Source organism: Neltuma alba, unplaced genomic scaffold, assembly GCF_004799145.2.
Source record: "Neltuma alba isolate B1F8T4 unplaced genomic scaffold, ASM479914v2 tig00013652_pilon, whole genome shotgun sequence".
NCBI classification, from domain to species: Eukaryota; Viridiplantae; Streptophyta; class Magnoliopsida; order Fabales; family Fabaceae; genus Neltuma; species Neltuma alba.
In genome coordinates, this window is record NW_021637831.1 from 2152 (window position 1) to 72949 (window position 70798).

The 70798-nt window shown below is 33.5% G+C and overlaps 8 protein-coding genes across 15 annotated transcripts; 4 read left to right on the forward strand and 4 right to left on the reverse strand.

Annotated features, from left to right (window-relative positions):
* Positions 1 to 4291: 4291 nt before the first annotated feature.
* LOC114738694 (40S ribosomal protein S12-like) lies at positions 4292 to 6617 on the reverse strand. 2 transcript variants are annotated; one of them, XM_028926758.1, is made up of 5 exons: positions 6548 to 6617; positions 5937 to 5972; positions 4916 to 5204; positions 4667 to 4732; positions 4292 to 4592 (listed from the first exon to the last, which is right to left on the reverse strand). In XM_028926758.1, exons 2-5 carry the CDS (start codon positions 5942 to 5944, stop codon positions 4533 to 4535), a joined length of 423 nt encoding a protein of 140 aa, XP_028782591.1. In that variant the 5' UTR covers positions 5945 to 5972; positions 6548 to 6617; the 3' UTR covers positions 4292 to 4532. The 2 variants fall into 2 exon arrangements, with proteins under 2 accessions (XP_028782591.1, XP_028782590.1); XM_028926757.1 differs by having other exon boundaries at positions 6526 to 6616.
* A 4435-nt stretch (positions 6618 to 11052) lies between these two features.
* Positions 11053 to 12415, forward strand: LOC114738695 (probable CCR4-associated factor 1 homolog 6). The gene is made up of 2 exons (XM_028926759.1): positions 11053 to 11219; positions 11325 to 12415. Exon 2 carries the CDS (start codon positions 11437 to 11439, stop codon positions 12259 to 12261), a length of 825 nt encoding a protein of 274 aa, XP_028782592.1. The 5' UTR covers positions 11053 to 11219; positions 11325 to 11436; the 3' UTR covers positions 12262 to 12415.
* A 9020-nt stretch (positions 12416 to 21435) lies between these two features.
* LOC114738687 (aquaporin NIP6-1) lies at positions 21436 to 24467 on the forward strand. The gene is made up of 5 exons (XM_028926745.1): positions 21436 to 21867; positions 22034 to 22258; positions 22368 to 22562; positions 23287 to 23348; positions 24089 to 24467. Exons 1-5 carry the CDS (start codon positions 21550 to 21552, stop codon positions 24291 to 24293), a joined length of 1005 nt encoding a protein of 334 aa, XP_028782578.1. The 5' UTR covers positions 21436 to 21549; the 3' UTR covers positions 24294 to 24467.
* LOC114738690 (uncharacterized) lies at positions 24217 to 27231 on the reverse strand. Of its 4 annotated transcripts, XM_028926750.1 has the most exons (4): positions 26656 to 27231; positions 26505 to 26568; positions 24810 to 25416; positions 24217 to 24298 (listed from the first exon to the last, which is right to left on the reverse strand). In XM_028926750.1, exon 1 carries the CDS (start codon positions 27060 to 27062, stop codon positions 26724 to 26726), a length of 339 nt encoding a protein of 112 aa, XP_028782583.1. In that variant the 5' UTR covers positions 27063 to 27231; the 3' UTR covers positions 24217 to 24298; positions 24810 to 25416; positions 26505 to 26568; positions 26656 to 26723. The 4 variants fall into 4 exon arrangements, with proteins under 4 accessions (XP_028782583.1, XP_028782582.1, XP_028782581.1 ...); XM_028926749.1 differs by having other exon boundaries at positions 24810 to 25246; positions 26505 to 27231; XM_028926748.1 differs by having other exon boundaries at positions 26505 to 27231.
* Positions 27232 to 34781: 7550 nt separating this feature from the next.
* LOC114738688 (zinc finger protein 3-like) lies at positions 34782 to 36027 on the forward strand. The gene has a single exon (XM_028926746.1). The coding sequence runs from the start codon at positions 35049 to 35051 to the stop codon at positions 35850 to 35852; it is 804 nt and encodes a 267-aa protein (XP_028782579.1). The 5' UTR covers positions 34782 to 35048; the 3' UTR covers positions 35853 to 36027.
* A 3110-nt stretch (positions 36028 to 39137) lies between these two features.
* LOC114738689 (uncharacterized protein At2g39795, mitochondrial) lies at positions 39138 to 41242 on the reverse strand. Its single transcript, XM_028926747.1, has 3 exons — positions 40922 to 41242; positions 39692 to 40026; positions 39138 to 39586 (listed from the first exon to the last, which is right to left on the reverse strand). The coding sequence occupies exons 1-3, from the start codon at positions 41162 to 41164 to the stop codon at positions 39424 to 39426; spliced, it is 741 nt and encodes a 246-aa protein (XP_028782580.1). The 5' UTR covers positions 41165 to 41242; the 3' UTR covers positions 39138 to 39423.
* Positions 41243 to 56654: 15412 nt separating this feature from the next.
* On the forward strand, positions 56655 to 57974 carry LOC114738693 (deSI-like protein At4g17486). 2 transcript variants are annotated; one of them, XM_028926754.1, is made up of 3 exons: positions 56655 to 57026; positions 57102 to 57416; positions 57518 to 57974. In XM_028926754.1, the coding sequence occupies exons 1-3, from the start codon at positions 56894 to 56896 to the stop codon at positions 57787 to 57789; spliced, it is 720 nt and encodes a 239-aa protein (XP_028782587.1). In that variant the 5' UTR covers positions 56655 to 56893; the 3' UTR covers positions 57790 to 57974. The 2 variants fall into 2 exon arrangements, with proteins under 2 accessions (XP_028782587.1, XP_028782589.1); XM_028926756.1 differs by having other exon boundaries at positions 57129 to 57416.
* A 3824-nt stretch (positions 57975 to 61798) lies between these two features.
* Positions 61799 to 67853, reverse strand: LOC114738692 (DCN1-like protein 4). 3 transcript variants are annotated; one of them, XR_003739554.1, is made up of 10 exons: positions 67577 to 67853; positions 66802 to 66886; positions 66268 to 66342; positions 66142 to 66178; positions 65839 to 65922; positions 65670 to 65730; positions 65460 to 65566; positions 64119 to 64212; positions 63363 to 63428; positions 62306 to 62384 (listed from the first exon to the last, which is right to left on the reverse strand). XR_003739554.1 is itself a non-coding variant. In XM_028926753.1 (9 exons), the coding sequence occupies exons 1-9, from the start codon at positions 67647 to 67649 to the stop codon at positions 62289 to 62291; spliced, it is 684 nt and encodes a 227-aa protein (XP_028782586.1). In that variant the 5' UTR covers positions 67650 to 67847; the 3' UTR covers positions 61799 to 62288. The 3 variants fall into 3 exon arrangements, 2 of the variants coding, with proteins under 2 accessions (XP_028782586.1, XP_028782585.1); XM_028926753.1 differs by lacking the exon at positions 64119 to 64212 and having other exon boundaries at positions 61799 to 62384; positions 67577 to 67847; XM_028926752.1 differs by lacking the exons at positions 62306 to 62384; positions 63363 to 63428 and adding an exon at positions 63759 to 63979.
* Between the last annotated feature and the right edge of the window lie 2945 nt (positions 67854 to 70798).

Genomic DNA, 70798 nt, shown 5'->3' on the forward strand with positions numbered 1-70798 from the left:
AAACTAATATAACTAATTTGTATAATATATATAAATTAGTTATGCAGCTCTAATATTTATGAGCAGGAGTATTAGTTTTCTGTAGTAGAGGAAGTTTCAATATTTTATGATCTCAAAATTACACTTGCAACTTCTAAAAGAAATAGTAATGAATTTGATTATGAATTGAGGTTGAAGCTTCCCTTTTTGAAATGGAATCAAAGTATTGAGATCCAGGAAGTCGTTAACTTGATGCCAGCGTGGTTGGCTTGATGCTGAAGGAAATGTCTAATAATAATAATAATAATAATAATAATAATAATAATACAGAGTCAGAGAGCAACAGGGAAATGTGTGTGAACGTGAAACTTGTAAAGATTCTTTGTATCGGATTTTTTGGGTATCTCTTACTTTGTTGACCATTTTGGCGTCGCCCTTAGTTGACCAGGCGTGTTAGGAGTTGTACAACCTTATATATTCTAAATATTTCCAAGTTCTAAAGTTGTTTACCATAATTTTCTTGGACTGTTCTTAGACTTAATCCTTAAGAACTTACTCCTCGGTCCTTATTAAAACCCCATTTGACTTTTTATTTGGTCCTAATTATAACCCAATCCATTTTGTCTCTATATTTATGCATTTTTTTCCAAGATAATCCTTCTAATAATGATAGTTTTAGCCATATACTTAATTAGCAAGGATATTTTAGAATGACAACACTTTTTATTATAAATAACCAACTTAACTTACTTTCTTAATCTCGTCAAATAAGTCAATTGAGTCTTATAATTAGGACCGGAGGAGTATTTAAAAGGGACCAACATGATCTCTTATTAATTTAGTAGGTTTTTTGCATCTCTTTAAAGCAAAAAAAAAAAAGAATTTATGCTTTATGAAATAAACTACTTTCACTTGTCCAATACAAAGTCATTTACTGGCTTGAAAGATGAAGGAAAACGGAACTAAATGGAATGCGGAATGAAAACTCACTTGTCTATGAATGCTTTGGTCAAGGGGTGGTTGACTTGTTTAATACAATAATATTTTTTTTGTTCTTTAATATAAAAGTTACCGTGGTGTTATATTTAGTTCTAAATAATATAAGAAATTAATTCATTTTTTCTTATATTTATTATTTTTAAAACTAATTTACCTAACTCATAAACGGATAATCTCATGTAACCATTTTAAGAAAATTATGTCATATTTATTATAGTTAACTAATTTATATGACTTTTTAAATTTACTCAAATAATTAAATAATTTTTATACTAAAAAATAAAAACCACCAATTTTGGATATATGCAGTTGTGGAATTTAAAAAAAAAGAGTGCGGATTAATCAACACCAGCCCCATCCAAAAAAAAAAGGAAAAGGAAAACCGGAGGAAAGGAGGAAGAGGGATGGAGAGTGCAAAAGAACCGGGAAAAAAAAAATTCCTCCCCTCCTCTTTTCCCCCCATAAACCTTGAACCAAACAGTGCTTAAGGGGGTTTTTTTTTGTTTGGCTACATACAAACATCTTTCTACTAAAAACAATTTTATTCGAAATATTATCGGCTACTAAATATGAATACCTCTCCAAACACGAATATAAATCTTAACTCAGTATCCGCTTCTACCATACCCAACGATCAATAATCAGGGTCATTATGTTAGGCTGCGTAACACCTTAGCTTCTATATTGGGCTGTGATAGGCGAGGCCCACTCTAATTCACACCTAATAATACTTAATATTCCTTTCAGTTTTAAATATAAAAATTTGTAGACGAATTTGTTTGATCATGAACATGACAAAGCTAAAAACGAAAAAAAATTAATAAAACAAAATGTACAAATATTTATTCAGAAAATTGCAAATATAAGAGTCTTATTTGCAAATTACTGTAATTGAGCTATGATGATAAAGGCTTAATTTGCAACAAGTATAGTTTCAACTACATGAACCAATTATTTACAATTTATTTTTCAGCACAAATTTTTAGAACCTGCCCTTCTAGTTCTATTCATAGGATAGAGGGAGAAATTTTTTTTGTTCTCTTTATAAGGATAAAATTAAAAAATAGTTAAATTTTAAATGAGAATTAATAAAGTTTATGATTTTTCCTGACTTGTAAAAAATATATTCAAGCTAACTTATAAATAGGACTAGAGAAATAATTGTTATTCAAATTTGATAATTTTGAGGAGAGATATCACCCAAGAGGAAGCCAAACTGGAACTTGGAGCCTCAGCGTCTAAACACGGACCAGTCTATGTGGTCCTCCATCTTGTTCACAACACAAGACATTAGTTAAAAAAAATTTTGATTCAAAATATAAGATATTGTCAAGATAATTAATACTAATAAAAATATGAGAGAGAGATAATAAAAGTATAACACTAAAGTCAACTTTATCAATTTTAGTGGTAAAATAGAAAAACTCTATTATTTTAGAATAAATTTAATAACGTAATTTTTATTTCTTGGTATTTTTGGGAACCTTTGGTCATGTACCCCTTCTGATGATTTAAGAAGTAGTACTGGTGATGGCGGATGATGCGGGGTCATGCTAATGTATGAACATCGGATTGGTCCAGACAATAATTTAAAAATTAATGGTTTAAATTAATTAATTCAGGTTGGACAAGTTATTTAAAATAATATAATTTAATTTAAACATATAAAAATATTTATATATAACTCTAAAAAGAATGATCTTTTTTTTTCAGGAAAAAAGGTACTCCTCCGGTCCTTAATATAAGACCCATTCTTGAGTTGGTTTTGGTCCTAAATATAAGACCCATTTCTCATATTTATCAATTTTCTCTAAATTACCCTTATGAATACTCTCTCAACTATAATCAAGTAGAAGAAGGAGATGAGGTATTAGGAAAGATTACTATGGTGTTTTAGGAAAATGTGTCACTTTTCTTATAATTAACTAACTTACCTAACTTCCTTAATCTAATCAAATTAGTTAAATGGGTCTTATATTAAGGACCGGAGGAGTATTTCTGGATCAGGGAGGGACCTACTCATGGCGCTATGGGGGCAAGATGAAGTTCTTATATTAATACATATAATATTAATATTTTCTTTAAATAGAAAAAAGAAGCTTAATTGCTCTTTATACGATTTTTTAAAATTTCAAACGCATTTAGTAAAGTGCATTTCTTCTGTAGTTCTTCAAAACCAATTCTATAAAATCAACAGAACATTATCATCACGTACTATTTTCTATCCTTGATATAAGAGCTTGTTTAATTTTTATTTTAATCTTAAATATAAGACCCCAATCTATTTTGTCTTTTATATTTATCTATTTTTTTAAGATTTTTTTTGTAATAATAATAGTTCTAACCAATACATTTGATTAGCAAGAATATTTTTTTTAAAAAATAATACATATTTATTACAAATAACTAATTTAACTAGTTTTCTTAATCTATTCATATTAGTCAACTCGTTTTTATGTTAAAAACCAAAGGTAATATAATTTAGGCTTCTTAAATAAAATTTAAAGTCTTTATTTTCTTTAAAAACAAGAACGATGTCTTTTAGTCTTTATTTGCTGAACGCCCTAGTAGTCAGCGTAATTTTAATTATGCCCCTCAAGTTTCGTCTCCTCATAGTTGGATGCTCACAGAGTACTCCCTGTCACGCGCCCGTCCCTAGAGATTTAAAACCTGATGCAAGGATCAACAGAGCAGGGTAGGTCCGTTTGAAGATGCTGACGCGGATGACTAGTGATTATATGGGTTTTGACTAAATGTTGCTGTATTATACACTGATTTGACTAAGAGGTTGTTTGTACGAAAACAAAACTATGATTTTAAAAATATTTTTATGATACACAAATAAATATGTAAAAAAATTTAACTCATTTTGTAAAAAGATATCTAGATATCTTACAGAAGCACTTTTCTATGATACCAAACACTCCCTAAAACATGCAAACTAAACTATGGCTAGAAGGTTAAACTAATCATGTGCCTCTCTTTTATGATACACAAAACAGAGCTAAACAGAGTTGTAACTTTTTTTCTGCGCATATGAACAACGTAAGGACAATCCCCCGATTCTGACATATCGATGAAACAAGTTCATGAATTTAGATTCAAATTTAAGGAACGCATTTGAGATCCAGGTTCCACAAGGATTCACTCTTTAAGGTTGTGCCTTGGTTCCGTCCACATTGTTAATAAGTATGTTTATGAACTTTTTGAGAAAAAGATAGTGTTATCTTTTTTTAACCCTACTCTATAATAACGTGGCCAATGAACTGAAGGATAAACAATTCTAGAAACAATCAAGGCGACGATGATTTTCTGGCATCAATCCTCGGTTCAGTATTCCTTATGGTCCACCTGATGTCGTAGATAATCAAACCAACTAATAACAACATTAATAAATTGGAATATATAACTAGTGACGAAAATAACAGTCAATTCAGTTCAAAATTGTATTAAGATATTAAAACGCCTATGCAGGTACTAAGGCTACCCGGGCAAAAATGACTCAACCATTGATTCCAACGAGACCCCCAACTAAAAAGGAAGGTGTCCAGAACTCAGTGAGATTTAACATGCTGCAAAACAACGTTATAGGCTTCATGTTCCTCTCCGAAATCCTGCAATAAGCCAGAGATTAAAACAGGCAAGTAGCAAAGAACATGTGCTTCTATGGCCAATACACAGTTCATACCTTGACAACCACACAAGAGCAGCCAACCACCTTTCTAGCCTTTCCTTCTGAATCAATCTTACACAACTGAAGCATGACAAGGAAACAATGACGGAGACCAAATCTATTAGGCTGTATATTGTAGAAGTATAAATATACTGATAAAAACTATTCAAAACCTCAGGTTCAAAAGAAATCTTTAAGAGTTAAAATTTGGAGAGAATGATATTTGCAAGGGATGATAGTAAGATACAGTTAAATGCCACTTACACCAGCCCACTCCCCAAGGGTTTTTGCACTAGGAACTGTCAGCAAGCTAACACTGTGCTCAGCACAGAGGGATTTGACAAGTTTTACGTAGTCAGGTTGGTCACAGTCCTCAGCAAGAACACAGAGCTGCGCAGAATGCTTTTCAATAATCTTTGCGCCTTCATGAAGGCCCCGAGCAAGACCGCCATAAGCCAGTGATTTTCTCAGCACAAGCTGCAAGGCGGTCATGATGTCCATTGGCTCACCTGCAATTGGTGTAGCTGTCTCAGCAGCAACAACAGCCTCTTCTCTGCAAAGGAAACAATTCATAATAAATGAGCAAAACACATCAGACGCTCCTCTTCATCTAAATGAATCCAGAACAATGTTGACAAATGAAAACTTTAAGTAGTCTATCATGATTGGTTTCCAACATTCATAAACAAATACGACACATACTCTTATCCTTGGTTTTTCCTCTTCCAATTCAATGAAAAAAGGATTGACTTCATCAAAGTTAAAGCTGCAGATGAGTTCGAATCTAAATATAATCCATAATAATTCTCAAGAAAGCACATGGCAATATTTTATGAACCATAATAATCTGCAAATACATCCCCCACAACATATTTGTCACACCCAATGAAATGTCGTCAATTAGTGGTCGACATACAGAGTGGGATCGCCCATGAAGCATAAAAACTTGAAAAAAAGGCAGGTCCATATCGAATGCATATTACAATGGAGTTAGACATAATATCTAGTTACTTGACAGCTTAAAATACACGTCAATTTGTGACCAGTTATCACATTGCCTTATCAGGGTCACTGGCCTGTTACATGTCCAACTCAGTACTCATTAATTCAAAAATAATAACAATTAGATTATGAGAAGATCTCATTTAAGAACCTGCCATGCTTCCTATCAAAGATATCTTTTAGGAGAAAAACAAAAAGCATGACAATATCTGATCACACGCACCGTACACACGAAAGAAAAGATGTAATATAATGATTACTCTTGAGAGTAGAATATTCATACCCCGACATTTTCTTATTGGAAATTGAGCTCTACTTCCTGCACAAGCAAAAATAAACAAAACGCATTAAATCCATACTACAGAGCTAGTAAATGTTAAGCATCACGTGCATTTTCAAGATTAGACTTGAGCTCTCTTTTCCCTGGCTGGGTTTGGGTGTTTAACTACAAGGACAAGGACGATAATAAAATCAGCATCACCTAACCCAACTGCAGCAGGACAAATCTAAAATGAAAATCCTTTTTTCCGGCGGCTTTTTTATCGGGAAAAAAAAAAGATATACACATATAAGCCCCAGATATAACCGAAAAAAAGGGAGATGCTTCTTCTGAGCTAAATGAAGAATAATGCGATAAGGTGCGTGTGCGTGTGTGCTGACATATCAATCTCCTCTTTTACTCTCCTGATCCCCATCCCTCTCTTCTTCTTTTGTTCTATCTTCCATCCATTGTCCGTGGAGGACAAATACCTCCCCCCCCCCCCCAAAAAAAAATAAAAAAAAAACTCACAGATCCGCCACTGCCCAACAGGATCACAACAGGTATCTACTAAAAATACAGAAGAAGCTATCATCCTTAAAAGGAATGATACCAGTAAGAGGGCAGAATTTGACCTGAAAGATGAATCTGCCTAAATCCTATGGTTTGTGCTCGCGAGGCAGAATGAAGCGCCAAGAACAGACTTGAGAGACTTATCGGTGGAAACCATAAACCCTAATTTTTAAACGAAATGTTCCTGATAAAGACCCAAATGTCGATTTTGGGCTACGCCCTCATAGTATTTGGTCTTCTTTTCAGGCATGGAGACTCAGGGCCCGGCCCATTCGTCTAGATGAACAAACACTTTTTTTTAATAAAAAAAAAGTATACAAAGAATCCACACACTAAATTATAAGACTGATGCCAGCCATGTGCTAATATGATTTCATTTCAAGCTGCCAACAATCATGGTGATTTTGCAAAGAATCCACACATTACTGGTGGTTTTTTTTAGCGAATTACATCCACCGTTAGTGGTTGGTTGTTTGTTAGTTCTCCCCCAATCCTTAATATAAAACTCATTTAACTAATTTGATTATATTAAGAAAGTTAGGTAAGTTGGTTAATTATAAGAAATGTAACACATTTTTCATAAAACACTATAATCATCTTTCTTAATACCCCTTCTCCCTCTTCTACTTGATTATGGTTAAAGGAGTATCCATAGGGATAATTTAGAGAAAATTGATAAATATGAGAAATGGGTCTTATATTTAAGACCAAAACCAACTCAACAATTGGGTCCTATATTAAGGACCGGAGGAGTATAATTCTTATCATTATGTTTTTATTTATAAGTCACTTATATATATATATATATATATATATATATAAAGTTTGTCCTTGAATACAAGTCACTTGTGGGGTAATTAATAAAATTTTTTTAATTTTATCCCTAATGACTTAAATAGGTGAGAGAAAATACAAGACTTATTTTTCTAATACTCTTTCTTTAATAAGGGCAAAAGGTAGAAAAAAATTATCAATTTAATGCATTTCTTGATTTGTGGGTTTGTGATACAAGTGACTTATAAATATGACACAAAATTGTTGGTAATGACAAGTGCCAACGGTTTATCAAAACAACTAAATAAAGTTATAAATTTACATAATATGATAATTTTTAGAGAAATTGTATTTTTAAAAATTTTGTAAATGAAAAAACTCTTTGTACGAGAGCGAGGGCAAATTGGGCATCCAATTTGGAATAAAATGCCCTAAAGGTGTGACACTGATAGGATCTGGGAATGAAGAGTAAAGAAAGAAAAGGAAGAAAGAGGATTTGAGAAGAGAGAGAGAATAGAAGAGGAGAAAGGAGGAGTTAGGAGAAAGACAGGGAAGATAATTTGTCTGAATAATATTCCATACATAACATATTCTGTCAACATATTGAGTTTAAATACTGCTGAATAATAACCAACAACATAACTGAAAATAACTACTAGCAACCCATAAAATAAGACATAAAACACCCACATAGCATATATAACTACCCTGAATTCTCATGCCTCTTCCTAGAGTAAACCATGAGAGGACGTGGATCGCTATCATTTACCCCCTCCTAGAAAAGAAGCCTTGTCCGCAAGGTTGAATGAGGGAAACTGAGAAGCAATCAAATCGTAAGGCTCCCAACTACACTCCTCTGAAGGGCGGTTTTTCCACTGAACCAGCAAGTGAACATTCGGAACATCTTTGTCATAAACAACCCGAGAGTCTAAAATCTTGTCAGGTTCAAGTAAGAGTTCCCAATCTACTGTAACAGGTAGCGGAGGAGGTACATCCTGTGGTTGACAACCATAAGTAGGTTTCAAGAGTGAAACATGAAAGATAGGATGAACCTTCAATTGAGGCGGCAATTGTAGCTCATAGGCAACATCACCAATGCGACGTAGGACTGGATAAGGACCAAAATATCCAGGTAAAAGCTTGTCAAACTTGCATGAAGCCAAAGAACACTAACGATATGGTTGAATTTTCAAGTAAACCATATCACCAGGCTGAAATTTGAGCTCCCTACGTTTCTCATCAGCATAGGACTTCATTCTAGATTGGGTCGCACGCAAGTTTTCTTTAAGGTTCAGTAGGATAGCATCTCTTTCAGCAAGAAATTTAGACAAGTCATGCACCCTTGTGTCATCAGAGTCAACTCGTATCAGATTTGGAGGATCCCTGCCATACACTATTTTGAATGGAGAAAATCTAGTTGAAGAGTGGAATACATAACTACCCTGAATTCTCACGCCTCTTCCTAGAGTAAACCATGAGAGGACGTAGACTGCCATCAGACACCAAACTAGACGCACAAAAATGTCAACAATAAGCACCATTTCACTAACTTCTAAATTTTACTTACTTTTGACAAATGACCCAGATGAACGAAAAAACATCCAAATGAAAAACGTTCAATCATAAGCTAGACTTGAATCAAGTTTAAGCATGTTTCAAGCTCAGGAAAGCAGCTCTAATGATGCATTTAGAGATTATTTGAAAAAGATCAAAATTATAAAAAAAAGTATTTTTTTGAGATGATATTATTCTCACATACTCAAATATTATAAAATTACTTCTGAAAAACTAATCCAAACTCCTCCTTAACCTGGGTTATTAAATCAAATTTCATCAATTTTTAAAAGCTAATCGTGACAGTATAGACCGCGAACTGTTTCCTCACTCTGACCAATCCTATCTAAGCCATCTTCATAAATATATATATATCTATAAAACATTTCTTTCCATCCAACCAGAGTAGCGTAGAATAAACTAGGAGAGAATAATTCGCAACGTGCGAAGTGGATTTATCAAATATTTTTTGGGTCATAAATATAAAATTTTTATATATACTGTAAAAAAAAAATCTTATATTGAGAACTGGAAGAGTAATAAAGAGAGGTACACGCATGCTCCCGCAAATTCAATGGAAGAACACATCAACGCACGTAGGAAGGAGGAAAAGCTTGGGATCAATGTCACACCGTGGCGTGGGAAAAGACGTCTTAGTAAGCACAGTGACGTCTAAACTGTGACCAAATGCTGGCCACAATCCTCAACCTACGGTCCAATTTAAATCGGGTCCCATTCCCTCCCACTAAAATCATTGGGGGAAATTGTAAATGAAGACATCTGAATATGTAAAATTATGATTTAGGATTCTAAATCTAGAAAATAGCAAATAAGAACTTAGTCTCACTTTGCAAATATAAAATGTGGGTGAAATGTTTGAAATACCCCTAAGTCAAATTATGATTTGGTCTACTGAAGTTGTTATTCGTTAAAGTGAACTTGTCATTTTCTATAATCAATTCGTCATTTGGCATACCCTTAGTCAAATTGTGATTTGGTCTATTAAAATTGTTATTCGCTAAAGTGAATTTGTCATTTAGCTGATGGGTATTTCAGACATTTTACCAAGATTTCATATTTACAAAAATAAGACTGGGTCCTTATCTGCTATTTTTCAAATTTAGGGTCCAAAATAATAATTTTATATATTTGGGGGTTTTGTTTGTAATTTTTCCAAATCAGTATTATTATCACTCACTTCTAAATTAAATATAGGCTATTCATGTGTATCAAACCAAACTTTTTAACCCGCGTTATCAAACAGGCTAACCAATATTTTTTTTTTCATCTTTTCAATTTTATTAATTATTATAATAATTTTATTATATTTTATATCCTAACTAAAAAAAATTAAAAAATATCTATATCATTTATTTTGTATTTTCTATCAAGTATTTGAAGGAAAAATAAAAATTTTATTGTATTTTTTATATATTGTATAAAAAATATTTAAAATAAAAAAATTTTTAAAAAAAGAAAATAATAGTTGCCGGACCAATACAATAACCTATTATATGAGGCACTTTTAACTCATACTAACTAACTCTAACCTGTTATGAGTTAACTCGTAACCCAATGATTGGCTCAAATCACCACCCCAACCTCTAATACTAATTACACTATAAGTTAGATCTTATAATTAGAATCGAAAGTAGTAAATAAAAAAAGAAGCTAAATTAGTTATTTATAATAAATATATATTAGTTTTTTTAAAATACTCTTTTTAATCATTATCATATTTTTGGTCAAAAAATAGCTCATTACCCTATTGAACGAAACCCATTTTTTTATGCATAATTAATTCGAATAGTTTATAAAAATTATAAATTGATGATCAATGAGTTTCGTGTCTGTATAACTCTTGAATTCTTGTATAACTGATTTATCAATTTTAAGTTTTATAGTAATTTTTTATTTTTAATCGCAGTATTGTCGCCGAGGCGGCTCCTTTATTTTTTAATTTTTTTTGGCTTAGATTTCTTGATTTTAAACGAGCATTTCTATTTTACTTTGTTTCGTGGGGCTGAGGAAGAGGATGCGATTTTTTTTTTTTTCCCGCTGGGAGAAAGCAAAAATTCTAGAAAGTGAAAAATCGCGTCCGGGCTCTTCAGGGCCATCTCTCTCTCTCTCTCTGTGGAAAAAAAAAATTTAGTTTTCGCAGAATCACCAAAAAACGTCGGTTTTCTCAGGAAAAAAAACAGATTGAAAAGAAAAAATAGATGTAGGAGACAACCAACACGAAGCAAAAACCCATCCACCTATTTTGACCTAAATATCTCGCTTTCTTCAGCCTTCCTCGTTAGCGATATAATCAAAACCCTAGAAACGGGAGAGATACCCACCCGATCTCTTCCGTCTCTTTCTCGGTTCTTCGTTTATCGTTCCCCGGCCCTTTTCATATTCTAGGTTAGATCTGATATGTTATTTGGTTTTCCTGGTCATTTGTTTTGAATTTGAGGGGTTTGTTATGTTCTGCATTTTATCGGTCTAATCTTGTTGCGATTTGGACAGATCTGAGGATTTGCTCTGGACTGCGAAGGATCCGGTGATTTCCTGTATGGTTTGTTTGGTGACCCGGTAGGAAAATTTTGGCAGTTTTCTCGTTCGATTTTGCTTTCAAGGAATGCCGCTTCTGCCGAAGAGTGATTCGATCCATATTCGCGAGGTGTGGAATGATAATCTTGAAGAAGAATTTGCTCTGATACGGGAAATTGTCGATGACTATCCTTATATTGCCATGGATACAGAGTTTCCAGGAATTGTTCTTCGCCCGGTCGGCAATTTTAAGAATAGCTATGATTACCATTACCAGACTTTAAAGGACAATGTTGATATGCTCAAATTGATTCAATTGGGTCTTACGTTTTCGGATGAGCGTGGAAACTTGCCAACATGTAATACTGACCAGTATTGCATCTGGCAATTTAATTTCCGCGAATTTGATGTGAATGAGGATGTTTTTGCCAATGATTCAATTGAGCTTTTGCGCCAGAGTGGCATTGATTTTAAGAAGAACAACGAACATGGCATTGATGCCCACCGTTTTGGCGAGCTCTTGATGTCTTCCGGAATTGTGTTGAATGATAACGTTCACTGGGTCACTTTTCATAGTGGTTATGATTTTGGCTACTTGCTTAAGCTCTTGACCTGCCAGAATTTGCCGGAATCTCAAGTGGGTTTCTTTAACTTGATCAACATGTACTTCCCAACCATATATGATATCAAGCATTTGATGAAATTTTGCAACAGCCTTCATGGAGGATTGAATAAGCTTGCGGAGTTGTTGGAGGTGGAGAGGGTTGGGATTTGCCATCAGGCCGGTTCGGATAGCTTGCTCACTTCTTGTACATTCAGGAAATTGAAAGAAAATTTCTTTAGTGGATCTTTGGAGAAATATGCTGGTGTTTTGTACGGCTTAGGTGTTGAGAATGGACTGAATTCTCATTGAAAAATGAAACTAGTGAAAAACAGAAAAGCTTCTTGTTAAAAAGTTGTTGGAACTCGATGGGGGATTATCATTATCCTCTGTAAACCTGTGGCATTGACTGTCTAAAATTATGGAAACTTTTATTATTACTTTTCCTGAGTGCTATTTTTGCTTATTGTCTGGTTTTTACATGGCTAATGCTTTTAGTTTTAATTTGACACATGTTGGCAATGGCATACGGCTTCTTCAATCATTCTAAGCAATGGCTTGCATAAGGTTTGCTGCTCAAGTTTTTGGTCTTAAGCCTGTCTGTGAGGGGAAAATAATTAAATAATGTTATAGGGGAATATAATTAAATAATGTTATAAATAATTAAATAATGTTATAATTTACAAAGCATAAATATTCACCTCAAATTGTCATTGAACATCTTTCTTTGTAGCATAAGCTACCTAGTAAAATGGGCACTCTTTACCACAATGTTTAAATTTTAGATCTTTTTTGTTCTCTCTGTTGCCTCTGTCATGACACTTCTGCAGGTTGGTGGGTTCAAACATATAGAACAAGTAACTTGCTGCTGTGAATGTATTGTATTCTCAGTACTGCCATCTAATCCCTGGATACTTATACAAATCACTTTTATTGGCGAGAACCGAGAAGGTGAAGAAATCTTGATTTTATTAATTCTCTGAACTTGTTTTTTATTGACCTATTTGCGTACCCTTGGGAAGGAAACATCATAATCCATGGGGAATGCAGGAGTGATTATGAATTTACTTCTACAGTATTGAACTTCTAAGGGATATATAATTGCCACTTTGAAGGAGTCTTCCCCCCCCCCCCCCCTGATCTGGCGTATTTTTTTTCTTTGGAGACATCTCATGTAACATTGACTTGATTAGGAGCCTTGCATGTTCTGAGTAACAAAGAAAGTAGGTGCCTTGCATGTGCGTGAAGCATTATACCTGATCTGATTTTTAACAGCGAAAAGGTGAATATCTCTGTGTTGGCATTTATTGAAGTGAGGCACCCTTAAATGGTTCGGATGTGATAACTGCATTTTTTATTTGTGTATGGCTGAGATGTGGTTACTTGTCAGTGTTCATGGAGGCCTCTGACTGACGCAACTACATTTTGCACCTGCCACATTGCTGCAAGTTTGAAGTAGAGTACTTTTTGAGGCAGGTATGGATTCTTTGTCTGGATACATCAATGTAGAAGGACTTCATCAGCTCCTAAAAAGAATCAGTATGCACAGGTTTGCACAAGTTCTTTTTTTAATCTAAATGTAAAGGGCAAGCTGAAAGAACTTGAAAGCTAGCATGTGGGGAAAGTTTGGTGCGACTCGGCTATAGTCTACATGGCCATTGTTATATCCTTTTCATTATGAGACAGCATCCAAGAGGATAATAGTTGATTTAATATTTAATATATTCTTGTTTCCTTCCATCTTCTTCTGGTGATATTTAATATCTTAATTTTGTTTTTAGTGTGTTGGGTTCAATGGAGGGAAAGGGAGGAGGGGAGAGGGGAGGAGAGGTTTCTTGATTAGTTCAAGTATCTTGTCAAATTACACACTTGCAAGTGATCAAAGATTTGTTTTTTCGGCCTGGCAATATCCAAGGCAAATCTAGTATTTCTTCCCAACAAAAAAACAAAGTTGAGGACGACGCAATTTACTTAGAACATGATCCCAAATTTATTATGCTTCCAAGGTCATTGGAAAAATTTTTTGGGTCCAAGAAAATAATAGTAGTTTAGAGTTTAATAGTATGTTACATCGATCTAATGTTGAGATTGATCACGTTTAAATTGTGTTGAGAATTATTTGGTTACTTTTTATTTTGAGTCAATTTTTAAATTTGCTCGTTTATGCATGATGTCAAGATTTAAGAATTACTCTTGATGCATGAATGCATGATAAAGTTAAGAGGGATAAATGAGAATGATTTATTTTCTTCAATGTAAAACAAAGTATGAAACAGGGCTTAAAATTGAAAAAACTAATTTACAGCCCTTATAGTTTATCTCACTTTTAAATCATGTTTTTGTAATTTAAATTTTTTTTTTAAAACAAGTTATCGTACATTTGACTATTAAAGGGATTAGTCTTTACTCTTTAATAAATAACCCTTTTTATGGTTTGATGATGTGGCTCTTACATGGTTACGAACGAGGTAAGAATGTATTATTAAAATTATTTTGTTTTAAAAATTGCCAGGTGGATTAAATAATTATTTACCACATAGCTAAATTTATTAGGATTCAATTAGCAAAAATTAAACTACAAGGATTTGGTTACAAATTATGATAAACCATAAGACGTGAATTCATTTTTTTTTTATAAGATCTTATGTTAGCTATTAAAGGGATTAGTCGTTAATAGCTAACCCTTTATATGTTTTGATGATGTGGCTCTTACATGGTTGTCAAGTGTCAACGAAGTAAGAAAAATTAAACTATAAGGATTTGATTAAAACATGTTTTTTTCTTAAATTTTTTTAGGTATAAGTATTTTTTATTGAAAACAATCTCGTTTTGAATCTCTATTTAACATGTCACGAGGAATCAACGCTTTTAAAAGACCCAACTTCTATGGGTTAATTTGTCTAGATTTTAAACTAGAACCAGTCTAGTTCTCGCCGTTTCACAGTGTTCGGTTTTTGGATTATAGCGGACCAAGAGCCAGTTGTTAATTTGATCGGTTGAACTTGGTCCAGTCCAATTTTTAAAATCTTGATATTCAAAATATTAAAAAAAAATATAAAAATAAAGAATACACGTATATACATAATACTCCTCCGGTTTCAAATATAAAACCCATTTTATAATGTAAATTACACTATAAAATAGGTCTTGTATTTAAAACCGGAAAAGTATTATAAAATTCAACTCGCGCCGTGATTTTTTTTTTAAAGATATCATGACCTCTAATAATTTGATACTCTCATTACTTATTTGGTTTGCAACTTCGTAACTACTAATTTGTAATTGAAATTTGACATTTTACTAGGTCATGCTAATAATAAATTCACTATTTGGGTGAAATAACAAAAAAAAACTTTTGACTCTTAGATTTTTTGGTTAATATAATCCTTGGTCCTTCAAGTTTTTCTTCAATTTGGTTTTAATCTCTTAAGTTTTAAATTATAGTTTTTGGCCTTTCAAGAGGCAAAATGGTTTAAGTTTTTATTAGATTATAGGAACTAATATTTTAAATGAAATGAAACTCAAAAGACCAAATCTATTATTTGAAATTTGAGGGACCAAAACCAAAATGAGAGAATTATATTAACCTTAGATTTTTAAATTTTTTAGTTCTTGAATGATATTAAGTCGATAAAATACATGAAAGACAAGCAATTCAACTTACAATCATTACCCATGGCTTATTGCTTTGTAGATTTTATTTTGTGGATTAAAACTTCAACTTTGTGTAATGCCTTTTCATCTAAGGAATCTCAACTGCGCTTAATCATGCATGCTCTCATTTAGTAAAAACAACCCACCCTTGAACTTGAAGTGCACTTCATCCTTCAACAACTTTCACTTCATTATGGAAGAGTTTCATTTAAAAATGAAGAAACAAGAATCACAACAAAGAATAACACTGCCCTCTCCTTCCAAGCAAACACAAATAAAGTAAAAATCTTCAATTCTTTTTAGATTCGAGGGGCAAATAATTATCATCAATATCATTGTATACTTTATAGGTTTAATATCATCTTTAATCCCTAAATTTGACCTCATTTAAATTTTGATCTTTGAAATTAACCAGTAGTTTTAATCTATGAAATTTGATTTCATTTTGGCCTGTTTAAATATCTTTTGATATAGAACAGTGTTTTTGGTCTCTAAATTGAGGACCAAGACCATGAGTTTTAAATTTCGAAGGTTAAAGATGATATTAACCCTAATTTATATTAAATTTTAGTTCATAAACATCATCACTTGTTTTTTTCCCCCGACTTAGTGCAATGTATCAAAGCTCATCTGATTAATGTATCGATATATAATATAAAATGTAGAGCCATCCATACTGTTGCGTGTAATACACGTGAAAATATGCCAATAAAGACAAATAATTATTACTGATTTCTATTTCATAATCAATATTTACATGTATCCAAAGTTAAATTGAACTTTTTTTTAAAAATTGACCTGTCTCTCACACAAATGAGACTTAACATCAGAAAAACGATAATACCTTTTTTTTTTAAAATCTCATAATGATAAATAATGATCAAACAATTTATACAGATCAAATTAACAAACAAGTCTTCATAAAGAAAGCAATCCACACAGAAGAAGAAATTCTGTTGCTCAATAATTGATAGCCCTCCTTGTTCACGTTGCAACAGTACTTTCAGTGCCCTGATCAGAGAAACCATAAGCCCATAACAACACATCACTTGTCACCTATTTACTAGAATCTACAAATGACTGGTATGGGCAGTTTATCCTTCTGCCTTTTCTTATGTATCACTAGATTTTAAAGTATTTGTCACTATGTGTTTAAATACTGTTTTTTTTTTTTTTGGTTGGAACTTTTAAAAGAGAATTTAGCGAGTCTAGTACTGCAAAACTAGACCGGGAAAATTCTTTATATAAAATGAGGTGAGCTTAATGATTTATGAATAGTATGACTTTATGGATTTTATATTATATACATAGATATAGATATTGCTACTTCAACCATGACTTGAGTTTTGTTGGTCCTTACTATTGTAGGCTTTGTCTTAAATCATCCTTCCAAGAAATCCATGGAGGGAATTAAGATGGTGGGGTGATCTGAACCAGTACTTTTAACTCTTGCCCCAGCAATTGAAACTTGTCAAAATTAGAAGGTCCTGCCATTGAAATTTCCTTCAATGAATGTATTCTTCTCTCTCCTTTGCTTCCATAGCACCTGCACTATCTGTAGATTCTTTTGTGAAATCAAAGACGTATGTGTGGTAACCCTCATTCTGCAAGGTTTTTTCGGTTCCAAAATTATAGTGGGTGACCAGTTAAGAGATGGGATTAAGTACCGATAGAAAGAAAAAGGACTTTGGGAGGAACACAACCGCAACTGTTTAAATCACAGACAGACAGAATTTGTGCCTCCTACTACTAGGATTCCCTCCTTCATTTCACCTATGTGATTAGATGTTTCACTTCCGAAGAATTTAATTTCAGCATAATTGTTTTTAAAGGTAATGACTTTAGTTGAGTCGTGAGTAGTCAGTTAATTCAGAAAAGAAACAAACAGTCTAATTCTGCAGTTGCATGTGAATTTATTCAAAAACTATGATGGCTAAGTACAGCAACATTATCAGCTAAACAGGAGAAATGTGAAATTCTAATGCCATTATATCACTATACTGTACAGTGCAATACATTAAACACAAAAGAGATGAAGTTCTTGGAGGCATAGAACTTTAGGAGCCTTTCGGTGAACTATTTTCTGTGGCTCTGAAACCAAGTAAATGCTACAGGTGTAAGTGAGCAACCTCAGTGACAACGTCTCACTAAGTCAAGACTGATAGTAATAGTGAGTATATTAAAATATGAACACATGATACGCATTCTTTCATTAGAGTCTATCCTAACAATGTGAATGCATATTGTGCACAGAAGAGATGAGTACAAAAAAATCCAAAACAGTAAAACTTCAACTATCCTTCTCATCTTGTAGATAACACATTCTTAAAAGTAAGAAGTAACCATAACATGATTCAGATTTGCTTTGCTTTATGCAGAACCATACAAAAGAGAAAATATCATAAAGTTATTTAGTAAAATTCTCACTAGCAGACAAGAGAGGTGGACTGATGTACAGAGCAATTATTTTCAGTGGAAGGTACAAGTACAATATAGAGGAAGTGAAGAACAGTATTAAAAGATACAAAAACATGAAAAAGAATTTGTCATACAGCTCTCAATACTTTGTGAGTAGTTTGCTATGTTTATGCTTTTATTCCCATTTTGTAATAGTGCTTATGCTCATTTCGAGCCATTCAACTTGGTTGTAGACTGATTTTGTAAAGTTTTTCTGCCGTTGTTTAGTGTCATTGGAATATGTACATGTTTTGAATAGTTTTTCAAGCAATATTCACAGTAGTCCAAAATCTTGATTCTTTGTGATTGAAGAAAACTTATCTTTGAAGATTCATTTTAGCTCTTCATTATCATTATTTATATACGAAAATAGGTTGCCGATTCTCCACAAGAATTGAAAGCGTTTGATTAAGTAGTCAAGAAAATTTTGGCACCAGCACTACTCATCAACTAGGATGATTACTCATGCTAAAGGCCCCTATGTTGGTTCTAAAACCCCAATCTGCCAAAAAGAAAGTATTCCGTAATTCAAGCACATAATAAACAGTAACAAAAACTCTTTTTTGGCAAGGACACGACTGATATCCATAAGGGTGTGGATTTGAATGGTACTATTGGTGTGAGAACCTCAGTTATAGATTATTTGTAAATAACTTTTTGAGTTGCGGGTCTACTTCATAATATGTTTGGGATCACATTAGTAGGAACCAAAACGTTCTTTTAACAAAAGCAACCTTTGGGGTTTTCTAACAAAATATGACATTGATCCCTCTTCAATGTGATTCCAAACACTTTTCCTTACAAAAGAGAAAAAAAAAGGAACCTCTCTTCATCACACTTTTTCCTCCTCCATAACTTGTTTCAAGCTTATCTTGTCCACAAGTTGCATTTACCTAATTCTAAATTATGTACCCTGTTTTGCAAAGTTGAACAGAGAGTTCTAACTAATTGCTCTAATTTATGCTCTATTTTTATGTTTGACGTGGACTAGCAGTGGTCCTGTTTCATGGCCATCTTTTCGACGACCGTTGGGTGATGGAATGAATGGTAGAGAAAAATGTACAAATAATAGATGGCAGAATCATCAAAAACCCTTTGCTTATCAAATATGCCAATGTTCATCACTGAGATTCTTTGCACAAGTGTAAACTCGCTATGTGGTTACATATGTTAGCCATAAACTGATCTATCTTGTATGTGGGTGCATATGTTAGCCATAAACTGATCTATCTTGTATGTCGGTGCATATGTTAGCCATAAACTGATCTATCTTACTGATTGCCAAATTAATGCATTAAGTTGAATTTGATATGTGTAATTAATACTGAAAATGCCATATATCTACTAGTTAATGTTGGGATTTATTGATTTATTCATTGCCTTCATAGATAGAAATGAAATTACAGGGAATGTTTGGATGAAACTAAACCATGGTTTGAAGAATAGCTTCTGGAGAATAGATTTTGTGAAGAATAAATTTTGTGAAAAAGTGATTCTGATAAAGTGAGAGTGTTTGGATAGTTATTATCAGAAGCATTTTTTATATGTGCAAATTACTAGAAAAGGCATAAGTTAATATGATAATTACATAAAAGATAGATTTTATAATATATTTTAATTTGAAGGAATAAAATTGTTAATGATATATTTTTTACCAACATAATTAATATTATATAAGATAATGTAAATAATAATTAATTAATATGCGTATATATATTTATAAAATATAAGATTAAATATGTTTATAAAAAAATAATTGATAGGTGTTAAAGTCATATTATTATTGAGATCTATTCTGACAGGCACTCTGACACTCTTTAATTTGAGTCAGAAGCAGAATGGATTTATTTCTTTTGAAACCATGGTTTTGAGCCCAAAACCATGATTTTTCCATAATTGTTCTTGTTTAGCAGTCTCTTTTCCCAAACCATGGTTTGGGAAGACACCCAAACAGGCCCTAAATGGTGGTAATTTATTCCACCAAAATGTGGTTTTGGTGATTTTCAAATCTGCCAAAATCACTTTTGGAGCCCAAACTATAGTTTGGCGCAAAAATATGCCAAACACCCTATATTTTTATGAAACCATGGTTTAGCTCCAAAATTATGGTTTGACCCACCCAAACCATGGTTTCATGAAGAGCAAAAAAATGTTGCTTTTTGAAAAGGTGATCTTTTTTTTTAACATTGTAATGCTACTTCTATAAGAGTTAGTTAACTAATTTGAGTAAATTAAAAAATTATTTAAATTAATTTTTCACAATAAATAGGTATTGTCTTCCTTAAAATACTCTTTCTAATAATGTATATTAGCTAGAAGTACCATTTGATGAAATATTCAACATGTGTAACTACTACAAAGACTACTTTGAAAAAATAAATAAATATGAGAAACAAAATGGATTAGGGTTTTATACTTAAGACCAAATTAAATATCAAAATAGCTCTTATATTAAAAATCAGAGGTAGTATGTTTTTAAAAAATCTAGTTGTGAAAAAATGCTATGGGATTTCATGTTTAAAATCTTTAAGGCAAAATAATATTTTTCTGTTGGCAAAATTTTTTTTTTCCTAAAAGCATATTTAATCTTATATTGTATAAATACATATAATTTTATAAATACATATACACAAATTAATTATTTATTAATGACATTTTTTATATATTATTTATTATGTTGGCAAAAAATATATTATTAAAATTTTTTTTACTTCAAATAAAAATATATTATAAAATCTATTTTTTATATAATTATCATGTTAACTTATGTCCTTTTTACCGATTTGCATATATAAAAAGTACTTCTGATAACAACTAACCAAACACTCTCATTTTATCAGAATCACTTTTTCACAAAATCTATTTTTAAAAATAATTTTTTTTTCAAAAGTTATTCTCCAAACCATGATTTGGTTTTATCCAAATACGTATAATGGAAAACCAATCATGCTTTTAAATTCCAAATTGAACAGTTGCACTGCACAGTGGTTAGCGGCACAGACCTGAATTTGTGTAAACACAAAGAATGTATTGACCCGTTGTTCATGTGGAACTTCCTCCTATTGCAAATTGCTGTACACGCAAACCCATGATGCTCTCAGTATGCAAACTAGTACAGACAAAAGAACGTGTTTGGGAATTCACATGGTTTATTACTGAGACGCAAGAACTTACATTAGCTGACAGATTGATCTGCTTAATTAGAGTAGGAAGACAAACACAGAAAATGGATGGTCAAGAAGGAAAATAAAATTTAGTAGGGTGAAAAAAAGGGAAAAAAGGAGAATGAAGTTGCGGTTATATGACAGAGAAGGGAAAACTTCATTAAAGGCTCTTGAAAGTGCCATATGCTAGACTCCTTGCAGTGTCACATGGTCCACTTCCGAAGCCATAGTTATGTTCTCTTCTTTTTTCCAGCACTTTCAGCCGCTAATTATCTTTCTCTCTCTTCCATCTGGATTCTGCAAGTAAAGCAAACAGCTGCTATAAATGGGACATAGTGTAAACATTCTCGTCAAGAAGAGACAAACATTTGAAACCATAGTCTCTGTTGTTTTTTTAGTCCAAGGAACTTTTACCACAAGAGAGATGGCCAATGAGGAAACTCCAGCAGTCCCTTCAACACCTGCAACTCCAGGGACTCCTGGTGCTTCACTGTTTGGTGGGAATGGAATAGGTAAAAAATCCATTGTCATGAGCAAGTGTTTCAGTGCTGAGGAATGGACCTTGGAAGAAGGAGGCTTACCCAAAGTCTCTTGCTCATTGCCTCCCCCTCCTGTTCCCCCTCCTGTTCCTCTAGGAAGAAAGGTACATTAAATAGAGATATCTGATACAAATTGCACCTTTTTTCTATTCCAAGCTCTTTTTTTTTTTTCATAGGAAAATGAAGAAGAAAAGTCTTTTCTTTTGCGTGGAAAAATACTGACCCATTCATCCTCAACGTACTAATATTAACAGTTTGGTGTTTAAACAGGTAGGAGCTGAGTTTGTAGGAACTTTGATTCTCATGTTTGCTGGTATTTCCACTGCTATTGTTAACCAAAGGACACCAGGTTCTGAGACTCTGATTGGGTGTGCTGCCTCTACCGGTATTGCTGCTATGGTCGTCATCCTTGCCACCGGTCACATCTCCGGTGCTCATCTCAATCCTGCAGTCACCATTTCCTTTGCTGCTTTAAAGCACTTCCCATGGAAACATGTAAAACCTTTGTCTTTTCCACTCTTCTCTATTTTAACCTTATAACCATCCTCTTTTGTTTTGAGTTTCATAGCGCTTACCGAGGCTAAATTTTAATTCTATATTGTAGGTTCCTCTGTATATTGGCGCACAAGCTGTGGCGTCCATATGCGCAGCATTTGCAGTAAAGGGGATATTCCACCCCGTCATGAGTGGAGGAGTCACAGTACCTTCAGGAGGATTTGCTCAAGCTTTTGCTTTAGAGTTCATTATCAGCTTTAATCTCATGTTTGTTGTCACAGCAGTGGCCACCGACACAAGAGCTGTGAGTATTGTTTTATTCAACAACTCTAGTTTACTAAATATGACTTGAAATCTGAAAAAGAGGATATTAAGATTGAGAAAGGCTGTCTACATGAAATAGAGAAAGGAGAGAAATGGAAGATTAAATAATTTCTGAGGATTTTCCTTGTTTAAATTAAAATAATTTCCTGTTACATCCCCACAAAGATTCAAGGATCATGGATGTCCAAAAATTGTTTTTAACAAATTCTCGTTATAGTAGCTAGAGTAATTGATCTTCTCAGTATGAAATCAGATCCTCAGCTCACCTCTTTTCTGGTTTGGCCGAATCCTTATTCCCTGACCATATTAAGATCAATATAATCTCTTAGAACTTTCCTTCCCTATTACCTTTCTTTCAATGAAATCGAACAGTTACATGCTCAAATAAGATATCTTCTATATGCTTAGCAACATAAAAGTAAGACTACTACGAGTAGTGCCCGAGCCAGATAACTTCCCACGGAAGTATGTTGTCCCCGGTAATTCTACAGGAAATATTAATCGACAGGGACATGAATTGCAGTAAAAATGTAATCATTATCTGCATATCAAGAAAAGACAAAATTGGAATCTTCCAAGTTGCACGACCAGATAACTTGATCTAAACGGTTAAGAGCAACCATCTTTATGGGTTGTATAACAAAGCTAGATGGATCGTATCATAATAAGGATAATAATATGGTTGATGCTGCATTTTTATGCAGGTGGGGGAGCTTGCTGGGATTGCAGTGGGAGCGACTGTCATGCTTAACATACTTATAGCCGGGTATGTGCCCCCTTCTACTCAAATCTAACGACAGTTGTTGCTTTGTCATCCAGAAACGTTATCTGTGCGAATGAATTGAAACTGGCCAGGGTAGGCTTGCATCACTACTAGTGTTCAAGTAACAGGAAATCCGACCATATATTACTATGTATACTATTACTAACTTCAATCTTATAATATGAAAAAATATTTGTCCTTCGCCCAGTAGGAGCCACCTTTGCTTTGCTTTCAATTGGTTTACATGATGGTAGGGTATTTAACTGTTTTTGTGACCTCATAAAGTATGACATAATTATCATCAACAACAACAAATTTTATTTCATTAAATGGATCAGTTACATAAATTGCATGATGTTATTGTGTTCCACCAACAATTATTTAGATATATTATTCATTGATAGATCAAAGCTGAAGCCCATAAAGCATGACACTCCAAAAAAAGTGGTCATGTTCAAGAAATGTCAAATATTAGTATAGACAAGGCATGATACTTTAAAATACATAGATATCTCAAAACTTCTCATTTTGCAATGTCCCAATATCCTTGCTTCATAGTGCATGAGATCGTTTTCAACAAATGACCGCACAATATAAACTAACTAGACATCTTTTTTCATATGTTACACAGAGTCTTAGGCAAACAACATTAGTCATGGTATATGAATAGCGGAGTTTCAAATTGATTCTATGTAATATATATTGATTGGTGATTCAAGCATTTGCTTCATCATTTATCACAGGCCAGCAACAGGAGGATCAATGAACCCAGCGAGAACACTAGGTCCAGCTATTGCTGCAAGTAACTACAAAGACATATGGGTCTACCTCATTGCTCCTATACTGGGAGCCCTTAGTGGGGCAGGAATCTACACTGCAGTCAAGCTTCCAGAAACAGACGGTGAAACACAAGGAAAAGCTTCAACACCCCGAAGCTTCAGAAAGTGATTAATCTGCATGGTCACAAGCTTGCGTTTTACATGCTTATTAGACACCCAGCCACAAGATGTTTGTGGTTCATAATATAAAATTTGTGTAAAGCAAGCAAAAAATATATACTGCTTGGTACATCCACTTATTACATATGCAATATATATTCAAGTCAATATGCATTAGTTGATATATTCTGCATGCAAGGCACAGTGCATATTTGGCATATCCCACTGTATTAAATCATCAGCAGATTACCGTAAAGGAAACATAAACACAAATTTTATTCGCCGGAAGAAACATAAGTAGAAACCTTCATTGAAAGAGCCTGGGACTCTCTCCAACCACATGTACCAAATGGAAACAAATACAGCATTTTTCACAGCAATGGTATGATAGTCATAAGTCATCTCCATCCAAGAAAACACCTTGAGCGGAACAAAATTTAAGTAAAAACATATAAATACACAGGGATTTTGGCAAGTTATCAAATATACAGAAAAATCTTTCAGAATACACAATTTTCTACAGTACCTAGCCTTTGCCGTATCACAGATATTTATGTTTGGATCGATGCAACACAGCTAACAAGGAGATGAGCTTATGCAATGTGAGATACATAGCAGCTCAGAAGTTTCCAGCAAATCTGGGTACAAAATAAACAGATCACAGCTACTGCCCGGAAGTGGCATGCAGCAGATGACTCCATATTCATTGCGCTTGTGGAATTTGATATTCATGTGATGATATGTGAAAGCTCATACTGATGATATTTGAAAGCTCATACTTTTTCCTGCGCTACTTCTCCAATCCATCTGCTTCAACATGATCTTTATGAGGCCATGTATCTCCAGTGCAATTATGCCCTTCGGAAATCAGATAGAACTTAGCGAGTACAGAGGCACATATGAAGCATTTTTGTCCCCACAAAGTTCTGCATCTTCATCCATCATCACAAATGGAGTCACTTTCTGTGGAACTCCAAGCCAATTTAGGAGTTATCAGGAAAGCCTCATCCCTCGGGTTATAAAGTACAGTTACTTGCTGATAGTCAAAATATTGTTCTCATTTCAACTTTGTTTCTATTATAAATGTTAACAGAGCTTCCAAATGCTAGAATTGTTACTATCTTAGAGAAGTTCTGCAACTGCCATTAAAAAAGTGCCTTTTTCATATCCAAAAGAGTTTTAATACTCAATGATCTCACTCTACTCTCATTCTCATCCCAAGGAAAAAAAAAAAAAATTTGCAAGGGCTCAATATTTAATTCAAACTCTAAGAAAAACCTTAGAATAGCCTTTCAAAATAGGGCACGGCAGCATGGATATAATACTATTCAATTCAAGGATTCAAGGACAAGTGTGATATTACTCTCATAATAAACGCTAAATTATTGACTTTGGCTGAGTATATAAAAAGCTCAAGACCACAATTAGATGCATATCACCATCTGTAGAGTGAAATTAATAACCCAGCATAGTTCACCCAAAAGAAAATCTGTATCTTCAATGGCAGAATCTCCCTCCAAGACCCATATAAAAACTCAGAGTGAATACAGGATTAACAACAGAGACCCACAACAATCAGGAAATCACGAAATAGGCAGAATTCTACAACTGTGAAGAACTGAAGATATCCAGTTAAGGTTCTGTGATCTCAATTTCAAATACAGAGCCGGGTTGATCTTTATTTTCATGCCATATCTTTAGTTCAAAACCATACAAATAAATATCACTTTGTATCCTATACTCGCACATACTAAGAAAAATCATCCTAATTGAATTTTGAAACTTTATCGTTAACTTTGAAAATAGTTCATCTTTTGCTGATAAAAATTTGCTTCAGTTCAACTTAGCAGGTATATCAGAAAACATAATCTGATCGCTATGTCATATCTTCAACCAAGGGAACTCATAAAAAGACAAAAACTAGAAAGTAATCATCAAAGCCAACTATTTTTCATAGTTCAATGCCCCAACAACAAACAACTTATTTATCACTTCACAAATCAGAAGTTTTACAGGAAAGGAGCAGAACAATATAATTGCCATGGCATACAAGGCATGAAGAAATTTGAGAACTTGTTCATGCCGGAAAAAATTACACATGACATGAATGAAAAGAATAGGACACAGTATTTAAGATTTTACATTCATTATCCGATGAGAATCATCCGCACGTTTGGAAACGAGAAATAGGAAAGGAAGAACATCAAGACAAAATGCTGACCTTGAAAGTGCTTAAACTTGGTGTAATGGAGTGTCTCCAAGATAACACGAGCTTGTCGGAATGCCTACAAATGCAGAATTGGACAAAAAAATTCTTCCTTTACACTTCTTCTATGTTCTTAATTCATCAGCAAGCTTAAAGTAAATCCCACCTCCCAAAATGCAACAAAAGGAATAAGAAGTCTTTTCTCGCATAAAAAATAAATTCGGATCCACCCTATCAGACCGGCGGTATCCCTCGGATCTGACTCATTTCTGTGTCGGGTCGTGTTGAGCTTCTGAACACAGAAAGAACGAAGGAAGCAAGCAACACACCAACTACGTCGGCAACCGCATCTCTAGCGGAAGCTCCGGCAGAGCGAAAGTAGCCAAGCTCATCCGCGGCCTCTTTGGCTGCGCCTGCGAGGAGTGAAGCGATGGATCCGATCCAAATGGCGTGGCGGCGAAGGAAGGGGTATCTGGTCAAGATCGCGAGGGTGGAGAAAACAATAGTAAGGGTGAAGCAGAAGAGTACGTGGTAGACCTTATCTGGGGCCAACCACGGGTCTTTCTCCTCCATTCCCGTAGAAACATCTGCTTCTTCTTCTTCTTCTTCAAGCTAGCTACGAAATCGAAACTCGCTGTTATTCAATTCCTTTCTCTTTGGTTTGCCAGACGCTGTAATTCAATTCCAATCGTCATTATGAATCAATAATCAATAATTTAATTCAGTGCAAGAAGCAGTTCATGAACAACAATGTTCTCATTATTCATGCTCTTACAGATTTCTCACGCACGTTAAAAAAAAAAAAAAAAGCAACGCGCCATACCAATGTTTTTTAACATTAATAAATAGAAAAATTACCTGTCACAGAGTGATATTTAAATTGTGAAATATCCCGTTCATCTTCACTAATAAACTAGTATAACTTTCATTCGTCATGAATGTTATTAGGATTTGTTTCTTAATTATATTCTATATATGCGACATCAATTACAAAATCATGATACTCTCTTCACTTGTTTGATACTTTCTGCAGACCAATATGTTACATGTTAGTTGGGAGTTGGGACAACACATCTAAAAAGTATATATGAAAACTAAGTAAAATTTTAAAAATAATTTTACGATATACGAAATAAATATATAAAAAATTTTATTTTAATTTACAAAAAATACTTTTTAAAAATATTTTTTTAGGTTATCAAACACCCCTCTAAAAGCCAAGAGCTTAAATATCTACATGCACTTAGCCAGTCCAAATAGCATATCTCTTATTCAACTTTGGCCATGTGGGCATATAATTTAAAATTCATACTATTTTGATTCTTAGTATAATAACTAGATAATTCATAAATATTAAAAAAAATAATTAAATTAAGGGAAAATCCCAAAAAAAGCCCCTGGAATATACCAAATCCCAGATTGGGTCCTTAAATTTCGAAAATGACAGAATGGGTTATTGACCCAATCTGTCATTTGTGAAATTCAGGCGAATTGACATTTTTGCCCCTGAGCAAAAGTGAGTAGTTATTCTCTAAACAAATCTAGGTAACGCTTACACTGTTCTAGTGATTACAAGATTCGTTGCAGTTAATAATAAGGTACCTGACAATAATAAGATACCTAACTATGAAAAAATGAGTAGTTATTCTCTACATAAATCTAGGTAATCCTTACATTGTTCTAGTGATTACAGAATTAGTTGTAGTTAATAACAAGACACCTGACTATGAAAAAGTGAGTAGTTATTCGCTACACGAATCTAGGTAACACCTAAACTCTTATAGTGATTCCTTGAATCATTGTAGTGAATGAATAAATTAGGGTAAAATTGTCAATTCGTATGAATTTCACAAATGACAGATTGGGTCAATGACCTATTCTGTCATTTTCGAAGTTAAGAACCCAATCTGGCATTTTCCATATTCCAATGACCTTTTTTTGGAATTTTTTCTTAAATTAATTATATGTAATATATGAGTTAAATTAGGGGGGGGGGGGGAAGGAATCAGAAAGAAATTAAAGGTCTTAGGCTCCTAGCAAAGAAAGTTTTATGTCATTTCTATCCATCAATGTTTCTGGATCTTCTTGGAAACGATGTCATTTGAATTCTGTTGTCAAAGCTACGTACATGGGTTTATTATCGCCGGAAATTAGGATTCTAAAGTAACTTTTGTGTCGCCAATAAAGCTGCCACTGTGCTTTTCCCATGTAACATCCAGAAGTAAATTCCTCATCATTTTAATCTTCTGGCTGCCCAAGTCAGAATCCTGCGTGCTGTTGTAGGGTTAATAGTTGAATCCATAATGTTCAACAGTTCAAGTGACATTTTTTGACCCCAATAACAGAAGCAAATAGTTACGTGATAAACAAGAAATGTCTTCTGCCACACGAGCAGCTCTCACTTCTCCGTCCAATAATAATACCACAACTTCATCAAGTAGCATAATCCCAAAGAGGCTGCCAAATTGTAGTCTGTGTAGAGCAATAACTTCGAGATTTTTCAGGAAATCCAACCAATCAACGAATACATAAGTGCACTTGTAAATGTATATGTCTTGTGCAACTCAACTAATTAATGTCCTTTTCCTTAAGCACATCACATCAAAGCTTTGAAGTCTGAACCATTAATCCCCTTCTATATATATGACCACCGACAAATCACATTATCCATAACTTTGCCCACTTCAATTGTCCAAAATAATGAAACTACAAAACACTGTTATTGCAGGTCTCAGTCATCAGATGCGCCTCTCTATCTTCCACACACTAACACACAGATACAGCCTGTCAGGGTGCACTTCTTAGCAATATTATGCCACTTTGAAGCCAAATTTTTGCTTATGAGTGGTGGTGGAGATAAGTGGTCAGGTTTGAGTAGCAAATTGATATGCTTGGAATTGGATACTTTTGATGTTGTTGATGGTGGGGCTGGCAGCTGGTTGGTGATAGAGAAGTGCATGGACTTGCCTCTGAAGACTTTTGTGTGACAGAAACTCGGAAAATAGACGAGCAGGAAGAGGTAGATCATGGTGGTGTCGGGTCAAATTTGAAAAAGCATTAAGAAAGCAAAATAGTGCACGAGGAATGAATAATGAATGAATATGCGTTCCAAGGATGATTCTGAGAAACAGATAAATAATAATATAAGTCTGAAAGCAATATATAAGTGCATTAATGGTGTGTGTATATATAACTTTGGACTTTTAATCTGTGACCAAGAATGACTGACTTGTAAAAAGAGATCTGTGTCCACCACAAATGATGGGTTTGAATGATGCAAATTGGAAAAGAATGGGAGTTATCAGGCACAGCACAGCTCAAACGAAACAGGCTTTGCAATTATTCACACAAGCAGCAAGAGGACCCCTAATCTCTCTCTCTCTCTCTCTCTCCCTCCCCCCTCCCCCTCTCTCTCTCTCTGTGACTGTGTACTGCATCTACTTGTCGGCCACAGGTCAGCGTCCCCACGAGTAGTCCCTCCGACATGTGGGAATGTCTCATTGGCTTCTCCTGTGCACATGGGGGATGTTTAACATCAATATCAGTGAACTTCTGCAGACTGTCCTTCTCACATTCCTCTCTGCATAATAATACTTCCTTCTAAAGTGTCCATATATTTTTCGACTTGTTCATATTGAATCTTAAAAGTACATGTACATATGGCTTCTTGTTCGTCGCAAATATCAAAGAGCACGTTATCTAGTTATGTGCATGTTGTTTAAGAATATTATAATATGATTAACACTAGTATTATCTTTAGGTCACTGAAATTTAATGATTTTATTTTGATTTTGACAGTTAAAATTTTAAACCAAAGGTAAAATATTGTCATAAGGATAAAAAAAATTTTAGACCAATCAAAATGAGGTTAAATTTCATAAAATAAAACCGTTAATATCAAATTTTAGAAATCAAAACCAAAGTAAGATTAAATTTTAAGGGCTAAAAATAAAATTAACCTTTAAGAATATAGTAACCAAACCTTTCAAAAATATACATTTACACATGGTTGAAATGTTGGGGGGGAGTTTTATATATTTAGCTTAAAAAATATATCATTCAAGCTTTATCTCTTGTTACTTAATACTTGTTGCCAAATCAGAGGAGCGCGTTTGGTTGTTTTTATCATGATAATTCTAATTGACCAATCAGAAATGTATTGCAAAGTAAATATGTAAAAGACTTATTAAGAATTAACTTTATTATTTTAATGAGCTAATGATCAAATATTTAAAGTATTCATCTTTGTAAAAGTTTTAGTGTTGCTTTTAGAGCAAGGCCAGTCAGTGGATAAAAGATTCCAACTGATATTAATAATTGATAAAATCTCTTAAAAGAAAAGCTTAAACGGCATCAAATAATTGACAGAAATAATAAAGAATCACGAAACCAAATCTTGCATGATATTGCAGATAAAGTTGAACATGAAGTGAACGGTGAACTTGAGAGTCTATCATATTGATTTGTTAATTGCATCACTAGCCTTTAATAATAAATTAAATCCCAATCTTTTCTGACCAATTTTCTTTTTTGTTTTATGCACAAATTAAATCAATCTTTTTCATCAGACGCACACTTCCACACATGCAGGATATAAATTTGACAGAGATATAAATAAGTTGCATCCTCAAAATATTCAAATAATATCTCTTTTTCTCTGTTCTCTCTCTTTTCCCAGAGAAAATGCTTGCCACGTTCATTCAACATTGGTTTTTATTCACTTTTTGTGTGCAGAATGCTTTTATCTTTATCTATAAACTATAAAGAATATGTCTAAAATCAGAAAGTGTTTTGAACAAATTCAAAAAGGCTTCATTTCCTATCTGCCTTTGCGGATTGTGGAGCTCAGCCTAACATTATACTGATAGATTGATTGATCCTTTTTTTATTTTATATGCTTTAAGATTGATTGTTTCATTTAATCGGTATGCATACAATTAATACATAAAGTACGTCCAATCGGCCCCAAAAAATATTAAAAAAATTATTTTTTAAAAATTTCTTAATGCTTTATCTATGGTTGCCACACAATGATCAGACAGCTGCAAGGGATAATAGATAATATGGCAAACAGACAAGATCCCACTAAGCAAAGTTGCTTAACAACTAATTATATATGCTTCAAATTTTATATTTAATAAGGGCACGCATCAAAACTTTTTTTTTTTTTTTAACAAAAAAAAAATATGATCCAATCTTTTCACCAAAAAGAAGCCTAGTCTAATCTAATCTAATCTGCATGCATCTTAGACGTCAAAAAAACTATAGAATTTTGAAAGTTTGTTCAAAAGAATAACTGAAAGGGCTTGCTTTTTGCCACTAAGTGCTGGCCCTTGGTGTAATTCTCAGCACCAAAAAAACAATATATGAAGATAAAGGACGCTTGCAAATGAATCTTATTCCAGTCAAAATATAGCACATATTCATACCACAACCCACGAACACTATAGAACTCCAGGTGTCACTCTTATTTAGAAGAATAATAATAAAAGGAGTTCCATTAATTCTAAACTTCAGAACTGAAAATGAGTTCAATATATAAAGGAATCTGAATCTACTGTGGTTTACTATGCGCAGGAAATTGAGATGAAAACCGCTTATTCATACATCATTAGTACAAAGCTGAACTAGCATAGCATCAATAATAGCCTTGTACACCGCTATGAAACCTTTCAATATCCTTTTGTACAGTAAAAATAGCGGTTGACCCTTCACAGATTACTGCATAAAGGTTGGAGGAATAAAGACTTTAAAAAGAAAGGAAAGGAAACACAGCATAAAATGGAAGTTTTATTGAATCTAGCTAGATATATATTGGGACCTTTGATATCCATTAATGGAATTGAAAGATGATGTCTTACGCCACCTTGTCTAATTCATTGAACATAGAAAATAATATGAAGGTACAGTACAGTGGTACGCAGTGTCCATTAATGTCACGGAAGTTGCTGTGCATGAGAAAAAAACACAGTAGAGTGGGTTTTCCCATTCTTCTTCAATATTCTGTTCATGGCACTGTGAATGATTAGAACTTCGTGAAACTCTTGATGATGCCTTTTCCTATTTGAGGCAGACACAAGATGCCACGTTCTTGTCGCTTTCTTTTCTTGTCAAGGCTTTAATCCGAAGCCAACGTGAACGCAAGCAACACAGACAGAGAGAGAGAGAGAGAGAGAGAGGAAAACACTCACAATAAAAGGTTATCACTTAACCATCAAATGTGTCACAGAATTCTTCTCCTGCTTGGTATCACAGAGCCATTGTTCAGTCGCTTATGTCCAACACATTGTGTGGTTGTTGCGACATAAATGAAAAATGAGGTTGCAAGTGAAAAAGGCTCCAACCTCAGTGGAAAGTGAAAGGTTGGAAATTGGACGACGCACCATTTGCTCATAGTATAATATGGTATGATTAGAAATTTTTCTTAGGAATATTAATTGACTGTTGCCCGATTTGTGGCTAAACTTGAGATGATGATCTAGTAGGGGACAAAAGCCAAAACAGTTTAGGATCTACAATAATTGTGGAAGCTTACCTAACATTAATTTGCCATGAAAAATTCAACTCTCTCACCTAAATCTAGCCAAATCTGATAGAATGAAGCAACTAATAGCAAAGAACGCATGTTTTGGCCCCCCTCAATGATATTATATACCAACACTCTTTGGTTTTTCATCTTTTTACTACTTACTTTTAGGTCCAAGACAAGACAAAGTGTATGCTCTAGTAATTAATAAGGAATGAGTTAACAAAATATATTCACGGACTAAGTTGGGTAAAGGTACGATTCAAAGATCAAATAGTTGAAAAATAGACATCTTTCAAGGCAAAGAATATAATTTCCTTAGTAATTCAACTTGGGAGAGGGAGGGAAGATGTTTACTATATCTGGGTGTTTTTGGAAATTCAACGTTTACATGAAGTCATTCCACATATTGTATGGGGCCAGGAAGAAACATAATGGGGATATAATAAAGGAATATGAATGACTGGTGGAGCCCTCAGTGAAAGAAAGTTAAAGAGGTTGGCTGAAAGAAAATTGTTCATTTCATGCTTTTCAGTTTTTTTTTTCCCCCTTTTCAATAGTGTAACAAAGGACATCAAATTGCCTTCTGAAATTCCTAGAATAGGTTTGGATTATTAAATGCTACAACAAAAACATGATCATCAATCAGGAACATCTTTGAGAATCGGGAAAGAAGAAACCAGAACCCAACAATGAAAAAGGTAGCTACAGTTGCTGATAGTATTGGCGAGTAGTGACCTTACCTAGTTCATGATGTCATGTCAAACAGGAAGTCTCCCGTAGAAAAATTATAGTAACATGGAACAGTTGACGCCAAAAAAAAAAAAAAGCATACTTTATTCCAAATATCAAAGAAACTATATATCATCATGAACGGTACTGACTTTATAACCTTCAGTTTAATTCTGAAATGTTTCGGAGATGTCAAGTATTTGAATAGTAGTCAGCTATGTTGCTAGCAAGCTTATTGAGCAATCCTTTTAACTCCATATCTGATGAAAGAAGCTGACAGAGACCTTTTATGGGTACAACTTGACTAGATATCATTAAGTGTGTGATTTAAATACTTTCTTTGCTAAATTATTATGAGACTGTTTATAGTGCATATTAAATAATAGTCTGTATGAAATCATGTGTAATAAGTATGAAAGATCAAGTATCCGAGCTGCCATTATTGCTTGGTATCATAATATTTATGTTTGTCATGTTATAGACTAAGTAAATGGATCACGCCTCTTAATAATTATCCAGACAGGAACAAGAGGAAACTAGTTGATGTCTCAAGCCTATAATGGTGGGGTAGGCACCTAAATTTCAAGGTGCTGTAGCTGTCTAGTTGAGTACCTCATGGTATAGAAATCTAATAATAACAATAGTATACAAATTAATTTGAGGAGAGAATGAGAACTAGTCTATCTATTATGATGGGATACACAAACCATTATTCAGGAAAAGGACAGAAGAGTTTCTGTGAAGATACTGCAAATCCACCAACTGGCTTAAGAAATTAAGAGTACCACACCTTTTATAAGACAAGTCCATTCAACAAAACTTATATTATTCTAAAATTCTAAAGTAAGCTATATCTCATCTTGGATTTTTAGCCCTGTCATAGAACTATAGACGTGAATATACCGAAAAAAGGCTGACTCCAGGACAAGGAATGTAAAGAGACAAGTGGGAAGACAAATAAAAGTTAGAAAAAACATTTAATGGGGTATGCTCTTGTAAAAGTTGTACATGGGTGTTCCTCATAAGTTCCGATCAAATTGGTCTCTAACGCAACTCTCTCTTTCTCTATCTATCTCTATTTCTCACGCACACACAAACATTACACACTCACAAAAGGATGTCTTATGTTTTAGGTCTTGCTATATTAAGACCTTGTAACTGTAAAATAGCGATAGCTACTTCCATACTAGCAGCACAGAGCACTTATTGTTGTTACATCATATACAAATCTCATCTTTCTTGCTGTTAAACCAAACTTTATCGCCCATAAGAAGGTGGCCTTGGCATATATTTCTTCCCATATGGACCTCCAAATATCAGAGCCATGTTCATCTGAAAATTTGAACATCATCTCATTTTCAGATGCTCCAGCATGCCCAAAACCCTCAATGGATTGCCAAACTGAGAAGAGAAGCACTCAAAAAGAAGATCAAACACACCCACAGGACTCAGCTCGTCCTCTTCTGCTGAATCTAAATCTCTCTAACGACGATTCAGCGGATGGATCAAATCCAGAACTCAACCTCATCAATTGTCTTGATGCCAAGTCGTCCGTAAATTCCTTAGAATCTTCTCACGACTTGGAACCCCGGATCTTCTCATGCAACTACTGCCAGAGAAAATTTTATAGTTCACAGGCCCTTGGAGGACATCAGAATGCGCACAAGCGTGAGAGGACTTTAGCAAAAAGAGGACATAAAGTTGGAGCTGCAGTTTCAGTAGAATTTGGACAGAGGTACAGTAGCATGGCTTCTCTGCCTTTGCATGGTTCATATAACAGATCACTTGGGATTCAAGCACATTCTATGATTCACAAGCCTTCTCATCAAGCTTCCACTCTTGGTTTACCGCGTTTCCATGGTCAAAATTCCTGGTGGAGGCAGCCTTTAGATTCACAACCAGCAATTGGAAAGCTTCCTTCTGGAAAAGTTCATATTGGAGATGAAACTGACTCTTCCTTTTCGGGTGGAGTTTCGAGGTTAGCAAAGTTTTCTCCAAATATGGTGGTGAAAGAGGGAATTGGAGCTTACTGGTTGGGAAGTGTTACTCATGTAAAATCTAAACAAGAAGAGCTGCAGAAGCTTGACTTGTCCCTCAAACTCTAAGCAGCAGCAGTAGTAATCCCCTCCACACCAATTTCAATTGTGTCCTTTTCTCTATTGACCAAGAGCTTAATTTCTACCTCTATTCCTTTTCTCTTCTTTTGCCATATGTATCTTTAGTTTCAGCTGCTGTAAATGCATTTTGGCTACTTATATCAGAGTTGTTTACTTGGCATTACTCGTGGATTCATTTGGAAGTTTGATAGCTTTTGATTATCAAAACCAATTTAACTTCAAAAATTATATGCCGCCAGCTTTCTCAAATCCCAAGTCTCACAGGATAAAAAATAAGTTAAGCGAATTCTTCATAGCTTTTAGCAGTTAAAAGTTTGGATTTTACCATAATTACCTAAAGTTTAAATTTATATTAAAAACGAAACCACAAGGGCAGGTGGAGGCTAGAGCTTTATGTTATCCCACTTCACTTTTTTTTTTTTTTCCCGCCATGGATCAAGCTAGCTTCCACTCACAAAAAAGAGAGCTGTAATAATAGCTTTAGCAGTTCCTCCTCTCTCAAAGAGAGAAGAAAGATATCCCAAGGGGTTATGCGTTTTTTTTTATTTCAGAAGTATATGGCAGTGCTCTTGATGTCAACCTAAGACTGTTTGGATCAAGGTATATTTGTCTCACATTTTGGGTGACAGAGGTCCACGCTGTTTAGAGTTTTGGATGCTAGTGATTTATCATTTCTTTTTAATTTATTCTTATGCAAGGTTGGTCCACCAAATGTACAAAAATTTAATGGCTGTGATTGTCACAATGGCTCCATACTTTGACCCACCTGCAGTTGGAGAAATAGACCATCTCTATTGGGATCAAAAGAAGTAGGTGAGGCAAGCCATGTGAAAGAAAGCCACACAATGACCCTCAGCTCTGCTATCACATCAGCTTAAAAGAAATATAAATAATCAAAGGGGTTAAATCTGAGTCTTTAATCTTGATTGCCTTGATTTCTTACCTACAAAATATCTTAGAAAGAACCCCACAAATTGGTAGGTCCATATCTGCCTGATGTTTACAAGCTCATAATCTCATGCTAATCATGAAACGGAAATACTGTGACAGTTAATTAAGAAGGGGAAGTAACTGAAACTCTAGTAATTATGACAGCTTATAATCATAGTAATCTCACACTAACAGAGAAGGATATCAAATATCATAAGCTGAAGCGACAGTGGGATCTATCTCCCTCTGATGTTGCTAAACATAAAACGTTTGAGTATAGACTTTCTTGTTTCCAGATGTAGCACTTCGGTTGGGTTGTCTATTTTACTTGTGGTGGCACGCCTCAGTCCTCACCATTCTTACATTAAAATATTGTGGGGAAAAGCCTTTGTCTTGCCTCTCAACAAAGAAAGAAAGGGGGGGAAAACGCTTTAAATGCACCAATCAAAGCATGTGGAGCCATCATTTTTGCTGCGATAGGGCGAAATTTTGAAGCAAGAAGTGCATCTTCCTCTCAAAGATCTTTTGATAATCAAAAGGAAGAGATTGTCTGTCGTCTGTCTTAAACAAAAGGATACATGGGATATGACAAAATTGAATTGACATCAACATCTCAGTTAGGCCAGTGACGCTGTACGTTTGCTGCTTCCTATTTTCTTCACTTTGGTGTCACAGTTTCTTGGCACTTTCAAGTCCTTTTTTTTTTTTTTTAGCATAACTATTTTACCCCTACTAATTCGAATCCTAACCACGGAGCGAATCAGAAGTTTGCATTCCTATAGGCACAGCTAAAAGGGAAACACGAGCTGAACATATATTAATCATAATTGGATAAGAGAGCTACATTGACTTATATTGTCCAAATTCAAATTCTTTAGGCGTCATGAGCTTTTACTAAACAGTTAATCCATTTCAACAAGATTTCTTCACATCTAATCTTCTGAGCAAGCCTTGCCTGACACTTCATTTTTATGAGTTTGACATGTGGATAGAGTTGAAAGAGGGATTTCACACATGCAATTCATACCTAACTAATACTATTAGAAGAAGATAGGTTTATTACTACAGTACCTTTTTCCCCCTTTTTTACCGAGAAGAAAATTTTACTGTAATTATACACCCCGTATGAGGAAGTATATCATTTGTCACGTCAGCAGTGAATCAGAATATAGACTTTAATAGCACTTCTGTTAACATTAAACGACGCTAATATATAAACATGTGTGTTCCCACGTGTCATTCCCACTTAAGTTTAATTCTAATTATAATGTCAAGTCGTTAGTATCCAATCCTCTAAATAAAAATACATATTAGAAGGGCGTTTTGAAATGACCACTTTCAGATCTTTTTTTAACCAAAAAGAAAATTTTACAATAGTTGTACTTTTCACCCCATGTGCCGTGCTACACAGAAGTATACTCGATATTACTCTTTGTTCAAAGTAATACAATAACTTTGGCGAGCCTGGAATGCGTACAGGTAAAAAGACAAGAAGGAAAGCTCTGTATATTTATCGGTGAAATTATTGGAAGTTGTGGATCATTTGTCACGTTAGCAGAAAATCAGATTCAAGATTTTAATAATGACCTAGCTAGCATTAAACTAAACGAATGTTATTATCCCCTAATGCAAATCATTAGACACAAAGCAATCGTTCTTCTGAAAAACAAGTTCACAAGTGTAACATTGCATCTAGTCTTGAAAACCTAAAAACCTAAAAATAATTGTAAGAGGACGAAAGCCAGCATAACCCAATGATTTGAAAATATATTTGAGTATCAGAAAGGGGGTACAGAACAGATGTGAGTGATACATGTAAAGTTTAAAAATTGCATGAAATACACAATTTTTAATAAGAATTCATACTGCGAAACAGAGCTTTGTTTGGTGCAGCACATGAAGGGGAAAATGACAGTTGAAGAAATACAAGTGATGTCGGCCAAGTCAATTTTCTGAATAAACTCAAACCACTCATGTCTCATACACCTTTAGAAAGATATGTAGCTACATGCTGCCCACCACATAAACTGCCTTCATAATTTAGCGATTGACTATTATTGCTACTGATCAATAATCAGCTGTCACCACTTATTCTAGAAAATGCATACCCTCTCAATTTCTCCCTGAAACTGAAAGTGCCACTTCTGGGAAAAATAAACAAATAAATAAACACAAACATGCGTAAGGCCTATTTGAGTATTAAATCTTACTTGAACGAGGGACCCTACAAACTTCTTGTCCATCTCTCTACCAAACTGAGATTGCAGATTGCAGAAAAGTTGAAATGATGTGAATCCATACTACTATCAAACTTATAAAAGTCATCATTTCTCTTTACTGGTAAATTGCAACATTTTCTGAAACTAGGAAAATAACTCTTGAAGAAAGATATGGCGGTTCACTGTTTTTGTGATCCCTGTTTTCTGAGAAGGGAGGGAGGACAGTGAGGAAGCAGCAAAAACGCCGGTTACAATAGAGCCTTTCTCTGTTGTAAGAAATTACACCCGCACAACAATTGAAAGAAAGTATGGTGAAATCAAAAATGAAAATGCATCCCAGACCAGGCTCTGCTAGCATGATACCAGACTACATAGGATCTAGTGGTCCATTTCATCCAATCCCTTAACCTTCATTTCTTTTCAATGAAAGACTTAACCAACTCCATCCATCTTATGAGCTCCATTTTATTCTTGTTCTTCATGTACTCATGCAGGAAAACAGCAAGTTCATCATTTATACCCCTAGCTTCCAAGAACTCATAAAGGCTATCTTGCAACGCATCATCCAATTCCCTGCCAAGAACCAACAGAACAAGGTATATTAATAGAATTCTACCTCAACTATCATCTAAAATCTTAAGCGTAAAAGCAGAAGTGGAACAGAGTACATAAACCTACTTGAATTGGGGACCAGCATAAGGCTGAGTTAGCTTTTTATTATCACTTGCACGTACAAACAGCCTTTTGATCTCTATAGTATCTGGCCAAGCAGAACACATGATTTCCAAGACACTGCCACCTTCTCCCTTAGATATGTTGACAATGAACGTAATGTGAAGCTGCATATCTTCCTCTTTGGCCGCGCCAGCACCACCTGAATTTGGAATAGGAACGGCCCCGTCAAATGTGCTCACTTCAACTTTAATATCTTCATCCCCAAATTTGCTATTCAATCTAATCCATTGTTCGCCAGGTCGATCGTCAACCATAAATGAGCCAAACTTTGTAACAGGCTACAAAACATTAACAGCCCAGATGACCCCACATTCAAAAGGACATAGATTAGATATTTCTAGCAACCAAAGTCATGGACGGAAGCGATGGGTTTTGTTTAGACTTCCCAAATCTGATAGAAGAAGGTAAAAAAAAAATACCCGAAACAATACATAATTGCTAAGATAATGTAAGATATAGAAGACATAAAAAGTGAAACTTCAATAAGTTGGAAACTCGTCACCCATTTCATTAATTTAGAAACCAAAATTTGTCACTTCCATCGTGACATTCAGCGCATTAGCAATAACGAAATGAAAATACTTTCACCCACCAAGTTCCAATATCAAAGAAGCTTTCCAGGGTTCGTATATTTGATTTCTGTTCTAAATCAAAACCATTCGACATACAAAGAAAAAAGAAGATGAAGACTTCTGGGCGTACGACTAATTAAAGGAAGAAGATGTGTTTTGTGCAACTTGCCAAAAATATAAAAGAAGAAATTTGACAAATTTCCCGAAAGCATCTTTAATGGCCAAGAGAAATGAAGGCACGGAACAAAATACATAATAAAAGCTGAAAGTTAGTTAAGTTAGAACTCGCCACCCCTTGCATAAAGAAATCGAAAATTGTCTATTAACTCCCATCACAGCAATCCAGTGCTTAAAGCAAGAATAAATAGAGAATGATTTCATCCCTCAAACTCCAAATTCAAAGCAGCCCTTCGAGAATCAAATTCAGAGTCCTCTTAATTGGAAAGCAAATTACGATGACCCCTTTGTCTTTGATCAAAATCCATTACACACCCAAACGAACATAAAGGCATGGATTAAGAATGAATAACAGTCAATCATAGACAATGATGTTCCGTAATGTGATGGTAATTATGAAAAGTAAAACGGGAAAGGAATAAACCTGTTTTGGAGGAGAGTGTTCGAGCTCGTACTGAATCTCATTTCGGAGGTATCTAAGGATGTTTCCTTCGAAAGCTGATTTCCGCATTTCAGACACGTAAGAGTAAGTCCTTCGAAAATAAAACATGGGGTTGTGAATGGCGATGTTGTTTCTAGCTGTGGAGGCAGAGAACGATAAGCCATGTCGCTCATGGTGAAGTAACTGAATGAGGGTTCTTCTGAAGGAACGAGAAAGACGATCCATCGACGAAGGGAGGTTTCTCACAGTGCAGAGTGCAAATTCCACACTCAATTGGGTATGTTCAGGCAAGGGTTTATGGTCTGCACCCAAAACCCCAGAAAAGGCAGAAACCCCGGAAAGAAACTTGACAAGAATTTTATTTTAGTTGCGTAATGCTAAAGAGAGAAAAAATCCCATTTAAATCGTTGGCAAGAAAATCCCATTTAAACCCACTTTTTTTTTTTGGGTACAAAAGAGGGCAAAGCCCAAGTACAAGAAATTAAATAAACTCGGGACTTAATCCCATACTCTCTCTCTCTCTCTCTGTGCGCACAGTGTCCTTAATGAAAGCAGGACAAACCTCGTAAAGAACAGAATTTTCAATTCCTCGCTTAGCTAGAGTATCCGCCACACCATTACAGGATCGAGGTGTATAGATCAGCTTTAGTTCCCATGGTAGAAGAAGCAAGTCCTTGATTTGGACAAACATCATACTTCAATTCCGAAGCATTCCTTTGTGCAGCAACTGATCCACCAACTCTTTGGCATCAGACTCCACTATTAGTTTCTTAAACCCAAGATCCCACACCATCTTCAACCCTTCGAACAAAGCCCACTCTTCCGCCCCAAACGCACTACACAAACCAATCTTGTGAGAGAATCCAGCTATTCTTTCTCATAATTGTCAGTTTATGATGAGAAAACCAAACAAAGCCCAACAACTATCACAGACTCGCTCACTGGATTTTCACACCTCTAGGCCCTAGCTGGCATCTGTTCTCTTATTTTATTAAAAATATTTTCTCATACCAATGGGTTGGGTCTAATAAAAAAAGTTAGTTTCTCATAACGTGACGAATTAATATTTGAATTTCTTTTGGAAGAAATACCCACATTTAGTACTTGATAGTACCTCTAATAGGAGGATGCCTATGTTTTAGCATCCAAAAAACATTTTCCTCATCTCTATTTTTTTTTTGGCCGACTCATCTCTATTGTTAGGTTCTACAACTTTTCTCTTCAATCTGACTTTGCTGCTTCTCTCTCGTTATTTTTAAAAAAAAATTCTGAGTTGTATTGCTAAACTTGAAACAAGAGCTTGTGACCGAACAATAATTTATAAGAATTGATGTTTCATTTTTTTGTGTTTTTGGAATATAATTGTCTAATAAAATAATTATTTAAAAAATTTCATAAAAAGAACCTAAACAATATTAAATTTCAAATCAGTTTTATTTCCCACACAGATTTTGACTTTACTTCGTAAAGAAATAACAACATATTTTGTAGGAATTTCTAATTTGAAATTTAATATTTTTCAGGCTTTTTAATCAGATTTTTCCTATTTAAAATTTAAATACGAGATATTTGAAATATACTCCCACGTATTACCTTCATTGATTTCATTCAATCATTTTTTTTCATCAAATTAAAGTGCTTGATTACTTATATTTTCGTATCATAGATTAAATTTTTTATTACAATTAAGTGATGGGAAAATAACATTAAAAAAAAGTTGAAAATTACAATATTCTAATTCAGGTATCTAAGAGGTTAAAATAAAAAAAAAAGTGGTGTCTAATATGATGTTTTACAAATATAATCAAATGATTAAAATGTCCTTGTGTCAGTTTTTTTTTTCAAAAAAAATTATCAAAACTTGTCATTGTTAATACATTTCTTATTATTGGTTGTTCAATACCTATCATTTCACAACTTATTAATAAATAACTTATTATTGTTAGTTCACAACTTGCTAATAAATTTTGATACAAACAAGGGCATTTTTGTTATTTGATCACATTTGCAAAATATCATATCAAACATCACTTTTTTCCTTAAGATTTTAACTTCTTAAGTGCTTGAATTAGAATATTGTAATTTTTGACTTCTTTTTATGTCATTTTCTTAAAATAAAACTTGAGATTGTACCAACAAAAATCAAACTTGATATTTCTATACCAAAAAATGAGAATCTCTTTCGCTACATGTAAATATCCTTCTATTAGAGATAATTATGTTCAAAATACTAGTGAACACTAAATGTGCACCTATTTTCTGGTAATGATTCAAATTTTAGTTTATCATGTTTTAAACAATTAGCCCATTTTACTAGACCCAATTCTTGTTAGTGAAACATGAGGGTTACATCAACATATCATAGCATAAACCAGGCTACACCAAGTATTGTATTAAGGGGAAAAAAAAACTACAACACCACCAAGTACTTAATTCAACCAATAAGGGATTGTACCTGCCTAGATAGAGATATTGAATTTTAAGGTGTTTTAAATGTTGGACTAGACATGAAAACTATAAAGACTAACGAGTTACGATTCAAACGGTCAGGTTGATCAAACTAGTGACAAAATAATTAAATAAAAATAATATTCTATATAATATATATAATAAAAAATGTTAAATAAACTTTAAAAAAAAAAACAACCAAACAAAGCCTTTCCTCTCATTTAGCTCTTTAATCTCACACTCCACATTCTATCATCCTTTAAATATTATATACTCATTTCTTTTTATCATCAAAAAAAAATATTCCGTACCCTTAATACTAAAAATGATATTATATATTTATTTTAAAAGTAAAAGAAATACTATATAATTTACAATTTGATGATAATAATAATAATAATAAAATAATGAATAAATATTTATACACAGCGTACGAAAAGTTCAAAATATATGCACAACTTAATATTATGTCAATAAAATATATGCTAATAAAAAAATTTTCCAAAAAAAAAAAGGGTGAAAAGACTTGGAACTTTTTGAATTGACTTATAAGTAGCTTTTTCAACATAATTTACGAAATATGAAATAAGTATGTAAGGAGAGTTTTGTCTTAATTTACATGAATTTATTTAAAAGTCTATTTTGAGCAGAGTTCCAAACAATCCCTTAGCGTCCACATTTTAACAAGTGTCAGGTGAATTCACCTCCTTCCTCCACACGTAGTTAATGGCCTGAGTCACATCTTCTTACATCTTCTTTCTTCCCACTGGCAACTCTAAAGTCTGAAGTTTGCAACTCGTTTCTATAACTATTGTAACGTTTTGAGTTTTATTTTGAGTTTTAATAGCCCTTTAATCTTGATTTTTTTTAGGATAATTGGTGTTTAAACTTGAATCTTGTTATTTGGTTTGAGATTAAAGTGAGTTGGAGGAATCAGGTGAACAATCCCTCCTAGGATTTTTTTGTCGCGGCAAAGTGGAAGTAACGTCCTAAGTTTCAAACATATGCGAATTTTTTTTCTATTATGGGAGATTGTCGTAACGATTTTCCTTTTCTATCATAGTAGTAGTTTTATGACGAGTTTTATATATATATTAGAAGAGGAGTTTTACAACTAACATCCCAGCTTTCAAAATATCATGGAAGAAGGGAAAGAAAACTGATCGGTAGGTGGGTTTTAATTGTTCTTGTTCTTCGCTTTTTCCATCTTCGTCATTATCTGTGTGTCCTTCTTTCTTTCTTCATCATTCTTTTTTTCAAATCATGATAAAAGACGCAAACGAAGAGAGAATGAAATGACGACCTTCAATCCAAATTTCAGCTCAAATGTCAATTTAAAACGGTTCAAAACGGTTTAACCTCTCAAATGGTCCAAATATAAAGAAGCGGATGTCTGGTCTGATCCTGCTTTCAATACATTACTCTTAACTTTGAAAATGTAGTAGTGTTCTGTTTACCTATCCGTTGGCGAGTGCTGTTCTATTTCTTCATTTTATTACATTCTCTTTATTCAGCCCTAGCAAAATTATTTCAACTTGCACCTTTCTTAAAACTATTTTTGTCGATTTACATTACATCTTTCATGTGAAAGAATTAAACTAAAGAGGCTAATAAATATCACTCAATAAAACAATAAACGAATTGCAGTCAAAAACCCAAAATCCAAGTCCAACACATTGGGATTCTCTCCTAAAAAAAAAAAAAACACATTGGGGATTGGTTCTTTTTTACGCAGGCATACGTATACTGAATGAGGGCAATTCTTTAGGTAGAAATTTAAATATTGGTCCATTATGTTATGTGAGATTAATTTTTTTTGTTAGACCCAATCCCTATTAGTGGGATTTATTCTTTTTATATAATTACATAGGATATCCAATACTACTCAATAGTTTCTAACAATGTTAAGCTTAATTGAACAAAGAATTTTTTTTTTAGAAAAATGACAATAAAATAGTTTGAAAATTGCTAAAAAATAAATCAGCATGGGTGAATTTCAAAATCCTAATTTAAACCCCTTGACCTATTTTAAAATTTTTAAATCTTGTAAAATTATGCAAACACCCTTCATTATTTTCTCTCTCTTTTTTTTTTTTGGTAAATATTGCCACCTCAACACTCTTAGCTGGTTTTCAGTTGTTAGAGCTCCGATGTTGCCACCGAAGCTTTGATGACTGTTCTTGTTTTATATATTAACTATTTTTTTTATAGTTATTGACTATATTTTTTTAGAATTTTAATAACTACTTTTGTTTAGATACTAACTATATTTTTTTAGAACTCTAATAACTACTCTATTTCAAGTACTAACTACTTTAATATTGTCATTAACTGTTTTTATTTTTAAATATTTGGTGACTACTCTTGCTTAACTATTGACTACTTTAGTTTTATTACTGATTATTTTTATTTTAAAAATTCAAAAAAAGCATAAAGTGTTGTTAGAGATCTAGTGGCTATTTTTTATTTAGTTATTTACTACTTTTATATAGTCAATAGCTATATAAAAGTAGTTATCAGAACTTTAAAAATAAAAATAGTTAATAATAAAAATAAAGTAGTCAATAACTATATAAAAGTGGTTATTGAAAATAAGAATAATGTTGTCATTTAATAAAATTTTAAAATTTCAAAATAGTATTGGATGTATGATTTGATATTTTAAAATTTACCCTTCCTAATTTGTCCTTTCAGATTTTTTTTATATTCCAATTTTTTCCTCTTTAAATATATGTGTCCAAAGTGTGAGATAAAAGTATCTAAACTTCTAGGTAGAATATAATATAACTCTCGTGCAAAGCAAAGAAATTTTTTAATATGTGCTCAATTATTTAACCAACTTTTAAGTTTGGGTTAAGATGCAAATTTAGTTTTTTTAGTACAAATTTATTTCAAAAGTTTAAAGCTGTGTACAAAAAAATGTCTGAGCGTCCAACACCCCGAGTAAAAATTTTCATGACAAATGTAGACCTTAACCGCTGAGTTTTACAATGTTTTGATCCTAAACTAGCTTTTAAATATGGTTTCACTTTCTACAAAAGGAAAAATGACACACACACAAAAAAAAAAGTTGAAAATCACTACATGTTAAATAAAAAATGTCAACAAAAATTTGTTATTATTTGTACATTTATTGTTATTAATACTAAATAAAACGTTATTATCAAATCTGATTTAAAATTTAATAATTTTAAGTTTTTTTTGGTCATTTTTCCGCTAGGAAGTTGAAATTAAGAGAAATGAGGATAATTGAGGGGTAATGTCGTGTTGTTGTTTGTCATACTCTGGTCCCTCCTCGTCTCTGCTTGTCTGCAAACATATAGTTGTCTTATGATTTATGATTTAGGATAAGATATGTTGCAACTGCTATTTACGATAGCATGTCATGTGACATCAAGTAAGAACCTCATGAGAATTTTCGAGAAGGGAGAATTTCAGTAACCTTGATTGAAGATACTTAAACTAAACACTTCTGAAATTATATTGCAATATCAAATGACCAAATTAAAATTATGCTTTGATGGTAAATGACTAAATTGTCCTTCCTTCCTTCGTGTGAGCACAAAACCATAGGAGCAAGTAGCAAAAAAGGGAAAATGCTGTCAATAAAGCTTAATTGACATCCCATTCTAAGTAGTTACAAACTTAAATTCTGAATTTCTCAAATAAAAAGCACCCACAATTCTTTCCAAACGTAGAGAAAAATTCATATTATAAGCAAACATAGATGAAGGATGAATACATAATTTTTCAAATACACACTAGAGACACATGCTTCCACACAACTAAACTAGACGAATAATAAAAGGGAAGACAAAGAAAGAGCGGACAGTATATTTACATATCATCCAAAAGTGCATTTAACGGAGAAGACAGCAAATGAATAAACTGTATATTGAATATTCTTAACACACATGATGTTTACACAATATCGTCTTTAAAGGCAGAGCAGTGTAGGTGTCACGTGCTATACAGGTGCACAAATACAAAAGGGAATCACTGTACACGTGGCCCTGGTGTGGTGTAACCGAGCCTCATATTACTGGGCCATGGGTGAGGTTACTTGGGCTTGTCTCTTTGTTCTAACTTCTAACAGCCTCCCTCAAGTTGAACGGCAGTGAGCAAACAATGAGGCTTGATCGGAGAGATTCAAAACGGAGCCCATCTAATGGTTTGGTGACAATGTCAGCCACTTGGTCCTTGGAGGAGAGAAATGTGACATGCAAGGTCCTGGTAGCTACACGCTCTCGAGCAAAATGATAGTCCAACTCAATGTGTTTTGTTCTAGCATGCATTATAGGATTGGCTACTAAATAAGTTGCACCCATGTTGTCATAGCAGAGAGTGGGCGCTTTGTAAAGGTATTCCTAATTCTTTAAACAGTGTTTGAATCCAGATAAGATCACAAGTGGCAAGAGCAAGAGATCTATACTTAGCTTCGGTAGAGGATCTGGCTACAGTTTGTTGTTTCTTAGAGCTCCAGGAGACTAGATTTGAGCCAAAAAAGACGCAGAATCCTCCGGTGGAGCGTCTATCATCTGGACAACCGGCTTAGTTAGCATCAGCAAAGGCAACAAGGGAAGGTGTGGAGGATTGTTGGATGTGAAGACCCGAATCAAGAGTGTGGCACAGGTATCTTAGGATTCGTTTGATTGCTTTCCAATGTGTGTCTCTTGGGGAATGAAGAAATTGGCAGACTTTGTTTATAGCAAAGGATAAGTCCGATCGTGTGAAAGATAAGCATTGGAGGCTGCCGACGGTGCTTCTATACAAAGTGACATCAGGAAAGGGAGACCCATCAGAAGAATTAAGTTTTGTGGAGGTAGCCATAGGAGTTCACATAGGTTTGCAATTTGTCATCTTGGTTTTCCTTAGTAAATCGATAATGTATTTCTGTTGAGATAAAAACAAACCATTATGTGTTTCCTGTGCCTCTATGCCAAGAAAGTACCTAAGGGGACCAAGGTCTTTTACTAGGAAAGAACGACCTAAGGTGGCTATCAAGGTGGTAATTTCAACAAAATTAGAGCCAATGATTAATATATCATCAACATAAATTAGCATGTATAACACCGAAGAAGTAGAAACACAAGTGAATAGCAAAGTGTCAGATTTACATGGAGTAAAACCAAGATGAGTTAGAATAGAACTCAACTTTGAGAACCATGGGTGGGGTGCCTATGTGAGTCCATAGATTGCTTTGTTCAGCTTACAAACGTGATTGGGAAGCAACAGGTGCGTGAAGCCAGGCGGCTGGTCCATATACACCTCCTCATCAAGCACGTTGTGAAGGAAGGCGTTATGCACATCAATCTATCACATGAACCACCTGTTTGAAATAGCAAGAGAGAGAAGTAACCTGATGGTGACTAGTTTGATGACCGGTGAAAAAGTATCGTTGTAGTCGATGCCTGGGGCTTGATGGAAACCCTTAGCAATGAGACGGGCTTTGAAATGATCAAAGGAGCCATCAGAGTGAAACTTCTTTTTAAACACCCATTTGCAACTGATGACATTACGATGTGAGGGACAAGGAACAAGGGACCAGGTGTGGGAAGAGAGAAGGGCGTGCAGTTCAGATTCCATGGTAGATTTCCATGGGGAGAGGATAGAGCATAAGAGATAGAAGCGGGAATCTCAGAAACTGAGTAAGAGGCATTGGGCATCGGGTGATAGGAGGTATGATGAGACTTAGGAGGTGGCCAGGGAATCGTATCGTCGGTGTAGATCTTTGGGCGAAGAGAATGAGTTTGGGAACAAGTGGTCATGCGAGAAGGATAAGAAGGAAGGTCTGGAGTGTCAGGGAGAGAGGACGGTGAGAGGTTTGGGGAATCTGGAAAAGTGGGGGATGGCGCGACAGGAGATAAGGAAGAAGGAGAAGGACTGGCATTAGATAGGGTAAGGGAAAAGGTGGGATGGGGCTGAGAGGGAGTAGGATGATGAGGAAGAGGTGAACTAGGCCTAGTTTGGGAAGGAGAGACAGGCCCAAAATTAGTAGGAGGAAGAGAATCGAGCCTGGTGGGATAAGGTGAGTAAGTGTTAGGTAAGAAATTAAAAAGGAAAAGGAGATGAGACCGTAGGATCAGAATTGGGTTGGGCTATAGGAAATTTTGTTTCATCAAAGATCACATCTCTTGAGATGTAAGTGCAGCGCGATTTTGGGTTAAAACAAAGATAGCCTTGGTGATTAGTGGCATACCTGACGAAGATGCACAGAATTGATCTGAGTTCAAGTTTGTTTTTAGTATAAGGATGAAGATTAGGCCAGCAAGCGCACCCAAAAATTCTCATGAATTTATAATCTGGATTATGGTTAAAGAGAAGTTGGTAAGGAGATTTGTAATGAAAAGATGCTGAAGGTATTCTATTAATAAGGTAAACGACAATAGCAAAGGCATGTACCCAGAACCATGGAGGTAAAGAAGCATGATGAAGAAGAGCTAAACCGGATTCAATAATGTGACGATGTTTCCGCTCAACAGAGCCATTCTGAGTGTGAGAATAGGGGCATGCTAATCGGTGATTAATACCCTATGATTGAAGAATATGATGCAAAGCTTGATGTTCAACTCCATTATCAGATTGAAGAAATTTGATTTTAGTATTGAATAAGTTCTCAACATGTTTTTGGAAAGATAGGAAAACTTTAAGAGACATCAGCTTTGGTGTGCAGTGAATAAAACCAAGTAAATCTTGTATAATCATCAACAAAAGAGACATAGTAACAATAGCTAGAACAAGACAAAATAGGAGCAGGACCCCATACATCACTAAAAACAAGAAAAAGAGGGTGGGGGAACGGTAAGGAGATGGGGGATGAAGGAGTACATGACTCTTGGAGGTTCTACATGTCGAACAGGATGTGGAAAAGGAAGAGAAGAGGTGGGTAGAGAATATTTGGATAACACATGCTGGACTATTCTTTGTGCAGGGTGATCGAGACGTGCATGCCATTAATCAACAGAAGATCAATATCTTGCTTGGTATCAAAAAGATCAATATGTTCTTTCTGTCCTCATTTCTTTCCTAGTGTGGTGTAACCGAGCCTCATGTTCCTGGGCCATGGGTTGAGGTTACTTGGGCTTGTCTCTTTGTTCTAACAGCATTGACATAAATACTATGGTTAAAAAAAGTGATACAAAAGTATGGAAACTATAAAAACAAGTCAAGGTATATTAGCTCACACTAGCACTTTAACCTAATAACTCCACCAAAGATGATCCTATCACAGGAATAGCTTTAGGTACGCCAATTACAATTTTGACTGCCTAATGATCTATTTAATCCTAAGTTAAGGAATAATCAGTTAAGAGATAAAAGGGGTCACCGGTAGCGAAGATGAAAGTTCAGAAGGAAAAAGAGTGAGAGAAAAAAAAACTAACCAAACACTGAAAACAAAAGCTAAAAGTGGGTGACGGCACTGAAGATCTGAGAGCAAAAGCGTGGACCACGAGGAGCAGCGTGCCAAGTAGCGATGACAAGCGGCGAGAAGTGAGTAAATAATACTAGAAGTGAAAAGAGTTGTGTAGATAGGCAGAGAACAAAACACTCGGAACCGGTTTGGGTATTTATAAGATTAATATGAGCATTCAAAATTCATCTCATCTAGATCGTTCAAATCTGATTTAGAAAATTCAAATTTTATATTTTTAATTAATTATTTTTAAATAAAAAAATTATTTTTTAAAAAAAGTAATGGTTAAAATATTAATTTTTTTGAAATTATATACCTATAAAATAATCACTTAAAAAAATAAAAAAAATTAAATCTAAACTATTTAATTCAAATCTAAATGATCCAGACGAAACGAGCTTTAGATGCTTATGTAGTTATGTTTGAAATGAGCACCCAAATTAGTTCCAAAACACTTCCTTTTTTCTTTCGTTTTCTTTTAAGATTAATGAAGGCAACTTGATAATTGTAGGCTCAAAATATCTCACAATTAGATATTTAGGGATTTTAGAATTATTTATTTTATGATACTTGTGGTAGTTACTCCTCTGGTCCTATTTATAGGACAAGAGAGAAAATAATTTTTTAGTCCTATTTATAGGATGCTGAGAGCAATTTTTTATTTAGATATATAATTTTACCCTTCATTTTTTATTATGTTGATTTTGTTTACATAAAGTATAATGTATATTAAATAAGAATAAAGTTAAAAAGTTGTTGAATTTTAAATGAGAGTTAATGAAGTTTAAGATTTTTCTTAATTTATGTGAAATATGTTGAAAGTAACTTATAAGTAGAACCAAAAAAGTAAATCTTTTTTTAGGCTATGCAATGACTTGCTGGTATGGTTTTTCAGGATTTTGAAGGCTTTTTAAGCATTCTCTGCAACTCATTAAAATTCTTCTCAACCTTCATCTCTTTTAAAGACTTATTTGAGATGGTTAAACAATTTTTTAATCATAATTTACAGAATAAAATGTAAGCATATGAGAAAAATTTTATCTTAACTTATATAAAAATATTTATAAATTTATCACAAATCCAAACAAGTCCTAAAACTACATAACCGGGTAATTATCTTATACAAGTACAAAAAACTGAAGGAGAAAAAACACACTACTCTTAATTATAATATTCAAAGACCACTCGTAATTACACCACTTCAATCCATATTAATCAGTGTTAAAAAAACAAAGAAAAATAATCGTACATGTTAGTTGTCTTATTTTTGTCAAACAATCTTGTATTAAAAAACATGAAAAACTTGAAGATACCCAGAATTATTAAAAGAAAGCATGAAAAACTTTTTTTTGCTGGCAAAAAAATAGTATTATATTGATAACTCATGATCATTATATACTACCTTCAGTCCTAATTATAAGAGTCAGTTGACTAATTTGAGGAGATTAAAAAAGTAAGTTGAGTTAGTTATTTGTTCTAAATAGGTGTTATTTTTTCTAAAATATCCTTGCTAATCAAGTGTATTAACTATAACTATCATTATTAGAAGGGTTACTTTGGAAAAAAAATGTATAAATATGAGAAACAAAGTGGATTAGGGTCTTATATTTAGAACCAAAATAAAAGTCAAACACTGTCTTATATTAAGGACAGGAGGTAGTAATTCATATTTTAAGTTTTAAATAATATGCACATAGAACCTTGATTTTTTTTTTATTACCCGAAATGTAGACGGAAATGAATTGAATAGAATTTCGAAAAATTCAAGCACCAACATTTTTTAGGGTATGTTTGGTTACCCAACATAAAAATTTAAAATTGCATTTAGCAAAGTTCATTTCATTCTATAAAAATGAGTGAGAGTCATTTTTTTCTACATATACTTTTTTCTTTTCTTTTTAAAATATAATAACAGCCTAACAAAAAAAAAATTTGAGTAAAAATAAATTTATTAAAAAAATATCTTTGACTTTTCAAAAGTCACAATTAAATGTGTCTTGAGTTGTTTGATTAGGGAAGCATGTTACTCCTCCACAGACTAGAAATAGTATAAGAAATTAGTCAACAAAAAATATCATAACCAATGGTGACTGTATAGGACATACTTTTTAAGTTTAGAAAAAATACAAAGATACTTACAAGTTATTTATTAATAAATTTATCACATCCGTAGTTAAATTTAAATTTATAATCTTATAAGTTATAAGTCAACTTTTTACTGACTAAACTAATTTTGACAGCCTAACATGTCAAAATAATATTTGAGTAAAAATAACTTTATTAAAAAAATACATTTGACTTTTCAAAAGTCATAATTAAATGTGCCTTGAGTTGTTTGATTGGGGAATATGTTACTCCTCCACAGACTAGAAATAGTATAAGAAATCAGTCAACAAAAAGTATCATAACCAATGGTGACTGTATAGGACATACTATTAAGTTTAGTAAAAATACAAAGATACTTACATGTTGTTTATTAATAAATTTATGACATTTGTAATTGGATTTAAACTTATAATCTTATGAGTCATGAATCAACTTTTTATTGACTAAACTAATTTTCACAACCTAACATGTCAAAATAATATTTGAGTAAAAATAAATTATTAAAAAAAATATTTTTGACTTTTCAAAAGTCATAATTAAATGTGTCTTGAGTTGTTTCATTGGGGAAATATGTTACTCCTGCACAGACTAGAAATAGTATAAGAAATTAGTCAACAAAAAGTATCATAACCAATGGTGACCGTATAGGACATACTTTTAAGTTTAGAAAAAATATAAAGATGCTTACAAGTTGTTTATCAATAAATTTATCACATCTGTAGTTGGATTTAAACTTGTAATCTTATGAGTTATAAGTTAACTTTTTATTGACTAAACTAATTTTGTTAACAACTTATCCCCTTTTTTTTTTTAATACAAGTAACTTGTCCTTGTGTTCATAACATTTGGATCCCGTTTGATACGAAGTATTGAAAATAAAAGATAAAAATCAGAATTAAAATTGAAAAAATTATTAAAATAATATATAACATAAATAATTACTTGTTACATGGGATTAGACAAACCCATAAAGATAGGATTGGAGAATATCACTTCCCCATAGTATTTCTCAATTCCACGTACATGTGTTTAGGTAATTTCATATAACAAGCAATAATTATGCTAAACAGTCTTCTAATAGATTTTCTCAATCTCAATTCTAATCGCTATCTCTAATTTTTAATCCTTCATACCAAACGCGACTTTAGGATCTTAAAGACCTTAGAAAGGAATGCAAAAAATACTGAGATTCATACTGTTGCGCAACATGCTGCAAGCATTATTCAATTCATGGTTATAAAAAATTAATCCTCAAAAAAGTAAGACAATTCTTTATAGAAGATTCCAATTAATCAAGTGATAAAAGTATATGGAAGTAATTGAAACTCAAACTTTCCCTATACAACTGAAAAAACAAAACTTAAAATACATATATCATAGTTTTGCTCAAAAAAAAAAATACATATATCATCCATCTCCCATCTCTCAACTGTTCTGAACTCCTTTCATACTTTAGTATAACCTGGTCAAAGAAAAAAAGAAAAAAAATTTTCCTTTGTAGTTCCTTTATAGACCCTTGAGCCTTGATCACGTTAACGTAATTAAAACTTTACCCAAAACCAGGGGTAACGAAAATATTCCTTTTTCCGGGAAAAACATAGACTTCAACCACATCAAAATAGGGGAATGACACTTAGAATTCAAAGTATCAATTTAATAATAATTAAATCTAAAAAATGAATTAAAAAATAAGCGCAAATATATTTTGAAACAGTTATAATACTGGGGTATTAGCTGTGAATTAAGCATTCAGTACTCACAGTCAACTTATATTTCCAGGTAACTGTTTATAACGTAGTTTTACTTTTAATAAAAGGTCAAGGGACATTTGGTAATGCTGAAATATTTTTCAAAGTGCTTCGTAAAATATTTTGGACTGTAATTTTGCTCATAAAATATTAAAATTAAATTATCGTTAATGTGTAGGGTAATATTGTAAAAATGATGGCTGGGTGTGGGAGACAACCGCGCGAGTGGAGGAGGGGAAGCTGGGAAGCAGAATATATATATATATTTTTTATATATATTTTGTGAAAAAAATGGGAGCGATAAAAGGATGTTGGCATCTACGGTGAAAATTGATTTAATTGAAATATTTCCAAGCAAAATTACATTTTAAAAATATTTGAAGGGTATTGAATGTAATGTACCTCAAAAAATATTTGAGGATACTAAATGCTCATATAAGTCTTTAATAAATTTCACTCAGACTAAAAAAAATGTTAAATCCCATAATCATCCTATTAAAATTTAATAAATTTTTAATTTTTTCATATTAAATATATATTATAAAGAAAATAATAATCTCCAAAACAATAAATCAGGCATAAAATTATACAGTGAGTTATTATCATTGTACTTATTCCTTACAGTTTAATCCAATTTTAGTTTTGCTTCGTGTAATTTTAAATTGTTAGTTTTGATCCTTATAATCTTATAAGGGCTTAGTTTGAATTTAAGTAGAGAAACCAAAATTAAAACTCGTTAAATTAAATAGTTGGGACTATTTGTTAAATTCAAACAAAAAAATAAAATTATAGGAATCAAAACCAAAATTGAATCAAATTATAAATTATAAGGACTAACAATAATATTAACCCTCATACATTTATATAATAAATTTAATGAGAAGTAAAAATAATAATAATATCTTTTTATAACTAGTAAGGCCACTACTAGTTATTTGCAGCTATTTTTCAATAAAATTTGTTTACTAGAATCTAATTATAATTAAATTAATCTTTTCAAAGTTCCCATGAAAAATTTGACGAAATTATATATATAAAAAAACATTGATGAATGAACCATATATGGAATTAAGAAAAGAAAAAGAGTAATTTGTGAATATTAATGAAGCCCCACGTGAGTTGATCACTAACCCCCCATGAAACCACACCACAGAGACAAAGAGGTCGTTCTTAATTTTGATTTGATTCCCTTAACGACTGCTCTTTCCCTTTGGGTCAAAGTCAGTCACTTTCTAATTTTCCTGTCCTCTCACTTACTTGACTTTGGGTGGAAGACTCAATTATGGACTCCTCAATTCCAACTACTGTTATCTCCCGCACGCATCACTCTCATAATCACAATCCCTGTTCTCTAATCTCAAAAGCTAAATTTAGGATTAATTAACCCCACTTCCTCCACTGTGGGCCCTACCCCCATTTTCCATCTCAATCATCTTTTATTCTAATTTTTTTAAAAAAAATATTATATATTTCCACTAATCACATCTCAGCCCTTTAATTTATTATTATAATGAAGAAACCCCACTCTCCGCCATCATTATAGCAAGCGTTACTTCCTTTGTCCCAAGACAATTTTTTAATACTTTTTTTTCTTTCAACAAATTTGGATCTTACATCTCTATAAATATATTCATATATTATAAAATAAAAATCACTTTATTTATAGGGAAAATGACATTTTAGGGCCTTCTCAAAAAAATAATGACAATTACAAATATTAACTTAAAAATATCAAAATTCATTTTGAAAATGACAAACACTCACATGAAATTTGAAAATTGTAGGGCCTCAGTTGTCAATAATCCTCAATTATCACTATATATATATTTAAAATTAAAATTCGCTAGTGCACAAGACTCATAATTTAGCTTGAGAAGGAGACCAGCTCAGACTGGGGCATTATGGTAAATTCGCTCAAAGACTACGAGGCCATTCATGTACAAACACAGATTTTATATATGCCCATCCCTCTCTGAAAATTACAGAGACGGTGCGGCACCACCTGCCGCCGGTGGAACCCATTAACAGAAGTTTCTTATTCTCTTCTTTGATTTCGAAATTCAGACCCTCCATCCCGAAAAAAAAAGAAGAAGATATATTATCAAATTTTGATTTCCTTTTAGCAAAGATACTTACACCATACCTCTCTTTTTCAAAAGTTCTGTGATCCATCAGTGAGTGAAGCTTCTTTTTGAAATGAAGTCGTCGAAGTAGGCGCTAGGAAAACGACGCCGTAAAATGCTGTGCAGGAAGGCTTCCCGGAGACGCAGTTCAGGATCGGTGCCGGTGTACCTCAATGTATACGATCTGACTCCCATTAACGGCTATGCGTACTGGTTCGGCCTCGGCGTGTACCATTCCGGCGTTCAAGGTAAGTCTTCGAACTCAAGTCTCTTTCAGTTTGAATTTGAATTTTCAGATCTGTAATTTCTCAGGGAATTAATAGGGTTTCGGAATTGCTATTTGGCTGTAGTTCACGGAGTAGAGTACGCTTTCGGAGCTCACGAGTACTCGACCACGGGAATTTTCGAAGGCGAACCTAGACGGTGCGATGGCTTCGCTTTCAGGAAGACGATACTGATCGGAAAGACAGATATGGGAGCCGAGGAGGTTAGGCGGGTGATGGAAGAGCTCGCCGGCGTGTACAAAGGGAATGCCTATAATCTCATCACCAAGAACTGCAACCATTTCTGTAACGATGCTTGTATCAGACTCACCGGAAATCCTATTCCCAATTGGGTGAATCGTCTCGCCAGAATCGGTATTGTTCCATAATCTCAGATTTCGTTTTCTGCAATTATTGGCGATATCTATGTGTGGATAATGAATGGTATTGATGATTAAAGATTAATTGAGATGCAGGGTTTTTGTGCAATTGTGTTCTTCCGGTGACATTGAACTCGACGAGGGTGAGGCATCACAGAATAGAAGATAAGCACTGTTGTGAAGGAGAGAAGCAAGCATTAACGGGCGAGTCGAATGATAATAATAAAGCCACTGCTTCGAATTCATCAGCGTCGGCGACACCATCCCCGGCGAACTCTGGCTCCAGATTGCGCAGGGGAAGGAGTAGAACCAGACGCCCTCGTCCTCCTTCTTCACCATTGATTATTGGTTCTTCTGCATCTTCCTGATCTATTAGGCCAGTTCTGAAACTTTTTCAAGTTTTTTTTTTTAAATCTTTCTTTTTGTTGCCTTTTCGTTTTCAAATTCACAACGAAAGAAGGAACATATGACTAGGTTTGTTTTCCTTTTCTCAATTTGAATTTTGTGAATCTTGTTCATTCTTTATCATCCAATTAGCAGCTTATAAGGCTTATACCATGTCAGAAAAACTGGCAGGAATCCCGGAGATCATTTTTTTTTTTTGTAGATGCCTCAGTTTTTGCTGGTTGTTGCCACTAGCCCGTTGCTCAATGCTCATCAACTCACTAACCGTAATTTATTTGCTCCCATCCAACTCATAAAAAGGCCCCTTTAAAATTTAATTTAATTGCAATAAATTCATTAAAGGCCCGTCGTTAAGATGTTAAATTTTGCCTTTTGAGTTTTGACTTTAAGGATCTCAATTTATTTTTTTGTAGTTTTCAAAATTTATAACCATATTGTTCTAATTTAAATTTTTGATGTTAGATCAATATATTAATTTTTTTAACCAATACCTTTTATAAAAGTTAGTCTCTTACAATATGATAAATTAAAATTTAATCCCTTGCAATATAACAATCTAAAGTTTGAATTTTTATTCAAAGTTATTAGAAGATGTTATAAATTAAAGTTTAAATCTTATCTTGAATTGAATTACTTTCAATACAAAAATATTTATTCACAAAAAACAAATTAATATGTCACATGTCAACTTAATTTCGTTGATTATTATTATATAACACAAATTGCATGCATTTAGAGTTCCAATGTAATATATATTTCACATGACAATAAAATTTCAAAAAAAAATTATTGAAGGTCCAATTAGAACTCAAGTTATAACCACGAAACTAATAAAAAATTAAGTTATAAAAATTATTTTACAAAAAAAAAACCAGGATTGTAAGATCATTGTTTGCAGGAGAAGACGTACATTTTCTTCCTGTATTGCATTAGTGTTGAGGTAAAATATAATGTTGATGAGTTAAGAATAGTATGACTTTTTAATTTAAAAAAATTGATATTGGTTTTAAAATACTTGTACCTTCTTATAAATTTATAAAATATTACCTTCGATCCTTAATGCTATGTTCATGTGGAGAGAAAATGAGACAGAAAGGAAAATTAAAAAGAAAAATAGGGGGAGAAGTGGTTTTTCTTCTGTTTGGATGAGAGAAGAAAAGTGGAAGGAAAGAAAAGTTGGGAAGAAAATGAAGTGGGTCTCACAGTCTATTTTCCTTCCTTCTTTTCTCTCCATATATGGAGAGAAAAATGAGAAGAAAACATATTTTTCCTCTTTACCCTTATATATGTTTTTTCAGAAAAATAATACCCATTTATTTATTTTCATCTTTTCACTTTATTTATTATTATCAAGTCTTTCTTTTGTGTTTGCTTGATTGAAAAACAAAATAAATAAAATTGCAAAATCCTTCTAAAATGAACTAAAAAGAAAAATAAATAGAGTTGTTGCTTTGGTTTTCTTTTTTTTAGCATTACATTACATAAAATATTATTTTTTTTACAAAACTATTTGATATTAAAATATAATAACATGATAATATATCTTTATCAAATATTTTGATTTTAAATTATATGATTTATGTTAATGTAAATATGGTTTTTCATTATGATATTTAATTTGATTTCAATCAAGATATATTTTGCTATAACAGAAAGGATATTTTAGTTATTCATATATTTACTCATTTTCTTTCCTTTCTGTCTTCTCTTGTCCATCCAAACATGAGAGGTGATAATATTTTCTCTCTGATTTTCTCTCATCTCATTTTCTTTCCTCTCAACTTTTCTTCTCATCCAAACCAAGGGAATATAAGAGCTAACTTACTAATTCGAGTAGATTAAAAAAATTCGTTAAATTAGTTATTTGTAATAAATAAGTGTTATTTTTCTCTAAAATATCCTTACTAATCAAGTGTATTGGTTCGAACTACTATTATTACAAGAACTATTTTAAAGAATAAATAAATATAAGAGATAAAATGAATTAGCGTTTTATATTTAGGATCCAAATAAAAATCAAATGAAATTTTATATTAAATACCAAAAGTAATATATAGCTTTTTTAAAAGTCTTTTCCAAGTTCCAAAAATGAAAAAATCACTGCACATTGCATGAAAGATAGATATGTTGTTAATTAATAATCAAATAAAATTGTAAGAAGAATTTATAAAATTTTAAAAATATGTTAGGATCATAATAATTTTTCCAGTATGCTTTTTTTTATAAAAAAAAATGAAGATTCAAATTTTTAGACATTGTAACTTGTTTAGACGCAATCAAATATTTATATCTGATCCTCGTATTTCGTAGGAGACATGCAATTGTATCCCCACGAAGAGCCAGTCTGACGTGTTCTTCTTTTCAATGAAATGATCATATGACCTTAATGATGAAGCATGTTCTGAGCTTACTTCGAAATCCACATTAATATGAGCACTTTGTCGTTGTTATAAATTAGGAATAATTCTTATAAATTATGAAATGAGATTATATAGTTTTTAATATAAGAATTAGATATTAAAAAATGTTTAAATTAGTTATTGTTAATAAATATGTATTAACATTCTTATAATACATTTTCTAATAATGTATATTATAAATTAATTTTTGATGAAAAGGACTTTACTATACAGCCTTTTTTTGAGGAAAAAATCATAAATTCAGGAGATTTAGAAAATTAATTAATTTTGATTAAAAAAAACGGAGTACTTTTTTTTCGTCCAAGCATGATATTACAGTCAATAAAGCCTGACGACAGAGCTCAACTACTTTTGACCATACTGGCACAATTGAGGCAAATCCAATTTTCTTGTTACTCTCTTCCACGAAGATAACAACAGTACTTTGAACTGTTGATTAGACCACAAATTGGTTTTATTATCTCTCTTTTTTCTCCCCTCATATTCTTTCTTGGCTGAGAATGACACAAGAAAGAGATAATGTGAATCATTTCATTTGACAAGGTGTGCTTCTTGTTTTCCCCAAAGGATCGTCCTAATATAGAAAACCTAACCCCCTTTACTTTTCTACCTTTGTTAGCTACTGTCATTCCATTCCTGTTTAATGATAAAAAAAGGACCAAAAGCAACAAGATCATTGTTAGATTAGCACCAGCAGTAATTCCATTAAAAAACTTAGCTCTAATTGCCAAAGGGCACTCCAACAATCACCTAATTAATACTTTAGCCAGGATTTAAAAAGAGCTTGTGAGAGAGTTGATGATCATTCATATACTCATGTTTGCTTATTCGCGTGTCAATTAGCTTGCTTTTTTCTTTTAACTGAACCGGAATTCAAATACTGATTCACCATATAAAACCCTTTCAGTTAAACGTAACTCTTTAGTATCAACTAACTTGCTTACTATACTCAACCCTTACATGTTCTTTTTTTCTGTGGCATTAATTTGTTGGCTGATATGCCTAGTGATTAACTTTTTCCCTATGTTTATTCTACAGCCGTTGTATCTGAAAAAATATAAAAATAAAAAAGGAGCATTGTTCGGGTCATTAGGTTAAAACATGCATCTTCTTTAACCCATTCAAACTCCACAACGGTATCCTGACAGATAATGACAGGCCATGTAGTTGTTACCTTGTAAGCTAGTCAACTTACAATTTACTTCAAGGCCACGGTGCCGTAACCTCCACTACGCACTGTACAAAGGTTGCTTAATTTTTTCTGCTTCATCACGTAAGCATAAGGTAAGTGTGAATATATATATACATATATATAATTATTCAGATTATTTGATTATTATTGTCATTAGTAGTATTCGATATCCTAGCTAATGAACGTAATCTCTGCATCTTTTGGAGATATTAGACTGTTTATGTTGATTGACAGAGTGACATACAACTACATGCAAATGCCAGTATTGAGCGGTGGTAAGAGTACAAAAAGTTTGAGAAATAACTAGAAAAGTAAATTGAAAGGAACACTGTACTGGCGTTAGGATGCAACTATATCAACTTTTCAAGAATGATGGTATAAAACTATATTAGCAACAAGTAAAAACATGTATGAAACTATCAGGATCCGATCCCAACAACATATATGGTATAAAATGGTAGTTTGAAAGGGATCAAACAAACAATAATTCATATTAAAGAATGGCCAACAAGAAGATAAGCCAAACAGAAGGAAAAAAGAAAGAGAGAAAACAGAGTGATGAGTCACATGGGAATGCAGTATATCTGTTTTAGGTGATCTGACAGTTTCTCTTTGTTTATATATGGAAGTAGTGCCAACAAATGAATAAGAATAAAGTTGGCAGTCCGATGTAGAAGGAAAAATCTTGGGGTTGGCATTCCATGGGGGCAGCTGTAACAAGATTTTTCCAGATTTAGAGAAAGCTATAATAAAAAGTGATGTCTTCTTCAAAGGATTAAAAGACAGATTCATCAACCCTATCATCATCATCATCATCAATGATAGCAGTTTTCAGCAGAGAATCATGTTGTTACTTTTGCTTTTCTCTCACCCACTCAACAAAATTGTCCAGGACCAAGGGCCACGCATGGTCTGGATTATAGTTGCTCAGGTCTGGAAAACTTATCTGTGGAAAAGGAATCTGTCAGAAGCAAACTTCAAATAAAAACAAACAAGAAAGAACACATCCAGTAAAGCCATCTGACATTGCTTAATTAATAATGGCAATAATAGAATAACATGGGAAAAAAATGAAGGCCTACAGTTTCTAGTTTCTACTCTGCCAAAGACCAGTTTTGTCCAACTTTTGTAGGAGGAAACGTTTCTTATTTTCCTAAAGGTGCTTCATTTGAGGAAATGAAGGGTTCTCTTGCAAATAGAATTAAGGGGAAAAGGGGGATTGCTTCAAGCAGTGCTGGGACCATTTCTTTTTGCTCCAGGAATGGGTAGAAAATTAGGCTCTCCCTTGCAAGCAGAAACAGAATGATATTTTGTTTTCTTTTTCCTACTTTTTTCAATACAAAGATTACCATCATTCAGTCATTGAGTACCAATATTTACATAGTCCAACATGTTAAGCTCTCGTCTTTGTTTCAAAAGGTTTTTCAAATCACCGATATTTATCAATAAGAGAATTTGTGTGCACGTATGACATGTATAAATTTACATGTCTGCAGCCAAGCATATGCAATTATGGTAAATGGACAGATTTTGAAAGGAGGCTTGATCACACTTTAATCATTACGACCAAAACAAACAGGTTGTTCATCAATACATTCATCAACCCTCAACACTGAATTATGTGACCTCCAGTAATTAAACCTAGACAGAACTTTCACTGAACATTGCAATATAAAAAAACATTGAACATGATTATGTCTGCGTAAATATAGCCATTTGATCATAAAGTTTGATTTACATAAATCTTGTGGGTTTCTGAGGAGAGCATCAAGAGATGCATCAACGAGTGCAAAAATAGATAGCAAGAGTACATTAGAATTTATAAGATGAAAATTTGACATTTGTGTCACAGCGAAAGGTACAAAGAGATCTCCCTACGGGATAACTATCACCTAAAATCTCGCAAAGTAAAGGAAAAGAGTACCTCATTGCAAAACCGGAAGAATCCCATCCACTGATCCATGTTTATGACCTTGTAATCACTCTGAGTCTGCAATAATACATGTATGCAAACCTTTAACATATTTATCCCTTTCCTTTTCATTTTAACCACTCTAACTGGCTACAACATTAGAAGCAAATAAAGGAGGCGTCCATCAAAAATAAATTAACCAAAGAGTTAGTGCAGTTTACTTATTCCCCTGGTATAATATCTCGTTTCAAAAGGAAACAAATATGAAAAAGAACAAAGGTAAAAAAACAACAACCATTGCTAATACAATAACATATAAAGGTCTTCATTTGGGCCAAAACCCAGTACCATCCATCGTAAAGCAAATAAAAATAAACCAACCAAGGGGAACTATCAATGCGGTGTCCCAAGTCTAACGAACCCTCACATGCTATAGAGGGTGGGAGAGTAGTGGAAGAAATACTGAGAAAACAGCATGACACATATGTGCTGGGAGCTGAATAGATAGGACAGTTGAGATTTCAACGAGGAATGAGAGTTTCTAGCCCCTTGAAAGCTAGGGGCTGTTTTCAGTTGTATTGATTTTCTGTATTGCATTCTACCACAGAGGTGGAGGAAGTGGCAGTAAACTGAAATTGCAATCAAAGAAGATAGAACAGAGTTAAAGGTGCCCATCAGAGAAGCATCCATTGATATTTCTATCATCAAGAAAAGCGCAAAAGAGAAGAAATCAGAGATTCGTGAAGCAATTGAACCCAGATGAATTACCCAAGTCTTTAATTTCATCAACAATTGTGTGAACATTGAGAAGATGAGGTTGTTTGCCGCAGAGAAATCGAGCAAAATGAAGAAAACTCATCTCCTGCCAAACATCAAAACAGACAATAGATGAAAGCTGGGCTTTTGCTGTCATGATGTGAAGTCTGGAGAAAAATACAAAGGCAGGAGCCAGCAACTACCTCTGTTGTCAATAAAGGCAGCACAGGAAGATGATATGAGCAAAGAGAAGAGTGAATGGATTTTGGATTGAGCCATAGAGGTCAGACTGGCTAGAAGCCTAAAACTGAATTGGGCGGGCAACCATGGGCTTAATTACAGCCAGAAGGGTGGCCCAATTACTTAGCAAATTGGGTTCATCTTCAAAGATCGCTGCATTAAGATTTTGGAGGCATTCAAGAGGCCTAGTGGTTGCATTGATGAGTGTCTTTGGATAATGGCTATGATATGGTAACATCTGGCGGTTTGCATAAAGAATCAAGACTATGCATCGTCCATGCTATTGCTAGTGGTTCTTGCTTCCCATGAAGGTTGGAACATGCGTGTTATGGATCTTCTGTGAAACAACCACAAGGTTCTATTGAAAAGAAGCAACTCGTCCAAACTTCTCATTTCAGCTTAAAGACAAGGTAAACTTGTTTGGCCAGGTATAGCTGAACCAAAATCTGTTGGGCCAAGACCTAATAATGTTTATGGCAGAAAAAATAATAAACACCCCCCCCCCCAAAAAAAGAAAAAGAAAACCCTTTCTTTTTTTTTTGGGGGGGGGGGGGGGAGAGTAGTGATGGTTATAAGGTTTCCCCAGTTCACATACTACATGGGCTGGGTGACGCAGGAATGGCATTCCTAGATGATAGTTAGCAAAATATGTATGAGATGGGAGCTGAGCAGCGAGCAGAGAAGTAAGGGGAACTCCAGTCTGGATTGGTAGAGTCTCTAGTCTCATGAAAGGAAGGGGATATTCCAAGATCTTCCCTAGCTGTTGTTTTATTATTCGGTGTTGCATCACTGTTGCTTCAACCTTTGCTTCTAAAGCTGTTATTTGTTAGCGTTGAGGACTCTATTTGCTACTGTGAGTGTATGGAAGAACTACTCTGTTTTCTTTCTGTTATTCAATAATATTGAGAAGTTGTTAGAACATCAGCTGTATTTTAATTGAAATAGAAAAATATTTTAAAATCAAACCGGATTTCTCATGCACAAGTTATTGAAGGAGCTTAATCTAATTCAGTTACTTTTCTATCTTTCTTCGTTCAGTTCTGCTTTATCTGTACCTATACGGTTCTCTTAATTCGTTAAAAATAACAGTAACATCGTAAAAATAATACCCACCTTTAAATATTCCACAAATAAGTTGACTTGGGATGGAAATTGATAACCCAATACAAGAGTAAGTAATTCACAAACACTCTCTATATCGATGCTTTTCTGCTTCTCTTCTGCAAAAATTGGAAAAACTAGAGGTTAGAGAAAAGACATTGTGAAGAAGAATAAGGAAATAACTTTTCTAAAATTAATTTTTACATCATAAATCCACTGCACCTGTTAAACAATATCGGAATGCATAAGAATAGAAATCAGAAAGATTTGATGGCCGCAAGACCTTTACATTTCAAAGAACAATAGTCATCAGCTCAATACTATCATCGACAAATACAGTAAGCAATTTTCCAGAATATCATCAAAAAGAATAAAAATTCGATCAACATACCTCTTTTTCTAGATCAGGAAGTGACTTCTTCAATTTACTTATTGTATCAGCCCTTAATGCTTTAAGGCCTCTCCTCCACTCATCCTATAAATAGTTAGGATAAGGAAAGGGATTTTAAATATAATAACCAATAGAAAGAGAAGGGCTGAATCAAGACTCTGATTAGGGACTATGCTCCTAACTTTTTAAGAGAATACCTAAAGAAGTGTTATGTAACTCACCCAAAAAAGAAAGAAAGAAAAAGGAGGAGTTATGTAAGCATGGACAACAGATTTTGATATGCACATAAAAATTGCCTCTTACCATGTTAAAATATCCTTGCTTCTCAGCTTTCATTTTCCTGCACACATTAGTCTCCATCAATTCTAAACACGGACTGAAGACAAAGCTATGATAACAAGGAATCAATGGACTGTAAAAATGGGTTACCATGCAAGCATCAATATCCTCACATCAGTATGATCCACCTCCAAATCAGCACAAAGTGCTTCAATTCCCTCTGGGCTGTATCCAAAAAATTAATCAGCAACAATATGGATCACCCTTTCAAATTAAAGGGGGAAAATCTTTTATTTTCTGGTAAAGTAGGTGATAAATGTCTGTCTTTGTCCAGGGATTGACACAGTATATCCTGAATTTCGGTACATCTACTATTACATGGGATTTAACACTTCCTCATACCAAATAACTCCTGCATGGGCTTCATTACACCTATTATGTTTTTCATACATAGCCTAGGCTAGATCAGCTAAGCAGTACACTGATGAAACTCCCCTAACCACATTAGATGTTCCATAACAGTTCCATTATAGCAGCCCATAAGAAGGAATTACTTCCTCCTAGATATCCATGTCTTCAATTTGAACTACAAAAAATTTCTTGAATAAAATAATTTGAGATATATGATGATAAATCATAAATATCAACAGAGAAACAGCATAATATCGGATGAAGCATACTTACTCAATCAAACCAGAAGAAGCATTGGCATATGAATAAAACAGACTATCAATCCGCTCTGATTCTTTGGAGCTTGCTTTACTTGAAGCTGAGGGGAAAAATGCTTATTTAATTATAAACAGTGAAAAACAAATCTTGCCTCACTGGGGATTGCTTTATAGATAATAATCAGAAAATGCTGACAGCTGACTTTATAAACAACATATTGCTGTCGACAAAATGACAGGATATCTATTGAAATATACAAATAGGAAGGAAGGACCGATATTTCAGAAAAGGGATTAAAAGAAATTCATGGACATGTTGCACTTCCCGTAGAAGAACCGATCACTTGCACAAAAACCCAACTTACATAGGTGAGTATTTAACATCATAAATCATTCAATTCAAGCCAAAGTTACATTTTTTTCAGAAGAAAAATAAAAGGGCAACATCATAGGCTAGTAGAAGAAAAGCTTGCTAATTTACATTTTCTTTTCAAATAATCAACTGAAAAAATGAACCTTTCAAGAGAAGGGAACCTAAAACAAAAGAAGAATGACCAGCAGGAAGTTCGCAGGCATTGACACACAATCAATCCCACGGGGAAAAATTTGATAAAAATAACCTTAAAAACCATAGTACATAAAATTGAAGACGAAGTAAACAATACACTTAATCAAAGCTTAGAGAACATCCCTTCCAATTGAACAGAACAACCCTGGTCGCCCAGAAAAACAAGTTTTGACACCAAATACGAGATTATTTGTGAGGAAGGGCTGTAAGAGAAATCAATCACCAGAGCGGAAGAGATCGGCGGGGGAGGAATTAGAATTGGATTGACCCACTTTCTTGGATGTAGAGCGACGCATCCTCAATAAGAAATCCAGAGGGAAAAACTGAGAGAGAACGATAAGAAGTGAAGAAGCTAGCGACCGAAGAATCTCCGTCACTCCAAAATCGAAATCCTTCAGGGTGCGCCAATTTTGAAGAGAGGAAGGAAAAAGGCGTCGGATATCCGAGATCGTACGTTTCCTGAGCGGGTCTCTCAGGGCACAGAGGTTGATGACGAGACTGATAAGAATACTAAATTGACTTGGTGTGAAAGCCAAGCGGTGAAAATAAAGTCAAATATATTTAATATATTTGATGGATTTAATTTAATGTACTTGTCTGCTTTAGGCAAGCGTTAAATGAGTAAGAATTTATAATAGAATCAATGTAATTATCAGCCATAATGACATGGCTATTATAGCTAAAACATAAGGTTTTTATAACAAAATATGTTATTTCATGTAGGTAGAAAATCACATAATTTATCGATTTTTTTTAAAGATAAAAATTATAACTGATATTGGGAAATAAAAATAATTTGATAAAACATGCTCATTTAAAAATACTAAGAGAGTGTTTGGATAAAACCAAATCATAGTTTGGAAAATAGATTATGGAGAATAGATTTTGTGAAAAAGTGATTATAATAAAGTGAGAGTGTTTGAATAGTTGTTATCAGAAACACTTTTTATATGTACAAATTATTAAAAGTGGCATAAATTAATATGATAATTATATAAAAGATAGATTTTATAATATATTTGAATTTGAAGAAATAAATTTGTTGATCATATATTTTTTACCAACATAATTAATAATATATAAAAAAATGTAATTATTTATTAATATATATACATATATTTATAAAACATAATATTAAATATGTTTATAGAAAAATTATTTTTTCGCTAACAGAAAAATATTGATTTTCTTTAAAGATTTTAAATATGAAATCCCATAACATTTTTTTGCAACTAGTTTTTGTAACAACATACTACCTCTGATCTTTAATATAATTAATTAATTAATTGTTACTACATGTATATATATTTATAAAATATAAGAGTAAAAATATTTTTGGAGAAGATGAATTATTTTATTGTGAATAAAAAATTATTAATTTTCTGTGAAGATTATAAAACATGAAATGGGATGATATTTTTTTATAAAACTGAGTAAACACGCCTTAAAATAATTTATTAATTATTAAAGTAAGTAATAATTGGCATGAGAATATAAGGTATAACATTAATAAAAAGAATATAAATAAAGAAGTGTCGTAATAATTAAGATGATGCATCGATACAAAGCATTTGTAATAGGTTTTTTTTAACTACATATTACAATCTATAATAAAAGGAAATAAATAAGACATGACTACTATCCTCGTATTGAATTAACAAGTTCGTCTCTTATACTGTCACGAACCCGAGCCATGTAAGATAAAGATTGAATTGATGAATGTATATGTGAAAATCCAACTCCATCATCATCTTCTTCTGCATAAGTACCTTCTTCTTCGAACTGAACGAATCCAAGATCAGCAATAGATGTCATTCTAATCAAATTATGTATAGTCATCGTTGCAAACTTGTGTTTCATAATCATAGGATGGCGTGTTTCATAAGATTGTGAACTTATTTTTCTAAACTTTGAAAGTTCTTTCAACTGTACTCCTTAAACTTGAATGGAAATAATTAAAGACCTCATTTTCATTTTCAAACGTAAATGTCCTTCGAAAATCGGGCAGATGGTAACGCTCTCATTTGTATGGGCCAAGATATCCATTTGGTGTTGGGTATCCAGCATCCATCAAATAATATTTTCCTATATCAAAAATGAAATTATTGTAAATGATGCTTCTATTGTTAAGCTAAATTTAAATAAAATGTAGGAAATAAAAAAAACCTTCAGGTGGATGGGAAAAGTTCATTGAAGGAGTTGTGAGGGCATGATCAAATATCCGAGCATCATGTGCACTACCTTCCCATCCAGCCAAGACAAAAGTAAAACACATGTCCCAATCATAGACCGCCATGACATTTTGTGACACTGTTCCTTTTCTAGAAATAAATTTAGTTTGATCCGTTGCACTGACAACGCAGGAAAGATATGTGACATCAATTACTCCAATAGCATGTTTGAAAAAAGGCCAATATTTACCAAACCGTATTTTTGTATGAACACGTCGGAATGTTGTATCTTTTGGTTTGATATTAGACATGACAAGTCTACAGCGTGCCATTAAGACATTATGAAAATGTCTACTAATTGTTTCTCCTGAATGTTGAAATCTTTCTTGTTGCATTCTGCTACTAAGTGTATGGCCAACGGTACGTAAAAACATTGCAAATGATTCATATATTCATATATTTTTTGTTTCTTTTAGACCATGTTGCTACAATTCTTCCACCAGAATTAAGAACACACCCTGTTCCATCCTAAACATGTTATGACAATGACTGGGATTGCCATCTAAAACGTCCCTTACCCATAAGCTGCCTGCATAAGCACTTGTATGTTGAGGCTCTTTACATAAGTTCAAAGCAGCGGATGCACTGACTAATGTTGCAACTTCGTTAACCCTTTTTTTCGTCCCTTAGCATGTTCTTCCACAAGTTTAATTTCATCATCCATTTTTGTTTTATCCTGTGCACATACACATAAAGTTCAGAATCCTTACGTAGAAATTACAAAACATTTAAGAAAGTAACAGAATTGTCTGATTCATACAACAATCCACTAGTCACATAAAACGATACACACTAAGAACTATCTAATATAATAAACAAGTCATAAATCCTTAGTGTAATGCTCCAAAATGGGTAGAAGTTGTTTCTTCTAATCCTTTAGAGCTGTATACATTTTTCGTACCTTCAGCCATTCCATAAGGAGTTGTGTGCACCATCTAAAGAAATCAGGATCGCTGACAACTTCAAGAACTGTTTTGAGGTGAGACGGGACTCCCTTAATTAGTCTCATAAGCATGTGGTTCTTCTTCCAACCTTCCAGGTTCTGCTCGTGACACGACCTCATTTCGATGTTGAGCCTCAGAAATATTTGTTTCATCTATCCTACTAAGTGCATCCACTATTTTCATAGAGGGAGATGGTTTTTTCTTCATGACTTCACTCTTCCTTCTAAACCCCAGTGAGTTACTAGGTCGACCCCCACCTCTGCTTGTACC

Excerpts from the sequence above, each read along its gene's own strand:
- LOC114738695 (XM_028926759.1), top strand. The coding sequence starts at position 11,437 with ATGCCGCTTCTGCCGAAGAGTGATTCGATCCATATTCGCGAGGTGTGG.
- LOC114738690 (XM_028926750.1), bottom strand. The coding sequence starts at position 27,062 with ATGGAGGAGAAAGACCCGTGGTTGGCCCCAGATAAGGTCTACCACGTA.
- LOC114738688 (XM_028926746.1), top strand. The coding sequence starts at position 35,049 with ATGGACCTCCAAATATCAGAGCCATGTTCATCTGAAAATTTGAACATC.
- LOC114738692 (XM_028926752.1), bottom strand. The coding sequence starts at position 67,649 with ATGCGTCGCTCTACATCCAAGAAAGTGGGTCAATCCAATTCTAATTCC. Across the intron at positions 66,179-66,267 it reads AGGATATTGATGCTTGCATG|GAAAATGAAAGCTGAGAAGC; the intron begins GTAACCCATTTT and ends TAATGTGTGCAG. Across the intron at positions 63,980-64,118 it reads TGATGAAATTAAAGACTTGG|TTTACTGCCACTTCCTCCAC; the intron begins GTAATTCATCTG and ends TTGCAATTTCAG.
- LOC114738687 (XM_028926745.1), top strand. The coding sequence starts at position 21,550 with ATGGGACATAGTGTAAACATTCTCGTCAAGAAGAGACAAACATTTGAA. Across the intron at positions 21,868-22,033 it reads CTGTTCCTCTAGGAAGAAAG|GTAGGAGCTGAGTTTGTAGG; the intron begins GTACATTAAATA and ends GTGTTTAAACAG. Across the intron at positions 23,349-24,088 it reads CTTAACATACTTATAGCCGG|GCCAGCAACAGGAGGATCAA; the intron begins GTATGTGCCCCC and ends CATTTATCACAG.
- LOC114738694 (XM_028926758.1), bottom strand. Across the intron at positions 4,733-4,915 it reads CCCTTGGGGAGTGGGCTGGT|TTGTGTAAGATTGATTCAGA; the intron begins GTAAGTGGCATT and ends GTCATGCTTCAG. Across the intron at positions 4,593-4,666 it reads GCTCTTGTGTGGTTGTCAAG|GATTTCGGAGAGGAACATGA; the intron begins GTATGAACTGTG and ends GGCTTATTGCAG.
- LOC114738693 (XM_028926754.1), top strand. The coding sequence starts at position 56,894 with ATGCTGTGCAGGAAGGCTTCCCGGAGACGCAGTTCAGGATCGGTGCCG. Across the intron at positions 57,027-57,101 it reads GTACCATTCCGGCGTTCAAG|GGTTTCGGAATTGCTATTTG; the intron begins GTAAGTCTTCGA and ends GGGAATTAATAG. Across the intron at positions 57,417-57,517 it reads GAATCGTCTCGCCAGAATCG|GGTTTTTGTGCAATTGTGTT; the intron begins GTATTGTTCCAT and ends ATTGAGATGCAG.
- LOC114738689 (XM_028926747.1), bottom strand. The coding sequence starts at position 41,164 with ATGGATCGTCTTTCTCGTTCCTTCAGAAGAACCCTCATTCAGTTACTT. Across the intron at positions 40,027-40,921 it reads AACACTCTCCTCCAAAACAG|CCTGTTACAAAGTTTGGCTC; the intron begins GTTTATTCCTTT and ends AATGTTTTGTAG. Across the intron at positions 39,587-39,691 it reads TATGCTGGTCCCCAATTCAA|GGAATTGGATGATGCGTTGC; the intron begins GTAGGTTTATGT and ends GGTTCTTGGCAG.